Source organism: Odontesthes bonariensis, chromosome 16, assembly GCF_027942865.1.
Source record: "Odontesthes bonariensis isolate fOdoBon6 chromosome 16, fOdoBon6.hap1, whole genome shotgun sequence".
Taxonomy (NCBI): Eukaryota; Metazoa; Chordata; class Actinopteri; order Atheriniformes; family Atherinopsidae; genus Odontesthes; species Odontesthes bonariensis.
This window is the reverse complement of record NC_134521.1, coordinates 30,636,600-30,700,920: the sequence shown is the minus strand read 5'-3', so window position 1 is coordinate 30,700,920 and position 64,321 is coordinate 30,636,600. Positions and strand designations below refer to the sequence as shown.

Sequence of the window (64,321 nt, the reverse complement as noted above, 5' to 3'; positions counted from 1 at the left end):
GTTAGCATGGTAACATTCTAGTTGACTATCACTGAAAATATTAAGTATTATCCTGAAGACTGATTTTACTCAGCGTAAAAGTAAAAAGTTAGCAATGGTGCCGAAATGTTAGCATGGCATAACTGACAAATTATAAAAGAAAAAAGAAGCTTACATCTGTTAGTGTTTTGCCTATGGTAACATTGAAGTCATCTTCCAACCAACATGTTACGGTAAATATTAACTTGGAATTCAGAGGTTAAGATAAAGCAGTCAGGATAAGCTCAACAACAATTCAATATAAACTTAATGCTAAAACATAGACATTACATTAACATTCAAAATGTTAACAGGAAACTGACTATTGGTCAAAACTGCATGCACTCTCAACACTGCATTAACTCTCCAGCTGACCAACAACAACCATTTTTCAGTGATGGCTTGGAAACTGATATGTCTCAGCAGAATAAAGTGCTAGCATCTGCACAATGACTGAAAATATTAATGTGAAAATGTTAGCATGGAATGAATTCCGTTAAATGTAAGGAAGAAGTTGATTTGTGTTAGGACTGTTCCAATGTTTTCATCATTCATCTAACAGTAAATAGTGTTGTCATGGAGCAACTGAATCAGTGGTGTCCAGAAATGACATCACTATGATTACGATGTAGTTGTACAATATAGTATTATATAGAAAATATGGAAAGCCCGATTATCTACTATTACATCCAAATATTGGTAATTGGGTAACCCAAACAAAGAGGTTAAGACTGGAGGTCAGTTGAGTTTTCAAGTGAGATATGTGCATCTTTACTATGAAGAAAAAACATGTTTTATGTATCGAATATCAAAGGAAATCTTCTTTATATATGGTTACTGTGACTGACTGAAGTGCCCGACAGTCTTTGGTTTACCAACCCTTTGACGTCTGAGTAACACAAGCCATGCAAGCATAAATATGAAAACTCTGAGGAGAAATCTGCTGTTAAAAAAGAGGAAGAAACAGCTACTATTCTAGATGTGATCATCTTCATAATCGATCTGTTTCATCGTCTACCAATAAACATCTATGCAAATGTATACTAACCATTTCTTCAAACTCTGAGCAAAGAGGATGAACATAGATTTTCTTTATTAAGAATCCACTGAATGAGATTTAGATATGTACACTCTTCATGCGTTTGACATTTCATAATTCTTAGTGAGAGATGTGTTGGGTCAAATGCCGTTCGTGTGCGAGTTTCTGATTTGCACATGATGGCAGTGACCCACTTGCCTAGCAATGGAAGCAAAGGTGTTGTCATCACGTGGCATTGAAACTCACAGGAACAAAACACTGTAATCAGACCAGGTCTGACAACTATTCAACTATCGTCTTGTTTACTTTTTCTTTTCTTTTTAAAACGTGAAACTCAGGTACTTTCTTCAGCCAATGCAGAGGTCGTGTAAAGAAATGCACAAAAGAAATGCCAAATCTTACTATAGACATGCAAAAAAAAAAAAAAAGAATAAACAGCTTTTAGGGAGTTACAAAGGGAATATACACCTTTGATGACGACATTGGGATGAATGGAACTTAGGTTTGGAATGTAAGAATTGTTACATAATTTCGAAGCGAAGCTTAAAAACTCATCGTAAAGCTACTTAACTTTTGACTTTTCTCATCTCTTCACCTTTATTTTAATCAAGTTGTCAAAAAAAAAAAAATCAGTTATATAACGACATAACTTTTGAAGAATCAACTTTTGAGTGTTAAATCTCAATAAAATGTATCTCATGAAATGTTTTATATCCCAAATACAGCAACGATAAAGTCTGGGTTGAATTGCAGTTGAACAAACAATTTCAGGATGTAAAGATGATCATGTTTATACTGCTTAGAATATGAATGAAAACAAATCTATATGCCTGCATTTTTTCAGTGCATTTCATGGAAGGTGAGGTTACAGTGGTTGAAAACTTGGATATAGAAACTTCAACGCTTTAGACACACACGCACACAGCTGCACTGCCCATAAACCGTTGAGTGGACAGCAGATAATGCTGGCGGCAGATGGCAGCAGAGAGGACGGCTCGGGCTCACCTGGCTTTGCTGACACACCCAGCAGAATTTCTACATCTTCATAGCACATCAGCCAATAAAGGGATGAACTTTTAATCTTCGACAAAATATCAATGACCGACTACATTTGTAACTTCCACTGGCAATGAGTGGTGTGAAATGTGAAAATGATTCACAAGATATAAAAGAGAGTGGGAGAAATCAGCTCAAAGAAAAACAGGGACGCGACACAAAGAGCATGGTAGGTTTCCAGTAACAGCGGGCCTGACTGGCCATGGACAAAAGAAGCCTGCACTCTGCTGGGCTGCAGCCAAGCCGAACAAACAAGCCGTCACTCAGCTGCTCGGTTCTGCTTACACCCTCAGCCTCACGCTGCTGGTCAGTAAACAGGCCGGCTACCAGTGAGCTGACTCAGCGCCTTCTACAAGCAGTCAAGTCATGGTGCATCTGAGAACTTCTTACTTTAAATGAAAAATAATTTTTTCTGACATGAACTGTCACTCTGATCCCATCAGTGATCCAGGCAATGATGTCCTTATATGAATATGAAGCACAATTCATAAGCAATAAAAAAAGAAAAAGAAAAAAACAGCTAAATTAAATACAATCAGCGACTTTGCTGCTACAATATCACCAAGTCTGGTAGCTTATGAGGACTTATGGTAGCTATTTTTATAACGTTTTGATAAATATTGTGTCATATTTTCTCCTTTGTGCTGCATTTACACCGTGTCAGCATTCAGAATTACACCTGATTCACAGTTCAGCAGAAGTGACAATGGAAGTGAAAATTGAAGAAACAAGCAATCATGAGGCAAAACCAGCAAATACATGAAAGTAGGTCTGTTGCAGAAGTTTAAAATGTCTTGCAGTAATGTTACCATGACTGTACACTTCCAAAAGCTATGTCAATTGTACACTGCATATGAGAATTAGAAAGATAAATATTTGTTGCCATTAAAGTGCCTGCCTGATCACGTCGGCATCCTATTTGTCAACAGAGCTGTAAACGTGTCCATGTGCACAACAAAATACTTGTGTCATTATCATTTACAGCGTTACAAGATTATGAACTCATGAAATCACTCAAGGAGGAAATTTAATGCACTAAATTTAAATTCAACTGGAGATGGGCCTTTTTTCAAGCTAGGACTGATGCACCTTTGTTGCGCAAAGTACAGAAATGGAACACGAGGTTGAAGGAGATCCGCCGTCGATGCGCCGCTGATCCACCTCCAAGTGCAATGGAGGTAGTAACAGAGATGAAATGATACTGCCTCTTGTGTGTTCTTACACACACATCAAAACAGCATCGTGGAACTCTCCACTTAAACCTACAGTGCTGTCGTCGCTCAGTGGATTCCACATCAGCTGGATGTGTGTAAGGACACAGCGATGCAGGGCTGATCCGCCTCCGTTTAGCATGTGTGAATTAAGAGAGGGAACAGCGGCGGATTAACGAGGAGGCCTTTTTTTGGGCTGAAAATGCACAACCGATGTGTGAAAGAGCCTCATAATTTGTGTTTAGTTGAGTAAAAATATACAGAGGTTAACGAAGAGCCTCCCCAAAAGATTAAAGGAGAGAATAAATTATGAGGTGTGGACCAGTATGTTATGACTTTAAATTAGTGTTGCATACAATACATGCACCACAGCCTCTTTTGCATAGATTCAATTTACAGGACAAAAAAAAAAAAAAAAAAAAAAAAAAAGGCCATTTAGAAACGAAGCCTGAATGATTAAGAATATACCGAAATTACCTCTGGATGACGGATGGAACTAATAAAATATTTTCTATACATTTCTTTGAATTAAATAACCAAAGTGAAGCATGAAATGCTGATTCTCTTTCATAAATGCCCATCTGCAACACGGAATTTGCATGATAATGGTCCTCTGTGGTTAAGTAGGTTCAAGTTTTAAAACTATTTTTCTAATGAAACAAAAAAAATTATTTCAATCTCTAAAAACTTTATAGAAAGCTTTATGTGTTAAGTGCTCGATTCCACACCTGATACAGAAGTGCATACAAATCTTTGCATCTGCAGAAGAACTAAACAGTAAGTACTCATCAGGAATCTTCTCTTTTATCTTTTTTTCTTTAAGGTTTGGGGAATTTCAGTCCTCTGCTTGCATCTGCCTGCATGAGCCGCAGCACACCTTATTGCTCTGACCTGGCCCCGAGTTCAGGAACCACCTTTATTAGCTATTATCGTCCCCCACCCATATCTGACACTCAGAGACTGTCATACCCAAGCTGCACTGCAACAGCTCTGTCACCATGTCAGCTGCAATGCTCCAGTGTCAAAGAAAAATTCCACACAATCCCAGCAGAGATTTTAAAAGAGAACTTTGTAAATCCTTCACCTTAGCTGTAAGTTGTTCTAAATACAATATATTTTGGAACAGAGGGGAAGATCTTATCCAATTGTTTCTTGCTCAAGGCAATCCAAATTTAGCTCAGAAAAAGAAATCAGGTTCTACAAATCACATCTTTGAGAATACTTAAAAATGAAATTCTGAAAATGTTTAATCTTGTTAAAAAGGAGGAAAACTGACTTGATGTGGATTTGTGACCGATGCCACACTGTGCAGAAAACAAAAGTAGTAGAGGTGAAAGGTCACAGGCTATCACATTAATTGGGTGCAAATGATGTAGCTGTTTTTAGCTCTCGGGTGTAGATGAGGTGACATGTATTGCTCACTTTATTCCCTGCTAATACTGCCTGAATATGCATCCTATCTACCACAACTCCTAATCCTTCTTGCCAGTGTGTTAAGTGAATAGATAAGAGAGGAAAAGAAACTGTATGACATCACTGTTACAACAGAACCAAACGCTCAAATACAACCTGTTGAAACAGCCACTCAGTGTAACAGACCTTTCCAATCAGCAGCAGCTGTAAACACAGTGGGAGTAAAGAGAAAATATAAAGTCTCTGTGGAAGCTCCTCTTTAGTTTCTGGTGTGTTTGCGCCACACTTAACACAACCTTTCTTCAGTACTGTAAATGTTAAAACAGTGTAGCACTTCAACAAGATCCAGGCCAGAGTCAAATCCAAAAAGAAAAACACATATCACCTAAGTTCAGTAGTAGCATTAGATTGGTGGTGGAGAGGTCCACTTAGGCAGCAGATTTGTAATAGAGGAGTTAAAGTGTGCGGAAAATGCCCAGGAGTTGTGGAACAAGAGCAGGCAGCCCTGGTGTACTACAGTACCATGGTGGGGTTGAGTTAGTAGCTGAGTGTGCGGCTTGAGCAAGCAGTTGTGAAGTAGATATCAATCATCCTTAGAGCCGTCAGCGACGGCGGCCGCAGGAGGCGAGTGCGGCCTACGGCTTCGCTGGTACAGACGATAGCCCTTTCGGCACAGCAGCACGAACCAGTAGACCTGCGGCGCCATGATGCACAAGCTGCCCAGGTTGGTGGAGAGTGGCAGGTGGAAGGGCACGCTGTAGAGAGGGATGCCGTAGTGGTGACCGTACATTAAGTACATGTAGGGGAAGAGGGCGATGCGGCACATAAAGAAGGTGAACAACACCATCCCGCCATTGGCCTTGTGCAGCGAGCAGTCCTGGAGGCTGAGCTGAGGGAGGAGACAAATGGGACATGTATGAAGAGAATTAGTCTGTGTGACACTAATGAACACAGTGCATACACATTTTTCCAGTTTTTTTCCAGGCTACATTTATAGAACATTTTTCATTGGTCAGTAATATCGGTAATTAAGTTATTCACATATTCTTGCATGTAGTGGAAATTAACTGAAGGATCACCTTCGTCTCTTCCCAATAAACATTTAAATATCTTTTAAGAAAATGTGCATCTGGCACTGTATTTCAGCCTTACCACAAGTTAGCAGCTTATTGGTTTGGTGTCGGTTCTCTGGTACGTATGTCCACTTACTGAACGATGCTTTGCTTTTTTTCTTTTACATTTTGCACGTTTGTTTTTCTTTCGTTTTAATTTCAATTGGTTTTTTCTCAGCTGTATTGGTTTTTAACACAGAAAGGATAAGACAGTTTGAGGACGATATCATTGTGAACAAGACAATAAAAACACTTCCTATCACATAGTTCAAAACATTTAAAAATCTATAGGTCCTTTATGTCTGCAATTGTCTTTTTAATTTATAGAAGTCCTAAAGATACGTCGTATTTTGCATCCAAACACAAAGGTCATAACAACAAACAGTCCTGACCCAGATTGAGATTTTAGAGTTTTTCATGTATTACGTCTGTTTTTTCTTTTGATATAAATAGAAAATACAACTTTCTACCTATCGAGCTGAAATACATCTGATCTTATGTTTAACTACTAAAACACATAACAACTAACAAGCTACGGCTATTCTCTGTGAGGAAAATTAGCGCTGAAGCTGTGTTACTCAACCCGCCGGTGGGGCCTCGATCCTCCGAAGATGTCAGAGCAAATTTTCAAGCCGGTTCAATCGTGTTGAATCAACCCTCGTATTAGAAGATTTGAGATATATTTTCTCGCCTAGAAATTTCTTTAAACTATATTTTGTGACAGGTACAAGGCAGCTCACTGTTGCTGGTGAAAATAAAAGTCTGAACACATAAGCATGCAGTTCGTGAGGGTCGTTATTTGTCTGAAATGTGTTTTTGGATGGAAAAAAAAAACAAATAAATAAAGCTCTTAAATTTCTAATTCCCAATGATCCACATTCTCCTGGCCTGAAACAGGAGAGAGGAGGTGTGGGTGGAGGCTAAAGCTCTCCCACAGTCAAATCATCTGAGACCTGAGCTCCAACAGAGCGGACAGAACATTTTCATTTTGAACGCCAGGAAAATTGAACTATTTTTCTGTCAAAATGAGTATTATCATGATGATAGGGTCTGTTAAATGCAAACAGCATTTTCAGTCAGGGCCTTTTTGTGCACATGGAATCATTCCAATATACAGAGCTATATCAAAGTAAATGAAAAAAATATGGCAACAAGTAACAAGTTCGACTATTTAAAAGGTTATTTAATCAAAGTCACTACTTTCTCATGTATCCAGTCTGTTTTTTCTTTTTCTCCGATTTTGTAAGTTTATGCGTGAATGGGATCTCATTTCTGATGCACACAGGAGGCTCATTAACAAACATGCTGGTTATCTCGTGTGAATGGAAGCATGCGCAGGCAGCTGTAGTTTTGGCAGATCTACATTCTTGTCCAACAACAATGCCTGTATGTGATCTTTAACTTGTGAAAGATTTGAGGACAGGCTTCTGGCAGAGTCTCCGTTAGTGCTGATCTGATCCAAAAGAGGGCAGCAGTGCAGCTTTGCTTTTCTCTGCTCTTTTTCTCTGCTGACAGCAGATGTCAGCAAAGACTCGAAGGCTCACACTCCACCGATTTCACAGAGGTAGACAGTAAGGGTCTTCTATTCTTAGATTAATGCATTGCAAGCCTCAAAGGCTCAGAGTACATATCGACTGTGTTTTCCAATGTGTGGGGTGTGATGTGTCTGTATGGATGGTACTAATGAAGACATTAAATGCAGCAGACAGTTTCTAAGGCAGAGACCGTAAATAGTGTCATGGCTTCTTTGCTCAATGCTGCTGACAGATGTGGGTTTTTTTGTTTGTTTTTTTGGTGAGCCATGCACCTTAATTATTGATAAAACAGTGACAAACAACCCTCCAAATCAAATGGAGATACCTGATGATGCAAGACTGCATCACCTGAATAGGATTACAAAACAAAAAAAGTTAAATAAAATTAAATCTGAAGAGACATGTTTGTTGGTTTGAAAAACTACACTTAGAAACTGAGTTTTATTCTGTCTTAAGAACAGCATCATTTCAAACCCCAATGGGACTTTCAGAATTCAGAAGAGGCAGTTAAGAGTAAGTTTCTAAAACAAGCACTTGCGCACGTAACCTGAACAGAACGCCTAAACACAGTATTATCAGATCCCTGATTCTAATTACTGTTGCTACAGCTGTCCATCACTGCTCTGCACAACTGTCACAGCCGCTGGTCATTGTTAAACAACGGACTAAGAAAAAGCAACTAAATTACAACAGTTGAAAAAATATATATAGGTGGGACCAAGTCATTATTTTGCAAGTCACAAGTAAGTCTCAAGTCTCTCTACTCAAGTCTAGTGTCAAGTCCCAAGTCAAGACTGAGAAGTCTAAAGTTAAGTACAAGTCCTCAACACTGTTTCAAGTCACAGCCAAGTCATCACGAGCTCTTCATCAAATACAGTTTTTTTTTTATGGATATTGAAATATTAAGTTTACACAAATAATAGTTTTTTTCTGAAATTTGTACTTGGTTATTTGAACACTTTTGCAAATTCAAAGAGTGAATAAATGTAATATTGGGGTAAAATAGTGCTGCTTCCAATGCACAATCCATTAACAGAAATTACATAGATTCTGCTCAGCAATGTATTTCACTCATCCCATATTGAAACTGCATAGAACTTCTTATAGAAAGCTTCCTTTTTTTTTTTCTTAACAGCTTGGACATTTCTGATTAGTACATAGAATAAAATCATTTCTCCTGTCAACCTTTGCTAAGCCAGCTCCATGCTTATCTTGGATTCACCGACTGTGTCTGGTAATCAGTATTAAAACACCATGTAGATCTCATTGGCGGCAGTACGAGGGAAACTTTTTCAAGGAGCGGTATCAAATACTTCCAAGTCAATAGGTTGAAGTCAAACTAAAGTCGCGAGTCATTTCAGTGAAAGTCAAAGACGAGTTACAAGTCTTATAATTTTGTCAAGTCAAATCTGAAGTCATTAAATTCATGACTTGGGTCTAACTCGAGTCTAAGTCATTTGACTCAAGTCCACACCCCTGATATTAGTCCAATGTTAGAGGTGCATGTAAACAGTCCAACAGAAATCCATCTTCTTGTTAAAACAGTGTAAGTGCACATTAACACAGCCAAATTCCCAACAAAGATGTCAGTCACATATTTTTCTGTTTCTTCTGTCAGATGACTAAATGCATCAGAGATTCTGACAGACAATCAGCCCATTAAGACTAAACTCACGGTCACTTAAATCGTCATCAGACGAACTTAAAGAAAAATTCAAGTAACTTAAGTCTACATTGGAAAAACATTTCAGGTTAAAAGCTGATAAATACATTTGGCAAATGAAATAAAAACTAGGGTGATAACAGCCTGTGTGGTGTTCTTTAGAGACTGCACTGATGTAGTCGTAGTATTTATAATCAGCTTCCACACACAAGGGGAATAAAACATAATGGTTATGGCAACTGTGAACTGTTTTTTAATGTGACCTGTCTACACATAAACTGGAGTTTAGTTAATGACACGCTCTGTGGTGTTTGAAAGTGGAAACATGCCAAGGTTTTGCAGATCAGCACAATGCTAAATCCCTGCATCTGCAAAACTGCAGTTGTGGCTTTGGAATGAGTACAAAAGGTGACACTCTTCTTGTTAAATGTTGTCTATTGCTTTAACTAGAGGCAGGTCCAAAGCACAAATGGAAACACAAATCTCTACAGACCTGTTGTGTCTAGTTATAGTTGCTAAGCTATGATTGGACAACTGCTATTTGAGCTACGTATTTAAAAAATCATTTCCCTACTCAACTGTGCGGTGGTTGATCTGTCAAACAAAAATAACTGTGGCTTAATGATATTTTCCAGTAGAGATGCGTTACTTCGCAGTTTGTTTCAGGTGGATGCCCATGTGTACGTGCTGTCTCACCTGAATAAGTATCTTCCCCAGGGAGACAAATGGTGTGCTGAGCTCTGTTAGAAACAAGCAGCCAATGAAGAAATCCCCCTGGTCCTTTCTGAAGAACTGAGGAACAGACACACAGAGCACAGAGACTGAGCAAACAAACAGCATTGGAAAAAGAAAACACAGCTGACATTCAAGGTCACTTTTTGAAGCAGTTTCTTTGGAAATGTGCTCGGAAAGCATTTTTTCATTGATTCTGTTACAGCTGGACAGAACCGCTTCCACTGCAGATGGCATGATCTGGGTGTAATTTACACAGTATATTAACATGATCTGAAAAGAAATTAAGTTAACCAGTTATTCTGATATTGAAGATTTTGATACCCACATTTCCAGCCTTGGGGATGGTCTTTTATGATGAGTTAGGTCAACATCAGGTTCATTCAGTATCAAAGAATATTTTCAGTGTAATGGATGCAACAAGTTTTGGACTGTCTGAGGGGCTGTTGTTGCATTCATACTGGTCAGACATGAGGTTTCAAAGGTGTGTGTTAAAGACATCAGAACTTAGTTAATATGAAAACAAAACCCTGCAAAAGCATCGCACATGACTTCTTATGCATGGCCAGAGCCAAGTAAGCCCCACCGTGACTGAAAATGTGACTGTTCTGGATTAGAGTGTCAATTAATTATTCTTCATGTGTCTGTACACCGATGTATGTCCTACAGATGAAACTGATAGTAAGACACAGCTTTTACATCATGAGAGGGATCGATAACATGGACTGCACTGATAGTGGAAATACTGTGTTGTTGTCTCACCATGATGTGTCAGTGGGATGCTTCGGAAAATCAAGATCCACAACCAGCCTTCACACTTATCTTAAGAGGTTGGCTGGACTCCGTCTTGGAAACCAATAGGTATTCCAACTAATTTTTCAATTTTAAGTTTATTAGTCTCTCTAGCATGTACAGGACTCTACTGGCAGACATAGTCTGTTGGGGGGAGGGGAGGGACTGATGTCCTGTGCATGAGTAATGAACGAAGCGTTCAAATATTGACCAGCAGCACAGTGCTGAGTGATGCCACCGTACAACAGGTGAGTTAGTCTAGATGGATAGAGACTGAACAAAAGACAAGCACTATGTGGAAACCTAGCTTGCAGTGTGCTTTTTGATGAATAAAGCATGAACTGCTCCAGAAGGAGCTTTGCCATCTGCCTACTTAAAAATGACAGAGACTACAGAGGCAAAACTTGAAACCATTGCTTCATCACTACCAGGCTACATAATCTCAACCCTGTCTGCCATGAGCATAAGTGTGCTAAAGTTAATACTTCATTACATCGGCACAAAAAAAACATAACCCACTCTTATTTTTTGCCTCAAAGACCTAAGGTATAAATTAAGATTAAGATCCGATTTATTGGTCATGCATACACACAAAATTTGTCCTCTGCTTTTAACCCATCCAGGTTGGCACCTGTTGACACACATATGCACATGGTCACACACACACACACTCAGAGACAGATGCCAACCTGGAGCGGTGGGCAGCCATACGCCTGGGGAGCATGGGGGTACGGTGCCTTGCTCAAGGGCACCTCGGCCGTGACAAGGAGGTGCACCGACACCCCTCCAGCTATTCAATTCAATTCAATTCAAATTCAAAAATACTTTATTTATCCCAGAGGGAAATTAAATGTTGATGTAACTCAATTAAATCATGGAGTTATTATAGATGCTGATGGCTGTGGGCAGGAAAGATTTCCTGTAGCGGTCCGTTTTGCATCCAAACTGAAGAAGCCTTTGACTGAAGAGACTCTGTTTTCCGATAACAGTCTCATAGAGAGGATGTTCAGGGTTGTCCATAATTCTCTTGATTTTATGCAAAATCCTTCTTTGCATTATTGTCTCCAAAGGTTCCTGAGTCTTTTTAGGTCCCTGGTTCTGATGCTGCTGCCCCAACAGATGACGCAAGAGGAAATGACGCTCTCAACAACAGACTTGTAGAATATCTGCAACATCTTGCTAAAAACCTTGAAGGACCTTAGCTCCCTCAAGAAGTACAGTCTGCTCTGTCCTTTCTTGTATATGGCTTCACTTTTATGTCTCCAGTCCAGTCTGTTGTCCAGATGAACACCAAGGTATTTATATTCCTCAACCACCTCCACTTCTTCTCCCATGATGGAAACAGGGTTTGACCTGACCCTGTTTTTCCTGAAATCTACAATCATCTCCTTTGTTTTGTTAACATTCAAGATGAGAGTCTGACAAACTGTGGTCTGTTTGTCAGGTAGTCATTAATCCAGGTGATTGTTGAGGCCTCCACCTGAGTCTTCTGGAGTTTCAGACGAAGCAGATCAGGCTGAATTGTGTTAAATGCACTGGAGAAATCAAAGCACATGATTCTCACAGTGCTGCCTGCTTTGTCCAGATGACAGTGGGTTTGTTGAAGCAGGTGTATGATAGCGTCTTCAACTCCAACTCCATGGCGATAAGCAAATTGCAGGGGGTCCTGATATGTGCTGGTTTGCCTACACAGGTGGGTCAACAGGAGTCTCTCCAGGATCTTCATGATGTGGGATGTCAGGGCAACAGGTCTGTAGTCATTGATGACTGAAGGGTGAGTTTTCTTTGGTACCGGAACCAGACAGGATGTCTTCCACAACAGTGGTACCTTCTCTTGGGTCAAGCTAAGGTTGAATAGGTGTTGCAGAATCCCACAGAGCTGCTCTGCACAGGCCTTCAGGACTCGGGGGCTGACACCATCTGGACCTGCAGCCTTGTTCCGGTTCAGTCTCTCCAACTGCCTCTTCACCTGACTTCTAGAAACAGAAAAGTGGGAGGGGGAGGCAAAGGGGACAGCAGCATCTCCTGATTTGGTTGAAGACAAACTAGTGGAAGCAGAAGAATCCATGACTGAGGTGGAGGTGGAGATGTTACAGGAAAGCTGTGGGTCAGAGGAGAGTGGGATGTCTCTTTGGCTGGGAACAGGAGGGGAGGATGGTGAGCTTGTTCCTGAACTGAACCTGTTGAAGAATGTGTTCAGCTCATTTGCTCTGTCCAGACTTCCATCCATCCGATCCTCCCTCTGCTTGAGGCCTGTGATCTTCTTCATTCCTGACCACACATCTCTGATATTGTTCCTCTGCAGTTTACTCTCAAGCTTCTTTCTATACACCTCCTTGCTCTCTCTGATCTCGAATTTGAGCTGCTTCTGTGTACTCCTCAGTAACTCCCTGTCTCGCTCCCTAAAGGTTTTTTTTTTCTTGTTCAATAGTTCCTTTAGCTCACTGGTGATCCAGGGTTTGTTATTAGGGAAGCATCTCACTGTTCTGGTGGGGATGGTGTTGTCCACACAGAAGTTTATATAGTCAGTCACACACTCAGTCATGGCATTAATGTCCTCTCCATGTGGCTTACAAAGAGAAATCCAATCGGTTGCATCAAAACAACCCTGTAAGGCTTCTTCAGCTTCCTGTGACCACTTTCTAACAGTCTTTTTTGTGACAGGTAGTCTCTGGACAAGGGGTTTATATGCTGAACAGAGAAAAACAAGGTTGTGATCTGATTTACCCAGGGGAGGTCTTGATTTCGAAATGTATGAATCCTTGACATTTGTGTAAAACAAATCCAATGTCTTGTTTTCTCTGGTAGAGCAGCTGACAAACTGTTGAAAAGTTGGCAGTGAGTGAGGCATGATTAAAATCACCAGATATTGCCACAAAAGAATTGGGGTGTTGTGTCTGTATCTTAGCAACAACGGAACTGATGACATCACATGCAGTGTCGGCAACAGCTGAGGGTGGAATGTAAACAGCCACCAAAACACTGGTGAACTCTCTTGGCAAATAATATGGACGAAAACTTACTGCCAATAGTTCAATGTCAGGACTGCATAGACGACTCTTCACAGTAACATGTCCTGGGTGACACCATCTGTTGTTGACAAGCACTGCCAATCCACCCCCTTTCCTTTTCCTGCTACTCTTTAAATCTCGATCTGCTCGTACAGTCAGGAAGCCTGGCAGAGAGACGCTGGAGTCGGGGATATGATCCTGCAGCCATGTCTCAGTAAAACACATTATGCTACATTCCCGATATTCTTGCTGAGTCCTTGTCAAGGCTAGAAGTTCATCCAACTTGTTAGCTAACGATCTTACATTGCCCATGATGATGGATGGCAGAGATGGTTTGAACTTCTTCTTTCTCTCTCTCTCCTCTTTGCTCCTGCTCTGCATCCACGACGCCTCCTTTTCAATTCCAGTGGGATTTCTGGCATCAGTTGTCGAATTATTTCTGCTTTTCCAATGTTAATCAGCTGCTCCCTGTTGTAAACCACCCTGTTGCTATGGTTATGCATCATAACAAAAGAGCAAAATATACAAAAATATTGGGAAAAAAAAAAATCAATCCAGCTGCACAGCATCCAAGGCAGGAAGGAACAGTTGTCCAAAAAATGCAATTTCTTCCAAGAAAAAACAGGAATGAAATTTAGAAAAAAGAAAAAATCTCAATGTGAGGTACAGAGCTACTCCAACGTGCTGCCACCCTCAACGGCGCATTCTAGAACTATCAGTTCCACCAATCTTTTTTGAGTGGCGAGAGTGGGAATCGAACCGCCAACCTTCCAGTTATTGGACAACCGACTAACCACTGAGCCATGGCCGCAGTAATACAGTAAATATACAGTAAACAGTATACAGTAAACTTTTACCATACAATTTTACTAAAGGCAAGGCAATGGCAAGGCAATTTTATTTATAGAGCACAATTCATACACAAGGCAAATCAAAGTGCTTCACAGCTACATAAAATCACAAGAAGGCAATAAAATCATAAAAAAATATAAATAAATAAATAAATAAATATAATAATAATAATAAAAAAAATTGAAAAAAAATGTAAAAACCCATTAAAAATAATCATTAATTAATTAATTTAAAAGTGAAGAGTGCAGATCAAATACTTTCAGGTGTCATATGCACAGCTAAATAGAACTGTTTTCAGCCTGGATTTAAACATTGTCAGAGTTGAGGCCTGTCTCACATCTTCTGGAAGACTGTTCCAGATTTTAGGAGCATAAAAGTGAAACACAGCCTCACCTTGTTTAGTCCTGACTCTGGGCACCAGCAAGAGACCCCTCCCTGAGGTTCTCAGAGCCCGAGTTGGTTCATATGGCTTTAACATGTCAGAGATGTACTTTGGCGCTTGACCATGAAGAGACTTGTACACAAGCAGAGCTGTTTTAAAGTCTATTCTCTGAGTGACAGGAAGCCAGTGCAGAGACCTGAGCACTGGACTAATATGGTCGTATTTCCTGGTTCTAGTCAGGACTCGAGCAGCAGCGTTCTGGATGTACTGCAGAGAGAGCCCAGTGAGCAACCGTTACAGTAGTCTAACCTGCTGGAGACAAACGCATGGATCAGTCTTTCTACGTCTGGTTTAGACATTATTCCTTTGATTCTGGCAATGTTTTTTAGATGGTAAAAAGCTGGTGATGTTACTGATTTAATGTGGCTGTTAAAGTTCAGGTCTGAGTCCTATATTACCCTGAGATTTCTAACTTGATAATTGGGTTTTAGAGAGAGAGTCTCAAGGTGACTGATAACACTTTCTCTTTGTTTCTGTGGGCCACAGACAATGATTTCAGTTTTGTCTGAGTTTAGCTGGAGAAAATTGTTTTGCATCCACACACTGATCTGTTCGATGCAGTGACACAATGTATCTACAGGCCCGTGTTCTCCTGCTGTCAGTGACACGTAGATCTGAGTGTCATCTGCATAGTTGTGGTAGGACACATTATAGCTACGTTAGCTGGCCTAGTGGAAGCATGTACAGATTGAACAATATGGGTCCCAGGATTGACCCCTGGGGAACCCCACAGGTCATAGCCATTTGGTCTGAGACACTGTTACCAATTTCAACAAAATATTTCCTGTCCTCCAGATAGGACTTGAACCAGTTTAAAGCAACACCAGAGATTCCCACCCAGTCTTCTAACCTCTGTAATAAGATCGCATGGTCAACTGTGTCAAAGGCAGCACTCAGGTCCAGCAGAACTAAGACTGTGACTTTACTTGCATCTGTGTTCAGGCGGATGTCATTTGTCACCTTGATCAGAGCTGTCTCAGTGCTGTGGTGGGGCCTAAAGCCTGATTGGAAAGTATCAAAAGCATTGTTAGACAGGAGAAAGTCACTAAGCTGTCGTATACAACTTTTTCTAGAACTTTGACTAAGAATGGCAGGTTTGATATGGGCCGGTAGTTGTTCAGTACTGTGGCATCAAGATTGCTCTTCTTTAGAAGGGGCTTAATGACAGCGGTTTTTAAAGGCCTTTGGAAATGTTCCAGTCTAGAGTGAGATGTTGACTAGATGAGCGAGTTGTGGTAACAAACTGCTCAGCACAGACTATAGGAATCTAGTGGGCAACTCATCAAGGCAGCACGTTGATGAACTCAGACTGCAGATGGTCTCTTCAACTGTTTTGTCAGTAACAGGTGTGAAATGTGTCAGCTCTAAGTGTCTAGCTGGCTGCAGAGTAGTTATTTGTGTTGTGGAAATTATTGAACTTTGTCATTAAAGAATATTGCAAACTCATTACACTTGGATGCAGAAATGAGTTCTAAAGGCAGTAAAACTGGAGGGTTTGTTAATCTGTTTACTTCAGCAAACAGGACACGAGAGTTGTTACTGCAGTTTTTGATGATTTCAGAAAAATAACTCTCCCTTGTTCTACGCAAAGTCTGGTTGAACACACATAGCTTTTCTTTGTAAGTCTCATAATGAACCTGGAGCTTTGACTTGCGCCATTTCCGTTCGGCTCTCCGGCACTCCCTTTTCTGTGCCCTGACCGACTCTTCTTTCCTTCATGGCGCCCTTTGCCTACTTTTAACCATTCTAACCTTGACAGAAGGTCAAAAAAAAAAAAGGTCCACTTCAGTTTTTAACATTAATCCAATTTAATCTGACTAAATCCACAAAGGGATTCTTCCAATATGCTTGAAATAACATCGCTGACAAGTAGTTTAAAAAGCTTCCATTTATACAGTGATATACACAAGCTTTCAGTGTAAATGTGCTTCAACTGAAGTAGTAAACCACTACATACTTCTCTGCCTCAAAGCTCAGTCTGTACATTTGCCTGCGGCCACTGGTTACAGCATTCATAAGTCCTAGAACATGAGGCTATCATTCAAATGTGTTTTATACAAATGAGCCAGTTTACAAAGTAGATGCATTTGAAACACGAGAACAATCTCAAGCCATGAAATAAAATGTTGACACGTGACATGTCAGAGGTGATAGCCATTTCCTCTGTTGTTCTTTTTGGAAGAACTTACCCAGAATATGCATACAAAGCCGGCCTTCTGAATTTCTCTAGATATAAGCTCAGAATTCTTGTGAACAGCATATGTTCTAGCTATAGTAATAACTTGCTTCCATCACATATGCACTGGTAATCGGATAATAAGTGAACATATTCTATAAGATTTAGCGGCGCTAGTAACCTGTACTCACTTTCAATATGCAGCAGTCACATTAACTGACACATCATAATTTAACAGATATCAGATTTTTAAATGCTTCCATTCACTGCTGTTGTGTTTATCACAATACAGCATGGTTGTTAGGAAAGGCGTCTCGCACTTTAACTTGGGAACTTCCAGCCCGTACTCAGCAAAGATGTTCTTGTACACTATTCCCGCCACTTGATCACAGCGTTACATGTGTGCTATACCTTCCTGCATCTTACATCCTGCTTCTATGTACTGGACTGACTCAGAAGCCTCTTTGCACAGCTTGAACCCAGGGTCCCGTCTGGTGTGGTAAACCCCGGCTCCTATTGCCCTTTAATCAGGGCCTGTTCTGACGTTGCCGACTGATAGGACTCTCCATATCAGTCACTTCTTCAGTCCGTCTGTGGTGCATGCAGGAACTTTTCCTTTCATGATGATTCCACCTCTTTGTCCTCTTCTTCCTCTCACTTGGAGGATTTTAGCTGCATGTGGCGTACACTTCCTGATGTACTTCTAGATCTTTTTTGTTTTGTCTTGATAGTAGCTCTGACACTCATCAGTCCCCAGTCTAACCTGGTGAGTGTCTGAGCTAATGGGGTTTGGTGAGTGACCTGTGGTGAATCCCTCCATGTATTGTGAAGGGCTTTTTGTCTTTATATCAGCTTCTATCTCCTCCTTTGGTCAGGTTATTATACCAGCAGGATATCTGATAACTAGCAGGGTGATGGTTAGGACTTCTTTTTCCTATTGAGATGACTCCTCGGGAGCTGCATTATGTCCGATTTCCTTGCAGTCTTTGCATGGTTGCATGGTCACACCCTTCAGTTGTGATCATCTTTTTCTCTGTGATACCATTTGGCCACATTTACCCTAAAAATATTTCTTTTTTGTTTTTTCTGTTTTTAAACTAAGAAAATTCTAAAATATTTTTATCATATACTTTATGTTACTATATTCATTTTCTGCATTTCATCAAACAACTTGATAGTGTTGTTATTGATGCCATCTTTTGTATTGTTGTAATATTTATTGACAAAATGTTCTGTATCCCATGGCATTGAACATTTTCCTGGGAATCTATATCAAATTTTAAATAGTAGCAATGACTTATTTTTCAGCTTACTCATTCCTATCAACCCACCACTTTTAGCTGATAGAGAGCTTTTTAACAGCATGAATGCTGACTCATCATAACAGCAGGAGCACAGGTGTAAATAATACTGCTCATAATGGCCCTGCCAGGTCAAGGAGTATAAATGCACAACAACTGAACTCTCACCTGGTTATCTACAAATGTTACCAGCTACAGCTGTGCTTTTCCTACAAAAAAAAAAAAAAAAAAAAAAACATCAACAGATCTAAAAAATGTTTCTTCTTCTACATATTGCTGTCCTTTAACAGCATGCTGGATAACTAAACCAGCTTCTGTATTACGCAGGCAAGCCAAACAAAGAGCTGATGAGTGAAGACACAAGTGGAGAAACAAAAGAAGGGGAGGTGAGTTCAGAAAAAGAGAGGATGACTGCAGCTGAATAATGTAGGGTAATGTGATCTCATAAAGCCACTGACGGCCACTGCAACCAAAGGTCTGGGTTTTTACCGTACCTGGCTCACAAACCTGGGATACTGTTTGGAAATGAGAGTGGTTATGTAACATGTTCTGTTAACTTTACTGATAATGAAGTTTCATGGGCAGCCAGGAGAGAGCTCCTGAATAACCAGAAATGCTTGTTTAAATATGTAGTTTCAGGAACAAAAGAGAAATGTTCTGAGTACATATTTGTTTAGGAATACAATAAGGTGCAGAATTCAAGCATTTAGCATTCAAGTGAGCTATTAATCTGAAGCTGGAACTCATACATAAATGTCCTTTTGTTGGTCACTCCAGCACTCACTCCGCCACCTGAAGTTCCATTGCATAATAGATACGATCCGTTTACTCAAAATAGAGTGTGTGATGATGAATGTAACCCAAACATGAATGAAAACAAGAGAAATGGCCCCAAAACTCAGCCAAGGGCTAACCAGATCATCAGGAGAAGCCCAAATCCCACAACCAAGGTGAGGACTACAGAAGCGATCGACACCTCCACACAAAAAGGAATAGACACCATTCTAATTGGGGACTCCATAACACAGCATGTCAGAATGCCAAAGACGGAAAATATAACTTTTTCCGATACATCAGTCAGGGAAGTGATAGATATTTTGCCGACCATTCTGTCTACTCATCCAGATGGCACGAGGATCATTGTCCACACAGGGTCTTTTGATATTTTGAGAAGGAAGACTGGCTCTGAGATCCTGAAGAAAGACTTTTCTCTGCTGTTGGAGAGACTGTGTCACTATGGAGCACACCGTGTCTCCATTTCAGGCCCCATTCCGACTGTGGGTAATGGAATTGAACTTTTCAGCAGACTTCTTGGCCTAAACACATGGTTGTCAAATGCATGCATCGCCCATGGGATTAAGTTCATTGATAACTTTAATATCTTTTGGAACTGTAAGGAGCGTTTCAGACCTGATGGCGTGCATCCAAATCGAACTGGATGCAGATTACTTGGTGCACACTTACGTCATGCTGTTGGGACGGCAAACCCAAACATGACTGTACAGATTAGACTGAAGGACACAGCAGCGAGGCAAACAACCCCCAGCCCTCCCCCCTCACCAGACCCTTTACTCCACATCACCCAAGGTCTCAAAAGGATGTCTCTATCCCAGCCAGGACTCCAGCGACCACCATCAACCGAGAAACGCAGGGCACCCCCTCCTCCTCCTCTTACATCATCTGTCCTGGCAGAGCAGGGCACAAGGAGATGTGCAGGATGTTCAAGGAGCAGCACAACATCCAGTGCAAAACAAAGATAGCACAGTTCAAAACAAAGATACCATGCCTTGATGTGTTCAGGGTCCCTGCTATAGTAGTCCGACTACTGACAGCTGTTCTGAGAACAAGCTGGGACCCAATAGGATTCCTGTATTAGTTAGTAAAAGAAGGAATCGAAAACAGTCAACCTGCTGGGTGAATCTATCTAATCTGTTAAACGGTACCACGTACAACTCAGAATACAACAGAGACCAGTGTAAACTCCACAAAGCTAGCCTTACTTAATATTAGATCTGTCCAATAAGTCACTGTTAGTTAATGACTTCATAATTTCACACAATTTAGATTTTCTTTCTGAATTCACATCTTTTGAACATCTTAGTTTTATTTTAAAGGGTGTTCCTAAAATCCTGTTCTTAATCATTTACAGATTTCCAGGATTCTGTGCAAGTTTTATTGATGACTTCTCTGAATAATTGTCTGTCATTTCAACTGACTTTAACCATTTTATCTTGACCGGGGATTTTAACATTCACATAAGCCCCTTTCACACTGAGACCCGCTACCTTAGCGGGTCCAAATTGCACCTTCGACCTGCGTCGAGCAATGTGAACGCTTCGCGTGTTGGTGACCCGTGTCGCCTGAAGCCGAGTTCAGGGGGCGTTGCCTAGTGGCAGAGCGTCACACGAAACACATCAAATGCTGGGCGTGTACAATGACGTAGGCACAAGCAATGCGTCGGAGGTAGGGTTAAATACAGAGTGGCTTCCTCCCCAGATGGCGTGGCATATGTCAAAATATGGCCAGTCCAATCGCCCTCCTGCCGTTGTGGTCATTAACAGCATTGAACTTTTTCCTCATGGCCTTTAGTTTGTTGGTCACCTGCGTCTTGCTGCGTGGGAAACCGTGTTCTCCCATCTTTCTCGCCAGCCCTTCCAGCAGAGGTCCATCTTTCACCGTCCCGACATGTGGCGGTAAATAACGTCCTCTGCTCGGAGGCTGAGGAGCTCGGGACCTCCTTGTCTCCCCAGTTGGCCATCTTCAAAAATGTCTCGAACTTGATGTAGGGTAAAACAGAGTGAAACTTGTCGTCACCTGTCGCTGTTCTGAATCAGCTGTCCATTCTGTCTTTTAAACTCCTCACGTCACGCCACGCCCACGTCCGACCCGCGTCAATTGCTTTCACACCAAACTCGGCTCGGCAAAAAGACTAGGGTCCGACGCGGGTCGAAAGGCGAGTCGAGTTGACACGGCAGCCCGGGTCGTCAGTGTGAACGCAACAGCGGACACGCTAAATTCGCGGATTTAAACGCGGGTTATTCCTCAGTGTGAAAGGGGCTATAGATAACATGATGGATGGTAATGCCAAATAATTTTCTTCTGTGCTGGACATGTTTGGTTTGTGGCAACATGTAACAGAACCTACCCACCTTCGAGGTCACATTCTGGACCTGGTCATTTATAAAGGTGTTGATATTTCTTGATTTGGCCTTGTCTGACCATTTTTGTATTTTATTTGATTTATTTATCACTCAGAATGTTCAAACAACCAGCTTCTCAGTTAAGAAGAGGTACATTAATGAGAAAACAAGTGCTCAGTTTAGGGAGGCCATAGCTATGTTACCAACAATGAGCGGAGAGTCTGTTGAAGTACTGCTGGATCATTTCAACTTAAAAATTTTGAATGTAATGGAAGCTGTTGATGTAAGAATCAAGAGCACCTTGATCAAACAGAAAACCCCATGGAGAAACACCACTACGGTCAAAAACCTGAAAAGAGAATGCAGGAAAGCTGAACGTAAATGGAAGAAAACAAAGCTTCAGATTCACTATGAGCTGTACAAACAAAGCCTGCATAGTTATAACAATGAGCTGTGCAAGGCCAGACAGCTGCATTTATCTGAAATGATTAATAAGAATGTCAACAATTCTCGAACTCTGTTTGCTATGGTTGAAAAACTCCTCCAAAACAGTCAAACCCAGACCTCCACTCCACTGAGAAATGCAACAAATTTGCCAACTTTTTTAGCCAAAAAAATCGAAACGATTAGACAAAACATTCACAAAACACAGACAAACAAGAAAACTAATCTGTGTCTAAAATCTAGAAATAAGTCTGACGTTATGTCACAATTTAATATTGTCAATTTAAAAATCCTAGAGGAAACAGTTCGGCATCTGAAATCAACCACTTGCACTCTGGACATAATACCATCCGACTTTTTAAAAACTGTTTTTACCTCAGTAGAAAGTGATAAACAAATAACAAATAGTTAACAGCTCACTGGCATGAGGCATTTTTCCCAAGTCACTAAAGACAGCTGCCATTAAGCCACTCCTAAAGAAGAGAACTCTAGACACCTCTATGATGAACAACTACAGACCTGTCTCTAACCTCTCTTTCATATCCAAGATAATTGAGAAAGTTGTATTTAACCAGCTCAACGACTTTCTGAATGAAAGTGGATGTCTTGATAACTTTCAATCAGGCTTCAGACGTCATCACAGCACTGAAACAGCTCTGGTCAAGGTGTTAAACGACATCAGGTTGAACACTGATTCTGGTAATGTTTCAGTCCTGGTTCTGTTGGACCTCAGCGCTGCGTTTGATACTGTAGATCACAGAATCCTGTTGCACAGCCTGGAAAACTGGGTTGGACTTTCTGGAGCGGGCCATAACTGATTCAGGTCCTACTTAGAAGGCCAGAGTTATTTTGTTACAATTGGCAGCTTTGAATCTGAGCGAGTGGCCTTGACTTGTGGAGTCCCCCAGGGGTCAATTCTTGGACCTCTTCTGGTTAACTTGTATATGCTCCCTTTGGGTCAGATATTGCAGAACTTTAACATCAATTATCACAGTTATGCAGACGATACATAACTTTATGTGTCTCTGTCACCGGACGACTGCAGCCCAGCGGACGTACTGTGTCAGTGTCTGGAGGAAGTAAACACCTGGATGAGAGAAAATTTTCTACAATTAAATGAAGACAAAACTGAGATCATTCTGTTTGGTAGCAAAGAGAAGAGGGTCAGCTTTGGTAAATATCTTGAGACTCGGGACCTTACAATCACTGAACAAGTTCGTAACCTTTGAGTGTTGATAGACTCAGATCTGACTTTCAGCAGCCACATCAAAGCTGTCACCAAGGCAGCTTTTTACCATCTCAGAAACATCAACAGAATTAAAGGTTTCCTCTCCCAAAAAGACCAGGAGAAACTCATCCATGCATTCATCTCCAGTAGACTCGATTACTGTAACGCTCTTTTAACTGGACTTCCCAAAAAGAGCATTAAACATCTGTAGCTCATCCAGAACGCTGCTGCTAGAGTTTTATCCAGGACTAAGAGATCTGAACACATCACACCAGTTTTAAAATCTTTACACTGGCTTCCAGTCAGTCACAGAATAGATTTTAAAAGCCTGCTGATGGTTTACAAATCCCAGAACGGTTTAGGCCCAAAATACATCTGTGATATGTTCAGAGAATATAAACCCAGCAGAGTTCTTAGATCCAAGGACTCAGGTCAGCTGGTCCAGTCCAGAGTCCAGACTAAACATGGGGAAGCAGCATTTAGCTGTTATGCTGCAAACAAGTGGAACAAAATGCCAGTGGATTAAACTTTCACCAAATGTAGAATTTTTTAAATCCAGGTTAAAAACATTTCTTTTCTCATGTGTATATGCATGAAATCTGCACGGTATCTTTTAACTTATCTTGACTGTTGCTTGTTTTTGAATTCATTTAAATGATTTTATTTGTTTCTCTTTTTTATGTATTTTTTTTTATTTATTTATTTTTTAATGCTTCTTCCACTCCCTGCTGCAATGCTTTTATTTAATGTAAAGCACTTTGAATTGTTTGTACATGAAATGTGCTATACAAATAAATTTGACTTAATTTGATTTTGATTTAAAGGGATAGCTCGTGGCTGTCGGCAGGCGGCAGCACGCAGTGATACGAAGGGAGAGTAAATAGCGCCAAGTGATTGTGAGGTCTGACTTTTTCCTGAACAACGATTTTGTAATGCAAATGTATTACTCTTTTGAATCCATATTGTTTTGAGAATCAAAACGCTTTATTTTGTGCCCCCAGCCAACTAGCCAGACTACCTTCATCAACACCAAAACTAGTCTGGAACTCGGCTCACAGGACGCAGTAAGTCAATGTTCATGTACGATATTGCTAGTATGGGATGTCATACAGCTTCATGTCAAAAGAAGCGAACTATCCCCTTAAGTAAACTGGCTTTGCCGCTCAAACTGAAACGTTTTAGTACTGTTTTACAGTTAAACTTACAAAAATAGCCTCCGCTTTGATGTTTGCTTTGAGATTGACTGTATAGTCATCAATTGAAAGGTAGGGTAGGAGATCCTGGATTTTGAGTCCAGCGAAGCTGCATTTTGAAAATACACAGGTAAAAAGTCCCAACCCTTTTCTTCACTTTCCCCCCGAAGCCACACCTCTAGAGTACATGAACGAGCACGAAGGTGCACGAGCGCTGTTCTGACAGCAAGCATTGATCGTTGCAGTATTTAGTATTTAGTATATGCTAACTATACGTTTAATAATGCTAGGTGCTAGCCAAGCTGGCTCTAGTTTAGCTTCCTCCCAAGCTTCTGGACACGCAGAAATTCGTTCACGGAGCAGGGTACGCGCACAGGGGGAAGGAGGAACAGATTGCAATTTGATAGACGGCATCAGAATCCAATCATCGTTAACGGTCCGTTCAGTATGATTGGATAGTGTTTTTCCTAGATTGTATGTTCTAGAGGCCACTAAAACTTTTCATATTTGTGTCAAAACTTTTAATTAATTGGTTGCAATGGGGGTGTGAAGAGTATTTCAAGCAATATGTAAAAAAATGCTCCAGAAAAAGAACCCCTGCCCCACCTTTAAGTCTGTTTTCTGAGCTTGGATGCTTTCACGTCCATTGTGGTCTTTGCCAAATTTTCATTGTTCTTAACCAACATTTATATCAAATTTCAGCAGAAAACAGTCAGCACCTTTCATTCCTTCTTCCTGTCCATTCTTATGCATTTTCCTCTTTTTACAATTCAGGGATATGAAGGAAAAGGGCAAAGAATCATTTGCTTGTATTCATTCATGAGTGTCATCAATAATCAGGGCCTTAATGTTCTCTTTCATTTCCTGCCTCTTTTGGATGCACAATAACTTGTTATTCCTTTGGACCAAGAGACCAAGCTGGGCTTGGAAAGCGTTTAAGGGATTTCAGGAAAATAATTAACCGGCAGGGCATGACTACTAGTTTCGGTGAGCATACAAACGACCCACATGGAAATCACTGGGGGTCATCGCTGCATCAGCTGCTGTGCAGATGCTAGTGTTCTCATGTGACTGGACGGTAAAAGTGTAAAACCTGTATCAGTGAAAGAAGATGTAAAAGGGCATTCAGTTGTAGCGCCATCTATTAGCAAATTTCAGATCGCAACCAACTAATTACCCTCTTCCTAAAGCTCCCATTCATAGGAGGAAATACAGAAGCTTTAAACACTATCTATCTAAAAGTCAGTGCTGGGTTGTCCCTTATGGGCTTCTGAAGTACCATGGCAACACAACATGCCAATACAATCCTGTTTTACATCTCTGCACATTTGACAAGTCAGCTGATCACTCACATATACTTTCAAGCTATATCTTTATAAGGATAATTAGATAGGTTTGTAACTAATCTATCAAGTTATGATATGATAGACATATGATTATGTTTCTGTGGCTTTCTTGGTTTATGTTCTAAATATGAAGTAAAGGGTTACACTGTGAAAAGCTACTGATGAGGTCAGAGAATCCTGCGTTCTGTTTGAAAAAGATGTGTTAAACATGTTGTAAATCTATGTTTATGTAGCAGCTCTGAGATATTACATACTGTGATAACAGTGAAGTGAGAACAGATATTTCGAGGTGGATTAGCACGATGACCTGCTGCAAACCACGATAACATTGTTTTTATGCTCATGAATTGCTTTTCCCTTTATACTAAACAGCAACTAATTCATTCCATCAATGGCTTACAGAAACGAGACTTACATCCTGAAAATGACTTGATAGGTAATCTATGACAGCAAGCTCCGAGTCTATTTTTTGCTGCCACTTAAGCTATCATTAGGCGATAATGCAGCTTTATACAAGGATTGATTTGAAACCACCGCACAACATTAGAGCACACACTAATAATGCATTACTGGCAGGGGACTGTAATAAAGGAACTCATGACTTATTACTTGTCAGAAGTGAACATCAACTACAGAGCTTCACCACACACAAACTTTACTTTGTACATTTCTGCTATTTAAAATGGTAAAGTCTTCCATTTTGGTGCTGCATGCAGCGCATTGATTCAGCTCCTCTCTGTAGAAAGATCCAAACACTGAAGCAAAATCTGATCATCAGTTGGAGGAAAGAGTACCGTAAAAAAAAAATCTTTGTAAAAGAAGATGAGTAGATTTAGTGGTTGTTAGTGACCCAACAATAAATTCAGACTTTTTAGATAAACATTTACCAGTTTCCATGCTTTCCCTGCCAGCTGTTTATTTTTTTTTAATTTTTTTTTTTTTTTTTTAAATCATAAATTGTTACATTTTCCCTTACAGTCATCAACATTGTTTCAGAAAGGCTCTTTTGTTCAGTCTTGAGATCACTGAAGGTATAAAAAAATTCTCATCAGGCTTGTTGGAAGAAAATACAAAGATGTTGTATCCTGTAGGAAAGGAATACACAAATAATGGCGCTTTTCCACTAGCTCGGCGCGCTATTGCGTGTTTCCACTAGCACGCAATACCTGTACCAGGTAGATTTTCCGTATCACCTTCCAAGCGAGCCGAAGCGTTACTAAAACGTGACGTCAGCCGACTGCCTTCCACTGATTGGCCGATGAGTGTCGTTACTTTTCAATACTGTTTTGTCTGGCGGCCAGGAATCTTCTCTGGCTCTCTTCTCTTGCCTTCTGTGCGACAAAAAGCCACAGGGTGAGCAGCAACACGAGCGCCTCGATGTCCTCCATGCTATCCTCCTCGTATGTTTTGTTGTTGTTCTGGTCGCGCAGCCGTGTTACGACGACCCCGCCCACGTCGAGGAGGCACGAAGTGATACTCAGTTGTAATGGAAACACAACCAAACCGAGCCGTGGAGCCGTGCCGAGCTAGTGGAAATGTGCCAAAAGATGCACGCTTGACAGATAAAGAAAGTAAATTATCAAGTTTTAAGTTTGGGAAAAGGAGGGCAAAAAATAAAAAAACAAAAGATGGATGTTTTTTTTAAATTTAAATTAAGTTAATTGACTGTTAACTATTTTAATTGTGTAAAAATAAAAAAAATAAAAACTTTAAGAACGTGTGGATCAGCTGCATTTCTGATAAATAGTAGCTGTCCCACAGCGCAGATGCAGATTGTGATCCGCGATGCTAATCATTCTGATTCAGTCGCCTGCACTACATCCAGTTCTCTTGATTATTGGTCTGGACTACTGACAACATGACCTCATCGGTGCCATCTCAATGCCTTCCTCACTTTTGTCATAACCCCCCTCCCTCTTCCTCCTCACCAGTGTGACAGGCAGCAGGATGGTGAGCAGGGCGATGTGGTGCAGCACCAGCAGGAATTCTCTGCGGATGAAGGAGTTTACGGTTCTCAGGGAATGCTGCTTGTAGTCCTCGTGCCCTTTGACACGGTAGCGGTAATAGTGGCTAAGGTACATAGCAAAGATGTCATAGGTCATGTAGGGGACTCCGTACCAGATGACAAAATAGGTGGCCAACCAGTACCTGAGGAAGAAAAATCAAATACATGTTAAAACTCTTAAATCTTAAGTCTAATTTTAATATCATTCTGCACGTTTGCTTTTACAAGAAGGTAGCAGAAATCACATCAAAGCATTAACAATTTTTCCCTTCACAAATGACAAACTGAGTGAGAATGTTGTAGCAGGTTATTAACAAATTTTTTTTAAGTAAAGAAAAAAAACATGTCAGAGCTGAAGAAACCCAAAAATGGTGATGAAATCTGCCGTCAGTGTGAAAGAATGATTCACTTCAGAATTATAAAACCAGTTTTGTAAGGGGTGAGGTTGCATAGAAGAACACACAAAGCCTTCTTGTGCTATTGAGGGATTGTTACTGCAACTTGCAGAAAGGCGTGACGCAGCTTCCTCTTCCAACGCTGCTGCAGCACAACATCATTAGCTGCTGTTCAGACCAGGGCCAATGGCGCTTTCGGTGTCACTTCGGGGAAAGGGTATGGCGATTTTGACATGTCCATCTGTGATATGAGGAGGTGTCACAGTGAAAGGTGGGGCTTACTTGTTCAAAGTTCAATTCACAGATTTAAACTGAGTCACATCACTGCTTGAGATTTTGAAGTTCACAGCCTTAAAAAAGGAACCATTTCATGTTCATTTCTCCCTTTTTTTAAAGCTCCTCTGATATGGTACATTGTGCGATGAAGAACTGGAACATGGTCACCGCAGACATCTGAGGAGATTCTTCAATTATCTATTTTATTATTCACACGAAATCAACCTGCGATTAAAAAACACAGCCTACTTTTATTGGTAAAATTTAAGTGCATATGAGCCCTGACAATCATTTTTCTGAGCTTAAAACATTTTCCTCAGAGGTCACTCTCATTATACCATTCCTATCACAGAAATGCTGCTTCTTTTGAGTTAGATAAAACATTAATGGCTCGTAATCGTAATAAAATGTGTAGCTCAATCAGTTTATATTGACTATACATCATTTAGAATTTTATCTTTTTAAAAACCGACTCTTGTGCCAGTGGAGTAATAAATCTGATGGTAAAAGCGGGCCCTGTCCCTCACAATGGGCCTCATGCAAGAACCGTTTGTACCCACAGATTTGTTCTTAAATCGTGTGTACGAGTGATTAAAAAGAATTTGCGCAGTCACCAATCTTTTCGTATTTTACGTTTTCTTTCAGGTACGAACGGAATTTACGAGTGATCCAGACCTGTCGTAGGAGTTTCGTAAAATAATCCGCTGTTATTCCAATCAAGTTTGCTTGACTAATGGATTGTATAACTAATTACTTTGAAGCAAACATAAATAAATATATACATTATACCCCATAATGATGCTGACATTATTCTGTTTGACTTAAATTATGCACGAATTGAAAGTTAATTTGAATCTGTATATAACAAGGTCAATGGGAAGCATAACCAGCGGCTGACTTGCCACTTTTGGATGCCTCAGGCTCTTGGAAGAGACCGTGTAGATGTCCTGCGGAGACAGACTAATGGCTGACATCACGATTAAGATAGCCAAGGATTGTGCCGCTGCAAATATGCAGCTTGCTAGAGCCACAACTCCAGAGAGAAACACGCCGATCAAACCCAATTCCACCACACGTCCAGGGCTCCGTTTCACAAAGCAGATTCAACCAACTTTGAGTCTATTCCTGATCTCCGAGTTGATCTACTCTGAGATAGAAAACTCTGAGTTTTCGGTTCCAGAAACACTGATTTGAGTGAGTTTAATCAACTCTGAGTAGGTTCACCTTGAATTTTGCGTGTGCGCCACAACTTTAAAAAGCCAGCATCAATGGAGCCCCGATTCGACGAGTCACCATGGCAACGGGGAAGAGGAGGGGCTACGTTTTTCACCAACCTCGAATTGGAAATCTTAATGTGCTCATACGGCGAGTTTCAATACGTTTTTAGAAATAAGTGCAACACCGTTGCAGCAGCAAAAGTTTAAATGTAGTCCTTTGCAATCACAATAATATTACAGGGAAAACTGCTTGAATGGTAGCCCATTCATTTATTTCATTTAGGTGCAATCCCGCGGGGGAGAAGCGCACTTGGCAGCAGTTTAAGATGAAATATAAAAACATTGTTCAAACAGGTGAGACCTCGGCATGGACTCATTTTGATCATGTTTTACACTGTAAAATAAATATTAAGTGGCTATTTGACTGTGCAGTTATTTTATCCCCAACATAATGCTGTTTTCATACACATAAACTATGTCTTCTCATCTATATCATGTTCTGTTAAATAATTATGCCTATTTAAACTAACACAGACTTCTACTGAGCTACTGAGAAAGAAGGCAGATGCCTGTAAAACGGGTGGTGCCCAGCACCGCCACCTCTAACGGAAGGCCAGTGGCTGAGGGAGTGCACCCCCAAGACACGAGTGCCTTTATAAAATATAATAATAATAATAATAATATATAAGTTTTATATAGCGCTTTTCCAAATGCTCAAAGACGCTCAGGCCTATATATGTCTTTTTTAAGCCTATTCATACAAATATTTATTTGTCTTTTATGTCTTTTTTTTTTTCTTTTGTCCCAACAAAATTCTGATGGTGCCGCTCAAAAAGATAACTGTCTGTAAATGCAAAAATCTATGCGCGGTCTGATAACCATCTCCGACGAATATTTATTTCTCTGCGCAATAATGCTGCGCCTTCATCCACGGGATCGTTGTCAAAAGGACATGTTGCCATGTTCGTCAAAAAAGTCGTCTCCTACTGTGCCTAATGGACTTCTAGAAGTAGAAGAACTCGCTCTGCTGACTGAATGAACGAGGAAATCAAATGGCGTGTGTGGCTGAAAGAGGGACGGAGACAGAGAGAAACTCGAGGTTTCTTGAGTAAAACCTGGTCCCAGGTTAGGTTCATAGAGTCTGTTACTACTAACTGACCGAGAGCTTAAGTTACCTCTCTTTGTGAAACAGGCTAGAGTTACCCCTCTTTCTCGGGGTTGGGTTACCTCCCTTTGTGAAACGGAAAACTCAGAGTTTCCCTCATTTCAGGGTTAATCAACTCAGAGTTTTCACTAAACCTGCTGTGGAAACGGACCTCTGGTCCTCACCACCCTTGGATTTTTGGCCACTTGAACCTTGTATGCAAATTTACTATCCTCGTGCACGTGCACTTAAATACGCACAGGTGGGATTCATCATTTACGCAGGTCGTTTGCACACTTTTTCCGAAGTTAAGAGTGTTTGTTGAATCTGACGTGGCGTGTTCGTAAGAGACCTTCGTACGAAAAAAGTAAGAGAAATTTAGAATAAAAATACGAAAATGTTCTTGCCCAATGAATCCAAAGTATGCAACCTTACTATTTAGTCTGCAGCTTGCCTTCCTCTTATCTCTTGACCCACTAACTGCAAACTGACATTTTCACACACTAAAATAAAGCGGGCCACTAACAAGGGACACTAACAAACACTTTAGTCACACAATTCACATCACACTAACATAGGATAAGGTAACCTCAGCAGCAAGTGGAAAATGGCAACTTCTAAACAAACAGCAACACGCCTAAAAGAAACTAAGAAAAAGCTAATTTTGACACTTTCATGCACAACATTGTGGGTGTGGAAGTTAAGATGCTCAAAAACGTATAATTTCCACCAGATTCAGATTTAGTCGGTGAATTTTTTCCAATAATCTATTTTGCCATCAATTTATTCAGCTTGCTTAACAGTGAAATGCAAAAAATATCTAAGCAGCACATCTTCCTTCTGACTGTGTGTCAGGTTTACTTATGGCACAACCTCACACCTATCTACCAACAGACATCTGCTTTTAAACACCTCTAACTTCCATCACTGCTGCTTTACACGGCACCAAACATCCATCTGCCGTTTCAACATGACCAAGTGTCCCTTCATGTGGTCAGCACTTTGCTAAACCGTTTCTTTGCTGGGTTTGGCATTTACATATCGGACAGGGCACTTTCTTTTTCTGTCCCGATTGGTACTAAATGTGCACACCTTTTGCAACCGCATTGTTGCCGTGCGTTGTGTATAAACTGAACACAGTTCTGAGGAGGCTGGGTAACATTCATGACGACGCTGTATATTGTGTGTGGGGTTTAGGGCAACCCTCCAGGACCAGCAGCTGCTCAACTGAAATGCAAAGAGGTTTTTGTCTTGGATTTTCATACTCCAGACTACAAGCTTGCTAATAACAAGCTCAGAGATAGCAAATGTTGTCTGCACAGCTTAACTGTAGCCCCTTCTCAATGCGCTGCCTAACCAGGGAGGGTGATGACTCTACAGAAGCTACCACTCAATTGTAGTAATCTCTCTCAGGAGATTGATGCATGTAGAGGACAGACGGTCACAGGGCTGAAGTGGGCACCTCCCAGCTTTAAAAGTGGGGGAAAATAAATAAATATACCGTAAATCCTCTAATATAGGCCGGGGCCTTTATTCACTCACATGCATCTTGGTCCCGGCCATTATTGGAAGGAGGCCAGAATTAGAGACAGGCCTCTATTTCTATTTGAGCAAAACAGACTACCAGTGGGATGAATAAAAACGAGATTTTGTGTCTATTTGAACCTATAAAATAGACAAATACCGGCAATTCAGGCTAAATTCCAGTGTAGTACCGGTAATATGGTAACAGAAACGTAACAAACATACCGGTACCAGTAGACTGCGGTCAAGTGAGCCGCCACTCGTTCATCCGCGGCTCACTTGACCGCAGTTACCAGTAGTGCATTGTCACTTAACCATGGTGATAATTAGGCTACCGGTATTTCATCTCCTCTTCATCTCTCCCCGTAATCTCCTCATCACTCGCGCCAGTCTCTACAACAAGTTCATTATTGTACAGTTCTTCTTCATCCTCCTCATGTTCTGCTGCCTGTCTGTTCTCTTCCTCGCGCAGACGGGCAGCAGCGCAGGGCTGTAAAAAACGATATCGGTAGTTTGGCCGTTATTGCAAGTCACAGTGGACAGGCTCACTCACGATCGTGATCGCATTCGAATGCGATAGTGATAGAAGTGAATGCTAATTTCAACATACCATATAGCATACTTATTTATTTTTTATTTTACTTAATTTTGCTTTAATTTTGTTGTTACCGGTAATCTGACTGTAAAGCGCATTGAGCTGCAAGTCTTGTATGTTACGATCACAAGTACCGGTATAATGTTGAGGCTGCCCAGAGAAATCGTTGGTTCTAATTATAGACCCGGCCTGTATAAGAGTCCGGCCAGTATTTACCTCCTCCGACAGCGAGACCGGCCAATATTAGAATCCCGGCCAGTAATGGAATACAGGCCAATATTAGAGGATTTACGGTACAATGGATTAAATGTTATGAAAGCAATCTCCGTCTTATTAAACTCTTCTGTAGCAGAGGCATCTGGTTTTGGCTGAGTCATATATTAGCATAATTTTGCATATTTTTTGTTACAACAGTAAAAACCTGTAGAGAGGGTATTTAGAGTATTTCTTGTTCTAGATTGTTCTTAATGTTTTTTGTTGTTGTTGTTGGTTGTGTAATGTATTTAATGTTGAAAAAAATAGCCAAAGTTTGCCGTTTTCCAGTAATGATGCAACTATTCTCTCTGCATGAGAACAATAAGGAACACAATTTCTGAGGTGGCGTCTTAAAAAAATCGTTCAAAAAAGTCAATAAAGCACTTTTATTTCAACTCGAATCTTATAACCGTAGTCGGTCATCTATCTTAGATAAGGCAAGTAGGCCATTCGGGCAAGTTTATTTAATTTTCAGTGCAGAGTAGGCACCCTCACAGCAGTGTGGTACAAGATGCTTCAGCAGATAGTAAAATAAATGACCTTTTGTTCGAGGAGAAAGAAATGCATATGTGTATGTATGTGTTGCCTCTCTCACATGCAAATCATGCAAAGGCTTTCAGGCAAGCTTATGTAAGTACAGTATAGTAAACAGCTTGGATGGCTGCAGAGCTCTAATGAGCACCGATTACAGTGATGGTTAATTATGTGGACAGAATGGAGTAAAGCTGCCGGGCAGAGCTGAGCTAATGACCTCTGACCTCTCACTGGGCTCTTTAGCTCTCCAAATCAGAGAATGGAGATAAAGCCAGAGCAAAGAGCTCAGTTTGGAATGCAAGCTGCATAAATCTATTCTGTAGTGTGCATACTTGCTGCGTTTGAGCAATCAAAAAAGCATGTGGATTTTTTTTTTCTTTTAAATCAACATAAAGAAATTATCATCATCATCATCTTGGGGTTCAGTCATGTTCTAAGGACGTATTCGGCATGACATGAGCTACATAATACCATTGAATACCTGTTCATTTGACTCGATAGCTTAGTGTACTACACCTAATCATACTCTACTGTGTACTGCTTTTATAGTGTAGTGCTATTGGGTTTTGCTATACTTGTTTTGTAATAGTTTGAACTATTTCAAAGGCAGCAGTAATTTGTGACAAACTTATATTTGTAGTGTTTGAGACTGTTTCCATTTGATATACAATGTCACATGGTGACTGATAAGACAGGAAAGCACCAGTACATTGTGTGTTCAAAGCAGAAAAAAAAATACCATGTCAGATTGTGGGAGGATTTGCCTTTGCAGAACCTTTGAAAAATGTTTCTCCAAATGAGGCAAAGAAGGCCAAATGAAGTGACAGATTGTGATGCAGCGCTAGAGTATTCATGGGTCTGACTGTGGAGCATGTGTTTGATAAGCTCCAGGCCGTAAGCACGTCACAGGACAGCAGAGCTGAGCAGCGTTGAGGAGGAATTAAACTATGGATGAAAGGGAGGGGTGACTGAGATTAGCAACCCGAAACTGGGACTGCCCGGGTCCAGCTGCTGACTCAGTAGGATTAAAAGGCTAGCATTAGCCTAATGTTACACTTTCTTAAACTGCACAAGGAGGCCAATGCTATGCTAACACACACTCACTGCCAGGTGGCTGATCTGCAGGCAAGAGCCAGATTAAAGTGGCTAGTTGAATAATGGTATTTGGTGAACTGCAGCCTAAGAAAAAGTTATGTACACTGCAGTAATAACATAGAGCAGGTCTTATCTGAAACCATGAATCTCGCAGGCATTGTTTATGAAAATGCAATAGAAAGCGGTATTTAATAGCAGTGCAATGTAAACATTTTTTTATTTCCAGGATATTTAGAGCAGGCTAAAGCTTTTTGCCCTTGTTCATGCTTTAAAATAGTCAAACGAAGTGTAGAAAAAATGTGTATGTTTCAAAATTAAATCTCAACGAAATTATTTGGTTGATGTACCAAATCAACCATTCAAGTTGTAAACGCATAATGCCAACTGAGTCAATTAAACAAGAGATCTGGCAACAATCCCACTGTGGGATTAAACTGAGGGCTTAGGTGATACATAGCAAGTTGTGCCATCATGTCTAAAAGCAGTGGATTCAGAGGTGTGCGTTACCACTGGTAACTGCGATTTCATTCATTATTAATAGCATCAAAAACATGAAATCTGACCTGTCATTAATGACGTTGCCCCGGCATGCTGACACAACAATGACACCTGCTGTGGTTGCCATGATCGCATGGATGGAGGACACCAATCTGGAAAAGAGGCAAATGGAGAGATTAGGAGAAATAAAACATTGTCTTTTCGCTTGCATCATAAATTACACACCATAATTAGGGTATTTATGTTGTATTTATACTATATTTTTTGCCACGCTAGAGGAGAGACTCTGAGTTGGTCCACCTTTTCAGACTGGTTTAAACTGATCAGCGATCAGAACATTAACACCACACATGCCACACTATAAAACCTATTCAGCAACATCTCAAGAGAGATGCCGACTCTCCCCAAATCTGACACAATGGAGCATCTGAATAGTTCTTCAGTACAAGCCCGATCCATTCAGGTACCACCCAGCAACCCCCGATGTTCCAAGCTCCAAAAGGTCAAAGCTTTATTATATCACGAGGTGAAGGAGGTACCTAATGGATGCCTTTGGTCCACAGGAACTTTTTCATAGCTCAAACAATTATTGCAGGAAGTACCACCATTTTAATGTGGTCATAACTGGCCAGGAACTGTGGACGATAGTTAATTATTGCAACTCTGTTCAGCAGTTCTTTTAATAACTCACAGTTTAATGAGCCAGTATACGACGAGGAGTTATAATGCAGTCTTGACTTGTCCCTTTAGCGTTCCTTTCTGCAGAGTGAATCCAACCAGAGAAAAAAAAAACCTCGAAGGTGTGAGGTCCTTCAGGGCCCTAGTCCTGTCTGTAGACAGGTATTTTGTACAACAAACCAATATCGAGAACAAGTAGAGACGGCAGACCTCACTACGGTGCGTTCACATGTCAGCAGCATTGGAAAACAAAGCAAAAGGTGTGGTACACCCTGGACCGGTCGTCAGTCCATCACAGAGAGAATCGTAGAGAAAACGATGTTTGTAGAAAGTCTGGTTATCATTAATTCACTTATTAGGTTCTATCTCTGTTATAGGCTGCTTTAATATATTAAGATCAAGAAAAAATAACAGTCTAATTTTAAGTAACAAATCATATGGACCGTTTTGCGCATGATGATGACTGGGCTGCTGTAATTTCCATGATTTTATGAATAAGTATAGTTTTAGAAAATAGGTTAGCTACTAATATATCATATCTTTTAAAGGAATGTATTTGTTAAACCTGCTATTGGCCAAAACCTTGAAAATTGTGTATGATCCGTTAGCCCATCCATATGATTTACAGCTGTTTGAGCTCGACAAACGTAATTTAGGCCTAAATAAGTGTTCTTTCAGGTGAGCTACTTAAGCAGTCAGACTTTCAAGTTCAGTGTACCATCACAGGATTAGCAGTGCTGGGCCTCAACTTCCCTCATCTAAAAACAGACACTGTGACATAGGAGAAGTTGGTACATCTCTATCTGAAGTGTCACTGTCTGGAAGCACAACAAATACTTACTGTAACATTCATAGACCTCGCACCTATCGAGTCAACTCGCAACACGTGAACCTACGAGAAGATTTTCAGTGATGAAAGAGCATTATAATGTTATGCAATTACACCAAAAAAAAAAAAAAAACTTGATCAATATTTGGTTTGCAATCACAGGGTTATTTTTTTGTTCAATTTAAGCAGGATGCTGGGTTACATCACCAATTTGTTCAAACTATGAATGACTGCTTTGGCTTAGACGAGCTTTCTTTCTGGCTGCACTCCAACTTGGCAGCACCGACGGTAAGCTGCTTTGAAATCAGAAAACATGTAATTTATTCCCCCTGCACTCCCTGTAGCCATAATATACAATCGTTCCTTAAACACAACAATTTGTTAAGGAGTGACTTTCCCCTATGGGTCTGGTTTACTTCACCACCTACTCATTACCACCTACAAGACAATGAAGGAGGAAAATACAAGTCACCCTCAGAAACTCCAACTGGGACAGTTATTATCCCTCACTTATAATAGATGAGAGACTTGCGTGGGCTACAAAGAAATCACATCTTACATTTCGGGATTTTGAGGACACGTATATGATTAAAACTGTATCAATCCCTTTAACTGACAGAAATAAAGGATATTTACTAAAAAAATACCTTCTACCTTTTATAGCCCTGTACTCCAATACGATTTTTACTGACAAGAAGAAGAGTACAGGAGAATTTGGGGGTACAACAGTCTAGATTCAGTCAAAAAGTAATCATAATGTACAAATATTTAAATGAGCATGTGTGTTATTTGTTACAACACAAGTAGGAGCGTCATGTGCTATTGTAAAGTGCTGAAAAGTAAACTCAGCAATTTTCACCACATAATCTCTGCATCATGTGTTGCCTGTCCAAATGTAGATCCAGGAAGTCAAACATGTAGACACAAAGCCACCAACACAACTGGGAGTCCCAGTTCTAAGTTGAGTGAGAATTGAGTTTGAATGCAGGTCCCGGATGCCGACCTGTGCTCTTTAATGATGAACTGTAAAAAAGGCAGGACTGAAAAAATGTTCAAGTGCTTTCCTGTTTGGATTTGATGTCACCTCACACCAATCTCTATGTGGTGTGTGGCACTGACACTCAGTGGGTCTACATGATGAGATTAATTTGATTATAACTAAAGTTGGATTATGCTCCTTATTTGAGCAAGGGCAATTATCCAAGTATACATGGCGGTGAATAAATAAGAATCATTGGCACAAAGCATGTCATACCCCAGTAGCCACGTCCCTCTACATTTCGTTTGTGATGAGCATGCTTATTGCACAAACGCGATGCACAACGGCACATTCTCCATTGCGTTGTTTGTTTCTTTCCGACAGCGGCGACAACAGTAATATCGTCTCCTTTGACTTCCGGTTCACGACCCCGGGAAAAAAATCTCGAGCATGTGCAGAACACAAAGTCCAATTCACCACGTGCTTCACCGTCTACGAGTAATCTGAGGTCTTAATCCGACTGCAAGTAACCAGATCCGATCCAATTTTTAGTCAAACTAAGGTGTATACATGAACTTAATAACTCAGTCTTATCGTAATTTAGTCATTAATTCGATTCTTTACAGTGCCATGTAACCCAGTGGGGAATGTGCCTTTGTGCATCGCGTTTGTGCAATAAGCAGCTCATCTCAAACAAAATTTAGAGGGACTTAGCTTCATCTTGCTCTTCGTTCGTCATCTTTCTTGAATGCCTGAGTTTGTTGTTGTTATTGTTGTTGTTGGTGAAGAGGTCAACCGGAAGTGGGTCTATTAGCAATAGTTGAAATGGGTACAGCGCCACCTATCGTACATGCTTTGTGCCAATGATTCAATTTATTCTTGCTCAAATAAGGAGCATAATCCAACTATAGCTATAATCGAATTAATCTCATCATGTAGACCCACTAACTGGCTGGCATCGGCGAGGTAACGAAGGCAATGAGACCGGCAATAACAAAATCTCAAGCCTGAGCTGGGAAACGCTGTGTGAAGCTATTTTTCCTGCACAAACTCCAAACACACACACACACACTCTAACTCCATGCCTTGCCGCGTTCTCAGGCAGTGTGGTTGCACACTCTGTCACAAGACCCAGATTTTACACAGCCTACTCATTGTGTCCGCCAATAACCCCCACTCTCCCAGCTGATGAAATGCTGAGCTTGATGGGTTTAGGAGAGCGAGAAGTGGAAAAAAGGGAAGAATGTCTGGCTGTCTTGTTTCAGCACCACTGTATTCTCTTTCCTGCTGCGTCAGGCCAGTGAATAACCCTGCTTTTCCTTACACTACAACCAAGTCTTCCTACTGACTTATTTTTTTTCACAGACTACTTGCTCCATCACACAGTGTCTGACAGTCAGGAGTGGTGCTTTTTTTGTTGCTCCTCAAGTAAATGGGCTGCGTAATCTGCGGGGCCATGGGCACTGCAGCAGAGCGAAAGAAAGTGACAGCAGAGGCAAAAAAAGCAAACGGGGTAAAGTGCATTTCATGGCAAGAAGGAAGTCTTTCTCTTCCCATAACAGCCACCCAAGTGCATAAATGGATGCAGGAAAATCCCAGGATGATTTGTTATTTAAACAGATTGGTTGCGATACAGCAGTGGTAACAGTTTATCACTTAAACAATGAACTCAAAGTTATTGATATTATTGTGATCTTTTATTCAAATACCACCTGGTTCCAGCTTTTTGAGTGAAATACATTAATACGTTTAAAATTAACTGAATAGAACATAAAGCACAACCTACTGATGGCTTTGTGGGTCATGCTAGCTTTGAATTCTCAATCTCAGTTGTAGAGCTGAACTAAAACAAAGACAAAACAAAGGGTGAGCAGTGCATATAAGGATGACAACGCTCACAAACTCTATGCAGCCCTTCAAAACAAATCCTTTCAAACACTTGTTTTAGATTCTGATGGTGAACACAGAAATTAGCCACCTGGACAAACCATTTTCCGACTGCTCGGGGGATCCAGATAAGCACACCATCTGACCAAAGCACTAGTATATCCATCAGGACAAACTAGTTTGCTTGCAAATTAGGGATTTAATGATTTTGAAGCCGAGGCTGAAACCGCGACATGCAAAAGGTCTGGTATCATGATCTCCTTTTCCTGTGTCAACGTGATATCATTTCAAGAATCACGAAGAGAGTGAACTCGCAATAGATCAGAATTAGGGCTGGGCAACGATTAAAATTTTTAATCTAATTAATCACATGATTTCCCTGATTAATCAGGATTAATCGCATTTGTACGCAAAATCCAAAAATTAATTCAAAAGTAGTGTATAGCTTTTAGCATTTAGTTTTATATGAAAGTGCACAACATTTGTTGTGCAAACACACTTTTAACATCAGCATTTTTATGTAGTTAGCAGTTAAATAAAATATTTAATGTAAATCTCAACTTAAACAATGTTATCAAAGCAAATACAAAATTAAAGCTCATTGCCACTGCGAGGACATTAATGTTATCCTGTTCATTATGAAAAATAAAAAACTGCCCACAAAATCCCAAGTCACAATCACAACATTAAATAAAATAAAAGCCTGTGAACAACACACTTTTACAATAGTAAAATAAATAATAAAACCTGTGCAAATGCGCAATAAAATATTTGTCGGCGTTAAATAATTAATGAGTTAACGCGATAATAACAAGTTAACTCGACCAGGCCTAATCAGAATATTTTGTTATTACACCAGCAGTAAGCAAGTTACAAACTGAACTATGGCTCAATAATCCAGGACAGAATTGACAAAAGTATTTGGAGAATTGCTACACCCCCCATAGAAGGTTTCATATCTGCACATATCACACCACTGTTCACTTATACCATAAAGTTGTTGACATAGGTTAATATCAGCTGAATAAAACTACTGACCAATTTCTGCATTTGACTCTTGTTAACAACCAGGTGTATGATTACCATGGTACTAAATTTTCAAACTCATAACTGACACCAAGAAAAAAATGCTCTGTGATATAATTTAAAATACCACAAATTAAGGGGCTTAAAATGTTTTTAATAAACCGCTCCGGACTAATATTCTTATACAATCAGAAAACAGGAGCACCAGCACAAAAAGAAGCACTGCTTGAATAAACTTTACCAAAACGCTTTCATATTGTTTTCATCTTAAAGGGATAGTTCACCTCTTTTGACATGAAGCTGTATAACATCCCATAGTAGCAATGTTGAGCATCAACATTGACTTACCCCCTACTGCGTCATGGGAGTTCCAGCCTCGTTTTGGTGTTGACGAAGGTAGTCCATTGTCCAGGAAAAAAGTCAGACAACACAATCGCTTGGCGCCATTTTCTCTCCCTTCGTATCAATGCCTGTTTCACGGTGTTTACTGCTCGGAAAGTTACCCTTTCTGTCGGCAGGCAGCAAACTGTCGGCAGGTGGCAGCGCGCAATGATACGAAGGGAGAGAAAATAGCACCAAGCAATTGTGAGGTCTGACTTTTTCCTGGACAACGGTTTTATGATGCAAATGTATTACTCTTTTGAACGCATATTGTTTTGAGAAGCAAAACGCTTTATGACCCCAGCCAACTAGCCGGACTACCTGGGATGTCATACAGTTTCATGTCAAAAGAGGAGAACTATCCCTTAAAGTAAACTGACTTTAACCCTTGAACTCTTTAACTGCGTTACTGCTACATACATGACTTGACTGTAAACAGACTATTATAGGAAATGCCAAACTTCTATTCAATTTAAAGGTGTGGTATGAGATCTTGGAAAAACGGTTCCTGCAAGCTATATTTTTGAAAATACATAATCTTGCCTCTCCCTTCAGCCCACCCCTCGAAACCACGAGTTTTGAACGAGTCACGAGTCTGTGAACGCGAAGGGGGGAGGGGGGCTGACGGTTGATTGGCATGTCAGAATCCAATAGAAGTAACTCTCATCATTACTTCTATTGGTCAGACATTTCCTCTTGCTACACCCTCTACAATGGACTAAAATATAAAAAATTTTTGCAAACATTCTATTTTAGTGGGTGCAATGGGGTTGTGAGGAGGTTTTCAGACAATATGATAAAAAATGCTCCAGAAAACATCTCATATCTCACCTTTAAAAGGAAAAATGTCACAGAGCAAAGTAGTAGTCAGAGAAAAACTGAAAAAAAGTTTTAAAAATTTGTGTTTCTTTTTTTTTAAACACGGAGGCCAAATGAAGGCACCGCTTTCTATTGATCTCTTCTCTTAACTTAAAGCAATACAATGTAACTTCTCAAAAAGCCCATTATGGAGCTCCCCCTACAGGCTTGGAGGTAATGTACGGTTACACTGTCGTAAATACAACACCCTTTCGCTTTCACGTTTGTTGACGAACCGGCGAGGAGTCAGAAGGTGCAAGCTATGTCGACCAAGAAGGTAAGAGTAATCAAATGTACCTGGGAGCGTGAGAGGGGTCTATTTTTGCGGTAGGTGTGCCAGAAAGCAAGTCGAAGTACTTCCGCTCAGCTCCCGGGCCGCTTCCGGGCCGGTCCAGCAAAGTTGCATAGCGCAGTTATTCCAACTCCCGAAGGGCATAGGACACAGGCCAATCGTAATATTAAAACTCATTCTAGCCGCACAAATTTTTTCAAGCTGTTATTTTAAGGTAGACATGTTACATAGAATTGCTTTAAAGAAGCAGTTTGGTATTTTGGTAGACTAAACTGTATGTTTGTTACCAAAACATACATCAGAAATGACGTTAACATGAAATAAATAAAAATGTGTTATATAATATATCAGTGTTTTATACAGAAACGTATTGTTTCTCAGAGTCAGATTGTCACTTGAACCCTTCTTTTACATGGTTGCAAGTACTAGATTTCTTTTGTTATCCCAGTTTCTTCTGAAGTCTGATCAGTTCATTCCTTCCAGTAGCAGGTCTCATTGCGTCTGATTTGGCACAGTTTATGCATCACGTTTCACTTCAATCACAAGTGTCTCAAGTGTGTAGTTTGTGGTCAACTCCGATAACTAGTAATCTCCACAAATAATGGGTTGCAGGGATAGTGGTATATAAAATACAGTGCTCCCTTTTTTTTTTATTCTATTAAAAATCATTGCTTTGCACATATTTATGAGGCAGCGAAAGACTAATGTGTTAGCTGGAGAGGCACCAACGAAGAGCGTTCTGAGAACCATGTTCAGCCCTTAACTCCTCCTAACCTGTGTGGTTTGAGGAGGCTGCAGAGTATGACACACTTTGCTTTAAGCTCTCCAAACGAAGAGTCAACTGAGCGTTACACCAACTAAAATAAATAATTTATGTTGTATCTCATGTGTTAGAGTTGCAGCTCAGAACTTCAACACCTTCTTTAACAGCATCAGTTGCTCTTTATTCATTCATTTATAGAATCTTAATGTTTTTGGGGTTTTTTTGGAATTTTGATTAGGTGGAATTATCTTTTCATGTCTGGATTCTTTTCAGGTATTACTCGTGCCCTGTGATAATAACAGACAGTGGAGTTACATGGCAATGAAAGGATCGGATTATGGGCTAAATTACAATAAGTAATAAGAGTTATTAAGTGCATGTAGACACCTGAATCTGACAAGAAATTGGATCGGGTCGGATTACTCGCGATCGGATTAAAGCTCTATTCGGACGGGACTAGTTCAATGGGGGGACGTATGGTAATGTTAGTTAACCAGACGACGCCAGGGAGAAGAAATGACCAATTCGGACGGGACAAAAAAATCCCTGTAATATTCATCTAACATGGGAGGAGTTGTTGGTTACGCACAACCGTCACATCCTGGATGTCATGCACGTCTTCATTTCACTTCCGTAAACCCCATCTGTAAACAGACATGGCGCCGACCATGCGTGCTTGCAAGCAGCGCTTCATCCAGAACCTCCATGTTTGTAAACAGACACACCTAATTGTTTCTCTCTTTAAAAGGATGTGACGACATATTCCGTACTTATTACCGAAGGTCGCATTCGCACGGGATTAGTATTACCTATGGTAGATACTCCGGACCGTTTCACAGGAGGTAGAATTCTCGGCAAAGTTTACCGACATACACTGCTATCTTTACTGACATGGCGCGTTCGGACGGGACTAGATTTCCCGGTTATTATTACTTTACCCCAGGTCCCCCCATTGAACTAGTCCCGTCCGAATAGGGCTTAAGAGATAACTTGGCTGAAAGTCAAATTAAACGCGTTACCTGACGAGTGAAGCATGTGGTGAATTGGACTTTGCGTTGTGCACATGCTCGAGATTTTTTCCCGTGGTCGTGAACCAGAAGAGACGATATTACAATTGTTGTCGCAGTCAGAAAGAAACAAACAACGCGATGGAGAATGTGCCATTGTGCATCGCGTTTGTGCAACAAGCAGCTCATCACAAACGAAATGTAGAGGGACGTACCTTCATCTTGCTCTTCATTCGCCATATTCTCGAATGCTTGAGTTGATTCATTTGATTCATTCACCGCCATATATCCAAGGATAATAACCCCTGCTCAACTCATTCTTATTGTAATTTAGCCAATTATCCGATACTTTCAGTGCCATGTAACCCCACTGAGTGACTTCCAAATTTGTTTTTACAAATGATCCCTTGTTCATGTAGCTCAAATCAGTTTATTTAAGCTTCTAGCATGGTTGCCCCAATGGCTCGCGTGAGCACGGTTTCGTGCCGGCCATTTATAGTGGCGCAACTCGATGCGCCAGTAGTTGCAATTTTCTCCGTCACAGAGTTGTCGCTGCTATGTAAAGGTTACCGCTAACTACTCTACAAGGACGAATGTGGAGAAGAAAACAATGCCACTGTAGCACTGTCATCAATGATACTGCTGCAGTATCTGGAAGATGAAATGCTGCTTAGAACCTTGGCGGCGAAAAGGCGACGAAAGAGAAAGATTACTTGAAATTTAAATTGGCATGATGATGATACCCATCTCACCTCGAAATTCCTGAGCATTCTCACCCATTACTTAGCTGATGAGCCTGCAGAAGTTGAAATCTCAATAGGTGTGTGTGGGAATTATCGTTACCTTTCAGGATGCAATAATACTAATAATAATAATAAATCGGTTTTATATAGCGCACAATACTCAAAGCCGCTTCCAGTGAATGAAACGACAGAAAATTCCTAACGACATAATTTATTTACAAATAATTGCACAAAGTATTTTACATGACAACTGTAAGCTGTGAGACTGTTTTTGAGTTGGTCCATCCGGTTTGTCGTTCTCAGCGCGCTCCGAGTTACAAATTTCGACTAGTGCACGACAACCTCCTGCGCCGCCTTTTCAAGCGGCACGCCAGGCAGAAATAAGTAATTTTGATGTCACGCGCCATGAGCGACCTATAAATTCAGCTTTAGGCCATATGGTTGTAGAGCTCTTACATGTACGTGTGTACTTTTTATTTTCAATGATGCAGGTGCTTCCAATAACACAAGGTGGTCCATGTAAGAGGGGTTGGCATACAAATATCCTAGAACTATGCACTACAATTTTTGCGAAGTGATACTCTCTGAGAATAATAGTTTATCCCATTACAAGAGCCAGCCCTACCCAAAATGAATGACAACTAGGCACTGAGGAGACTGGTAAAATGGATCTGTCACTACTTTCTTCATCTGTGTGCCAGTGGTTCCTGTTAGTTTTAGAGCCTCTCTGTCAGACATCTCAGCCTGTAAACATGTGCTTTTAAAAACTTCCATTAGGATGGTGCTCACTACAAACACAGCGCACTCCAGCCGTTAGGGGCACTGGAGTCAAAGTGTTTTAGAGAAGTTCTGGAGCGGCGGCATGCGAGAGCACAGATGTCCACGACATTCTCTCCAGACTTTTTGCACAGATTTTCCACTCAGCCCCAGAGTAAGGTTCTCTGGAACATCACCGGGTAAGACAATGTATAAACATGTCAGCAAATATTTTTGAAACATTTGTGACCATTGAGTGCGTCTCAGTACTGTTAAGGTTGTCCTTTTTGCTTGCTCCGTGCTATTATGAATAAGCACAGACAGAGACATACTCATATTAACACAATAAGGAGCCCCATCTGCTATTCTTAACATATTATAAAGAAAACATAGATTTTTATAGCGCAGATTTGGGCTGGAGCTTATAAAAAAAAAAAAAAAAAATCTGTGACTACTGTCAAATTTGACACCAAAGACAACAGTTTCAGTGCAATCTGTTGGTTTCCTTAGCTAGGAAATTGTTTTTGAATTGGCTCCATATGAACGAATTGGATTGGATTTATGAATAATTATGATTACAATTAATTGAATTCCAATTGGCTTGAATTGGACTTTATTATCCAAGTGCCTTGAGATGACATTTGTTGTATTTGGCGCTATATAAATAAAAATGAATTTTATTGAATTGAACAGCCAAAGTTGGCCGGTGCTGGCATGTTTTTGTTTTGCAGGAAAGCGGCTCTACTCATATATTAGGCCATAGAACTGCATCTGCATTAAAATTTTGATGGTATGATTTGAAAAGTATTGAATGGTATTAATGGTTTCTTTACAGAAATCAGCTAGACACAGAAAAGATTAGCCTGATTCTCAACTAATACTATTTTCACTATAAATTGATTATAGTGAAACTATTATATTGCTGCAATATTTGGTAACATTTCTACTGAAGCTGATTTTGAGAAAATTTCAATGAAATGATGAACGAAAGGTACTTTATTGAACCCTAAAGAAGAATTATGTAGTGGTTGTATCATAGCAACACTAGAGAAGTTTTTGAACCTCAAACTGTGCTTCTGACTAGCTTTGAAACATAGTGACTTTTGTTAAGCTTATTAGGAGCCCCAAAACTGTCATAGAGCGCCCCAGGGGCTGAGATACCGCAGTTCACGTATTTTGGTTTCCAGCCCCGCACTACATGTTTTTGCTTTACATTCGCTTGACATTTTTGTTGTTGTCAAGGGCTACTGTTCTCGACAGGTATTAAGAAAATTCTCACAATGAGGCTCAGAGTCGCTGGAGTGTTAATAGTAATGTCACAACTTGAATAGTAGTAGTGATTGTACATGTATGCAAATAGAAATACCCACTTTGATGGTGGTAGTAGTACCAGGTTTAGAGGTCATATTAGCTAATTACCTAACAGTAATGTGTTTCAGGCTGTGGTACAGCTTGAAATGGGATATTATTTTCTCTATAACACCAACACAATGCAAACACTTGGTGTTTACTCATCAAACAAAAGTAACTGTAGCTGACAGAAAAAAAGTTTTTCATGAGACATAACAGGAACTTACCTGACTATGTTTAATAGAAAGACTGAAAAAGACAACCTTCCCCCACAAATATGAGTTTCTTATTTTCCCTGCAACGTTGAAAATGACAAAAAAAATCTCTCTTATGTATGAGAGTGTACTGACTGAAAGTGACTGACAACTCAGGTAAGGAGTAGTGAATACTGTTGTATGCTCTTCAGGGGCAGGAATTCAGAAACAGGTCACAATACACAGGTAATTACTCTTCCATTACAATCACTGCATTGCATTCATTTAGCAGCCGTTTTATCCAAAGCATTTGCAAGGAGAGAAACACTTTAGGGGGCATTGTGGGGTTCAGTGCCTCTCCAAAGTGTACATAGCGAACTGTTGGAGTTGCTGGTAATTGAACTCGTAGCATCATACCGTCATAGCATTCATCCTACAACTGAGCTAAATCTCAGAGAGGGCTAAGAAAACTATCACATTTGATGTTGGGAACTAAAGGATGTGCTCTTTTAAGGATTTGTACCAATATCCTGGTCTCTGCTACAATCTGAAATACCATAATCATCTCTCAACAATATTGTTGGAATACATGTGCAAATTGCAATATCTCACCGATATCCTTAAAGGTGGGGTAGGGGATCTTTTTCTGGAACATTTTTTTACATATTGCTTGAAATACTCTTCACACCCCCATTGCAACCAATTAATTAAAAGTTTTGACACAAATATGAAAAGTTTTAGTGGCCTCTAGAACGTACAATCTAGGAAAAACAGTATCCAATTATTGTGAACGGACCGTTCACAATGATTGGATACTGATGCCGTCTATCAAACTGCAATCTGCTCCTCCCTCCCCCTCCTTCCCCCTGTGCGCGTACCCTGCTCCGTGAACGAATTACGCGTCCAGAAGCTTGGCAGGAAGCTAAACTAGAGCCAGCTTGGCTAGCACCTAGCATTATTAAACGTATAGTTATCATATACTAAATACTAAATACGTCAACGATCGATGCTTGCTGTCAGAACAGCGCTCGTGCACCTTCGTGTACTCTAGAGGCGTGCCTTCGGGGGGAAAGTGAAGAAAAGGGTTGGGACTTTTTACCTGTGTATTTTCAAAATGCAGCTTCGCTGGACTCAAAATCCAGGATCTCCTACCCTACCTTTAATTTCAGAAAGTTGTGGTCCACCACAGTGTTCAATTACCTTAATCTTACCTTCCCTTCATTTTGTTATAATAACAGACTTGCCCCATGAGAGGAAATAGTGGATGTTGGAACAGTTCTGAATACACCACAGGGTCAGAGCACTGCTTCTTGAGATCGAAAAGGATTTCATTTAATCAGCTTATTTTGGAGGGTGCACCAAAAATAAAAATGAAAATGAGTTTCAACACTCTACTTTCAGTATAAAAACAGAGATGGTATAAAGCAGTTAAAAGAACACCACAGTGACCTACTTTATTACTTTAAACCTGGTATTTATTTAAGTGAATAATTACCCTCTTATTTTCCAAGTTAGCTTGAACTGATCATCAACATCTACTAAATACAATAAAGAAATATCCATAATTACACAGGGACTATAAAAAAATATCGTTGTGATTGTGGTTATTTTTGTGAACAAAGATACTAGCATGATCCAATCTGAGGGCCTGAGATGTTAGAGGCCGAGTTGGTGTTTGAGAAGAACGAACAGCGTGACATCCCCTTAAAGGAGAATTCCGGCTATTTTACAAACATATCCCATCTGTTGGAGACCCAGGAAAGTTGGCCAAAGGGAAAAACGCAAGTTTTCCAATTGCGCTGATTTCCATGAAAGCGGGCTCTATCGGGCAAGCTTTTAACCTTTCCTGAGGCTCTTAACGTGTATCAAAATACTTTTTACCGAATTGGCCGTGGTGTCAGTAGCAATACAATTCAACCCAGGGGCTAACCATACCATTAGCTAGCACAGACATTATACATTTTGAGATTTCAAAAACAGCGCACTTACCTTTCTCAGCTTCCGTGTTCCACAGGCGTGCGCACAAATTAATCGATCGCCGAAGTCATACACTATAGTATTTCAAAATTGTCTTTTTGTCCACCAAAAACGACCCTCGGGAATCGAACTACACATTGCCATGTTTGTTATTGTTTCCTATCGAACAGCTGACTCGTTTCAATACCCATTTTCGCCGTGATGTCATGACGTGTCACATGACTGCTTGAAAGAGCGCACCTTCGCCCATTATTCAGCTGCGGGAGATAAGAACCCTCGGGATTTTATTGGAAGCAATTTCGAGATGGATAGTTCGTCAGATTCTGATGTTGGAATGGAAGAGTTTGACGAGTTTGATGGTCGGGGTTATCTTTTTGAACCAGAATACACTGATGAAGAGTTGTTGGCACAAGATGCAGCGAGGATGGCTCAAACCGATGATCCAGAAACGGGAGCTGCTGCTAGGTCACGCATTGGGGAGACATGGTGGTGCAGATGTGGACATTGTATTGCACTGACCACAGAGGAAGACAGTACTTTGGAATACTATAGTGTATGACTTCGGCGATCGATTAATTTGTGCGCACGCCTGTGGAACACGGAAGCTGAGAAAGGTAAGTGCGCTGTTTTTGAAATCTCAAAATGTATAATGTCTGTGCTAGCTAATGGTATGGTTAGCCCCTGGGTTGAATTGTATTGCTACTGACACCAAGGCCAATTCGGTAAAAAGTATTTTGATACACGTTAAGAGCCTCAGGAAAGGTTAAAAGCTTGCCCGATAGAGCCCGCTTTCATGGAAATTAGCGCAATTGGAAAACTTTGCGCAGCAGGCATGAAAATTTCTCGCGTTTTTCCCTTTGGCCAACTTTCCTGGGTCTCCAACAGATGGGATATGTTTGTAAAATAGCCGGAATTCTCCTTTAAGGCATGGACACTTCTGAGAACAACACTGTGTTAGCTGAACATTTGCAAACCAACAGAAGCGTTGTTCTGAAGTAGGGTTCAGTGTATTCCAGTGCATAGCTAACTCAGCAGTGGGCTCTGACTGGAGCTCAGAAGAGGATTAGCCAGAGTGACAGGGTACAAATGAGCACTGAACGGAGCAGTGCACATGTGAGCAAGTCACACAGATACCAGCACACACGGTTCCTTCTTCGGGACTCAATAGAGGCAAGCTGTAGAAGGTGACAACGTATTGGGGTTGATGATTGATTCTGTTCGTTCACAAACCAACACAACCACACGTATTATGCTAGGGTTTGTTCAACACCAACAGGAAATGTCACTTCCTATGTGAACCATTTTAGAGTCCCAGACTACTTAAGAAAACTGAATTGTTTACAGCTCCATTGTGTTTTAGAAGCCAAACCAATTTCACATGCAGGCAAACACAAAATGCACTTGGTCCATCATATCTATCAACCCTCACTGTGCTCTTACAGTATGCTTTGGTTTTTCCCTACAGGGACCCATAGTTTTGATGTGCGGTGATATTTGCGTAATGTCCATCTTTAACAAAATACCAGTAAAACATCAACGGCATGTAAAATAGTACAATGTCGGTTACATAAATTAAACATACTCGTAACTGGACATGACATAGTTACCATAACATAAACTACAACACATTAACAAGCTAACTACATCAGTCAAAATGTTACTAGCTAAAAAGCACCGAGCAAGCTAACATTAGCTAACGTTTGTCAGTTATGTCTCTGAAAGGACTCAATTTAACTATTTTACCTCTCGCTGACCAGCACCACGTCGGCATCGCTCCAGTGTTTAAACACACAAGGTAGAATTCTCCTAAAGGCGAGGAAAAGACCGGGGAAAACTACGGCGCCACAAGCTAAAACTTGCAACATCCTGGTGGCTTTTTTCCTCTAAACCTGCCTGGAGAACGAGTTCTCTCCCCTCCGAGAATTTCGGTCAGTTACACGCAGCGCTTAGGCATTTTCATGAGGCAGGACTTTGGTGTTTTTCACCGGGAACGGTCCACCATCAACGCACGCGCACACACACACACACACACACACACACACACTCTCTGCTGAGGCTCAGCAGCAGCAGCACCACCGTCGACTTTCTAAGTTACGAAACACACAGAGCTTCCCGTTAAGGCTAATACAATAAGAGTCCGTGACCTGGGCGTTTGTTGTAAAACAGGAAACGACGTAACCATAGTTACTCCTTTTGCCTTTTATTTTGAAGGTAAACGTTTTTTGCTGCTCTTTTACACGTAAATGAACAACTTGACATTTAATGGTTTTTCTAAGCATATACTTTGGACAGTAACAACATGCACGTAATCAGCAAATAGTAACAATTTTACAAAATGCAGCTGCTTTAAAGAAGCCACAATACATTTGAAAAATGTGTAATTAGATAACAGTTACAATTTCAGGCATTACTATATGTTTGATTATTTCCCTCAAAATATGTTGAAGAAATCTCAATTAAACAATAAAGTCAATTCCTACATGCTACTTATGCCAGCATCCTTTTGCGAAGGCAAGTTGATTTGATCAATGAGATGTGATTGATGTGTTTCATTTTCTAAAATGTGGCATTATTAAAAATGTTGACCATTAGCCTAGTCTAAATTGGTTATCAAAATATGTTAAATGTTGTGATGGTACAAATGACTAAAATCCCTATGTATTCTAGTTTCAGTGAATGACTACATTCAAAGTAATGTGTCTACAATGTTTTAATCTGGCAAATAGAGACACCTCATAGTAGAGACACTTGAATAAAAGTTGCGTCATCACTGAGTGCAAAATATCTGCCAAAATGATCTTTCCTTTTTGGCCACTTGGGGGCAGTGTAACTGTTATGTCACCACAAACCTCCACTCTGTGCTTTGTGCTTCTCACAGGGCCTTGAGTACTTCTGTGAAGGGGACGTGGATGAACAAACAAGTTGCTCTGACCTTTATTTCACTCCGATTCAACTTGGATCCCTTTTTTATTAGAAGCTCGCTCTAACCTTTGTTAATGACTGACAAAGAGCTGTGGGGTTGGAGCAAGAACTTTTTAACTTCTACTAAAAGGCCATAATTCAATTCAATTCATTTTTATTTATATAGCACCAAATACAACAAATGTCATCTCAAGGCACTTAGATAGTAAGTCCAATTCAAGCCAATTGGAATTCAATTAATTAATAATAATCATAATTCATAAAATAATCCAATTCGTTCATATAGAGCCAATTCAAAAACAATTTCCTAGCTAAGAAAACCAACAGATTGCACTGAAAACTTTTTGTTTTTCGGTCCAATCTCCCGGCCTGAGCGTGCCTGAGGCGACTGTGGAGAGAAACGACTCCCTTTTAACAGGAAGAAACCTCTGGCAGAACCAGACTCAGGAAGGGTGGCCATCCGCCTCGACCAGCTGGGGTTTGAGAAGACAGAAAGGGGGGGGGGGGGGGACGGGGGGGGGAGGGCCGCAGTGGCGGCGGCACTGTAACACCATTCAAAGGATATCTGTTGGAACAGGGAAACACGAGTTAATGACCACAATAATATCACATATACATAAAGAGAGTAAAGTGAGGAAAGGTGTGACAGATGAGGCCCCCCAGCAGTCTAGGCCTATAGCAGCTTAACTATGGGATGTTTCAGGATTACCTGAGCCATCCCTATTCAAGGTAAACACAAGAAACTTGTGCTAACGAAAAAATAAATAATAAAATAAAGGACCAGACTCAGTGAGTAATTCCCTATACTCCCTATATAGATCTGCTCCTCACACCACAACAATCATCTTTTTACAGCCACAAGCTACCTCAGCCTCTCGCCAACTGCACACCAGTCACAGCGGGGTGGGGATGCAAACCCTGGTTCGGGTAGGGGGAGAAATAAAAGAGGTAAGATAAGCGGGAATGGGATTCAAACCCTGGTTCGGGTAGGGGGTAATGAAAGTATAGAGGGTGCCAGAGGTGGAGCCAGAACAAGACACACTAGCAGATTCAACAGACCTAACTATAAGCTTTATAAAAAAGGAAAGTTTTAAGCCTGGTCTTAAAAGTGGAAAGGGTGTCTGCTTCCCGGACATTTACTGGCAGCTTATTCCACAATAGAGGGGCCTGATAACTGAAGGCTCTGCCTCCCATTCTACTTTTAGAAACTCTGGGAACCTCAAGTAAACCTGCAGTTTGGGAACGAAGTGCTCTGTTAGGAAAATATCTTACAATGAGATCTTTAAGATATGATGGAGCTCGGTCATTAAGAGCTTTATATGTAAGGAGAAGAATCTTAAATTCTATTCTGAATTTAACAGGGTTAAATTGGCTTGTGTTTCAATAAGAAGCTGTACTGATACAGCAACATGATCATTTAGAATCATTTGCAATATTCAATCTACATTTGGACAAATTTCTGCCTCTTTAAAGCGATACAATGTAACTTCTCAAAAAGTCTACTATGGAGCTCCCCCTACAGGCTTGGAGGTAATGTACGGTTACACTGTCGTAAATACAACACCCTTTCCCTTTCACGTTTCACGTTTGTTGACGAACCGGCGAGGAGTCAGAAGGTGCAAGCTATGTCGACCGAGAAGGTAAGAGTAATAAAATGTAACTGGGAGCGTGAGATGGGTCTATTTGTTTTTGCGGTAGGTGTGCCAGAAAGCAAGTCGAAGTACTTCCGCTCAGCTCCCGGGCCGGTCCAGCAAAGTTACATAGCGCAGTTTTTCCAACTCAGACCCCTGAAGGGCATAGGAGACAGGCCAATCGTAATATTAAAACTCATTCTAGCCGCACAATTTTTTTCAAGCTGTTATTTTAAGGTAGAAATGTTACATAGTATTGCTTTAAGCTGCTTAACAAGCTTTTTCTGATTAGTAACTGATGATAACTTCAGACTTCATAAATAGATGATTATGTGTTTCTTTCCGCTAATGGGGAGTGAACCAAAACAGCCAATGTGCAATATCAAAAAGAAAAGAAAAACTCAAAATTAAAAGAGAAAACAAACAAACGTCCACAGCTGTACGAACACCTCAGACACAGTCACTGTATCTGTCACTGGCCATGCGGAAATAAGGCTATCGGTCTCAGATGCAGCTATCACCTGTCAGGTAAACACTCCCTTTGAAGTCAGTAGTTGACCTAACTTTGCTGGCACTGCAGGGTAGTGTCTGATAGCTGATAGCTGCTTGTACACACCTGACATTTTATTTCTTAATAGTTTTAAATCATGGAATAGGTTGAAGATTTAGTTTCCTTTGTGAACACTTTGTAACTGTGTTTGAAAGGTGCCTTAAACTTATATCTGCCTAAATCTTAAACTTATAACTGTGTCTTTTAATCAGATTGCCAATCAGATAACAATTTGACTACCTACCATAGACAGTATTCCTTTATAATTAATAATCCAAGGTGTGAGCCGAAGGTTTAGGAATTGGATTAAGTGGGTTAGAAAATGGATGGACAACTCTATATCCTGTTTTTATGGCTGTATACAAATAAATGGGAGTGGATCAAGAACTCTGCACAGTGCAGCATTTTAAAGGCTGCATTATAGGTGTACAGGAACAATTTATTTAATTCAAGTCACCCCAAAATTCTTTTAGGACTCTGAATGCTAGCATTACAAGCCACTAGTTATAGTGTACATTGTACATTTACATAGGTTCCATTTTACTGGAACCATAAACCCACATTTTTCCATTAGAGAACATATGCTCTGACATATTTTATGACTCCCAGATAAGAGCAACTACACGGTGCAGTAAATTAATTGTTTCAGATAAACTTTTAGTGTCTTGACAAGATATCCACAGGTATTTGGAATTTGCTACTTGCTATTTCCTTATGCTACCTTATTGCCTTTGTGACCATAGCAATAAGTTTTGTTTCCTCAAAAACGAGAGCTGTGGCCATTATGTATCATGATTACTCATTTACTGTCATCATTGATAAATTGTTTGCATCAGAATCAGAATCAGAAAAAACTTTATTTATCCCCGAAGGGCAATTAGAAGGGCGAAGAGCGGTCCATTAAAGAAGAACAAGAAAATGGAATCATAATGACAATAAAACACAGAAGGGGGTGACAAAAAATAAATAATGAAAAATAAAAATAAAATAAAATAGAGTAAAATATTTAGCAAATAAATGAAATAAGATAAGGCGTCGATTATATTAAAATGACAATGTAATTAAAGTGACAATAAAAAATGAAAAATGAAAGTGACATTGTGGTTAAAGTGTCCAGGTGATATTGTACTTTGCACATCAGATATTGCACTACAGAATTGTACAGAAGATCTAAGTTATAGTTAAGAGTCACTGTCTCAGACTTCTTAGAGTTCAAGAGGAGAGTGACACTGGGAACAAAGGTTGCTCTCCTCCTTTGGGTCTTACAGGCCGGACAGCGGAACCTGCGACCAGATGGCAGCTTCTCAAATGCCGGAAACAGAGCATGAGTCGGGTCCATGAGAATTCGACGAGCCAGGCTGCTAGCCTGCTGCTCGTACACAGTGTTCAGATGGCGAACAGAAAGTCCAATAATCTTGGAACACACCTTGACGATGTTATGCAGGCGGTTCCTATCCTGTACAGTGATGGAGTGATACCAGATGCATATGGAGAAAGCCAAAACACTCTCAATGAATGAGTAATAGAAAGTCAACAAGATGTTCTGACTGACAGAAAAAGAGTTCAGTTTCCTTAGTAGGTACATCCTCTGGTGACACTTCCTCAGGATCCCTTCTGTGTTGGAAGAGAACCTCAGTTGGCAACCCAGGATGGTTCCCAGATATTTATATTCCTCAACTGTCTCGACCGGAGAACCATGGATGATAGTGGTGACAGCCGCCGCCAGTTCCCTTTGGCTGCTAGAGAAGGTCACCACCATGTCCTTAGTTTTGGTGACATTCAGCTCCAGGCAGGAAGAGTCACACCACTCTATGAACTGCTGAAGAGCTGGTCCATGATGGAGGGAGGGGCCGGACAGGAGGGACAGGAGAACTGTATCATCAGCAAACTTAACCAAGTGACAGTTGGAGTGTGTTGATCTGCACTCATCGGTGTACAGAATGAAGAGCAGCGGAGATAACACACAGCCTTGTGGGGACCCAGTGGAGGTGGTGAGGAGTTCAGACAGGTTATTATTAATCCGGACACGCTGGGTTCGGTTGGTCAAAAAGTCCAAGATCCAGAGGATGAGCTGACTGCTCATGTTGAAGTTCCGGTGGAGTCTCTCTGCTAGAATATGTGGTTGCATGGTGTTAAAGGCTGAGGAAAAGTCTGCAAACAGGAGTCTGGCAGAGGTATTGGGAAGCTCCAGATGTCTGTGAACAGTGTCAATGATGAAGGCTTTGGCATCATTTGTTTGTTGAGTGTTTCCAACATTTAGGGACAGTTCCTGTGTTGATGGAGAATTGGAACAGTTTCTGGAAGACACTCCCTAACTGGTCCGCACAATGTCTGAGGACCCAGCCACTGACGTTATCAGCTCCAGGTGCGCTGTTAGCCTTGGACCTCTTAAGGGCCCTTACAACGTCTGTGGTGAGAAAAGAAATGCAAAGGTCATCAGGTATGAGGTTGGATCTGATATCCTCTAACTGGGAGGAGTTGTTGATCTCAAATCTGGAGAAGAAGGTGTTAAGGTCGTTAGGGAGAGATGCTGGTGTGCTGCCAGGGATGTTAACAGGGTTGTTGCTGATAGAAAGGTTAACAGCCGCCATTCTCTTCAGACCCTGCCAAGCTGAGCGGAGGTTTCCATGAGAAAACTTTTCTTCCACTTTGCTCTTGTAGTTCAGCTTGGCAATCTTAATAGCCCTCTTGACCTCTTTATTAACCTCCTTTTTCTCCATCTCTGACCCAGAGAAAAAGATCCGTTTCTTTTTATTGATAATGTTTTTTAACTCCTTGGTGACCCAGGGTTTATTGTTAGGAAAGATGGTGATAGTCTTGGAGGGTATGATGTTTTCCTCACAGAAGTTGATGTATGATGAGACAACATCCACCTGTTCATTTATATCCTCAGAAGAAGAAAGGAGATTGGTCCAGTTAGTAGACTCGAAGCAACCCTGTAGGATAGCTATACTGTTATTAGTCCACTGCTTGATGGTCTTGGTAACCTTCTTAATTTTCCTGATGATTGGGGTGTAAGCAGGAACAATAAGCAAAACAAATAGCAAGCATCAATGAATCCATTGAAATTCACAACCACTTCTCTATAGATTGTTTCAGCATACCAGCTCAATGTTTCTCTAACAATTTTAGAAGCTCTGATTCAAAGTGTGATGGCAGAAAACAAGTTCATCAAAGATGTAAGTGTTTTTGTGGCTTTGTGGTGAGCACATCAGCCGCCACATCACTGCAAAAAGAGGCAACACAGTCCCTCAAATCGATCCTTTGGGCATTAATAAAGTCATTTTTCCCATTTCATGTCATTTAATTTCTTGTAATGTGCAGTGCAGCTGTAACAGTCATCTGTGCGCTGCTTCTCCAACAGCCAAGACAGCCAAGTAAAATCCAGAAGGTCAAGTTAAAACAGAAAACATTTAAGAGGAGTCAAGGAACATGGAGTCACACAGGGCTATGCCACAGTTTCTACTGTGAGAGTTCAGAGTTCACTTTCGTTTCACGTCGCGATAGATTTATTAATTTATTGACTCCATTCTGTCCTCGGTAGTTTTATAGGTCCTATATGGAAACTCTCTGGGCAGTATTATCAGTTGGAGTGTAAGGTGTGTGTAAGGAGTGTGAGGCAGAAAAAATGGCAGCCACTGTGTATGACTCCTCCACATCACGTAAACGACACGCTGGTGTGCTATGGTGACCGTGTGTTTTCAGCCACAGTCTGCTGGACAGCTCACCAAGCTGAGTAAACAGAAGATAGTGTAGTAACCATGTTTCATCAGCCTGCGTTGCCTTAGCCTGCAGTGTTCCCAGCCGATAGGCTTAACTGTTGCTGCCGCCTCAAGCTAAAGACACAAGTCTAAGAAGCTCAAGAACAACCTTGTGTGGGGCTTATTTCATAAAGATTATTCTGGTAAGTACGACTCTGGTCAAATCTACTAAATCACATTGGTGTTACTTCCACTGCTCAACTTGGCTTTGGTAAAGCAGCAGTAAGCAGCAGTCCATCCATCAGCCCCAAAGTTACGTGTGAGGGATTTGCATGTGGTCATGTGGCCATAACTGCTACCTGTAAAGTATTCACAGGCATCTTTCTACTGAGGACAGACTTTGTTTGTTTATACTTCTTTTGACTTAATTACATCATTGATTCGATGACATGCTGCTACAGAGAGCTTTGACACATTTTCATTAGATACCGAATATGTTTTAAGTAATGTAGTTGAGGTTAACAAAGTGGATTATCCTATTTCTTCACATGGTGGCTCCCTTTTGTACCTTTAGCTGTGATTCCCTAAAGGAGGAGGATATGCCCTTCCCTATGTTCAATAAACATGCAGTAAAGACTGAGCTAAATTGAGGAAACATTATCAATGAACATCTCTTTAAATCAATATGGGCATTGTCCTCATCTGTGGTAAAATATTACAACCCTGATGGGAGGGCTAAAAATGACAGGTTGATAACGTGGTAATAAAAGCACAAGATACTCTGGTCTTACGGTAAAGGAAGAAGCACCCTCTCAGGTGAGTGACTCCGCTCTCCTCTCAAACTTTTCAAATAAATCTGGCCCGTTTCGGGTTCTGTGCTGGTAACTGTTATCATGACTGTTCTGATCATCTCTTTTCAGTGTTTACTTTTGGTATTAAAAAATTAGTAATGACAAAGATTGTAACTACACATCTTTTTGATGTGATGCAACTTACGCCTGGCCGGTGGCAAGAACTCTAGTCACGGAATAAAGTTTTGCTAGAATCCAAATCTGCTTTCTATATAATTTGCACGTGAAACATTAATTTCCCAGTTTTTCACCAAGGAAATTTAACAAACCCATTACCTTTGTTAAATGTCTGCTTGTTCATTAATAAACAGATTGTAGATAATTTGTTCTTTTGTGTTGTCAGCAGCAGAGAAGAGACTCTTTTCAGACCCTGATTTTGTGGCACTGTTACTCTGGGAAAATGCAGATGAATCTCCTTGTTGCGTCACTTTGCCTTCTTGGCACAGGTAAAAATACTGCTACCAAAATTAGACTTATTGTTGATTTGTAAAGTGTTAATAAAGTAAACCTCAACAACATTTCAGTCAAACAAGCTTTATAACTCATCAGAAAGTTGTTGTAAATTTTTGTGTAGGAGAGCTTCTAACTTTTGAGAAAATGTTCAAATGTGCAAAATATTTTTTTCTTGCAGAAGTTTTGAATTAAGTTGCCCTTGAATTTATCTAAAGTGAAAGTGTGTCCTGTGCCATTAACTGAAAAAAATACATCCGATGAAAGAGCTGAGAAACAGTTGACATGTACTCCTTAACAATATCACAACAACTTAATTGTAATTTGTGGGTTATGTTAAACAACTTTTGAGTCCAGTTATGACATTTTTAAAGGTTTCAGAAACTTTTCACACCATCAAAGAAAGGGAAAAAAAAGAGCTGTGCTTCACTTCCGTAATCTTTGACTTTAACAGGAGGCTAACCCATAGAATTTACAGACTGTAAAAATGTATTGATCTTATATTTTAAGAAAAGTGAAGAAAGAAAGAAGAGTGACAGTTTGGAGCATTTGATGGCTTGTGAGGTTAATAGAGGTCATAGATTAAGATGTTGAAGCTGTTTGATAAAACGGTGCTCATAGTTACATTTATATGAAAATACATATATATAGTGAGAGAATTAAACAGTTATCTTTACTTTTGAACCTTAAATTGCCACATAAGTACAACAAACAAAAAACAAAATAATTGCTTAGCAGTGCCTTGTGAAATATAAAAGTGTTTTCATACAGTGAGGATTTTCACAGCTCTGCATGCTTTAACCCTTTTCTGTGATTTTGTCTTTGCTCATACAGTAATTCTTTGTGGAGCACAGACCTCCGAGGAGCCCTCTACAGCCTTCACGGCAAATCCAACACCCAATCCTGTAACATCAAGTGAACCCGTTACAGCCCAAACAGATGAATCAACAATACCCTCAACTGGTTCCAGTGCAACCCAAACCAGTGTAGCAACAGCCCAAACCAGTGTAGCAACAGCCCAAACTCCCGAAGCAACCCCAGAAGCTTCATCCAATGGGCTTTCACCAGGAGCGATAGCAGGCATTTCCATCGGCACTATTGCCGGGGTGGCTGCGATCGGTGAGTACAATAGACAAACATTGCGTAAGAACTCAGTTTTCCATCTCCTCAGTATGTCCGGTTATACATTAACAAGGATGCAGTGAATCTTAAATGATGCTGTCCCATTATATGTCCTCAGCCTCTGAATGAATGCATTTATGAGTTCAAAGAAAAAAAGTCAGCTTTGTGAAGATTATGTAAAGATTCTGAATGAAAAGAATTGACTTTTGAAGTGAAAATCACAAATGTGAGACAGTATTTTGAGGCAGCAGATGAAGTTTACTGCTGCTATTGCATGACATTGACTCGTGACTTTGACTCGTCTACTGGTGCTTCTGCTTGTGGTGAAGAACTCACATGGAAGCTAAAGACATCAGCCACAACACGAATGACAACAAACATGCTAGGAAATGTTCTATGTTTATGCACCGTATGACTAAAATGCATACAAGATTGGTCTCCTTACTTCTGCCATCTTCTCCATGGTAGTAGTGGCTCAGACCGCAACCATTTTCATTTTTGTGTCAACATCACACTCTTAAACTAACTTACACATTTGTGATGTTATTGTGTTTACACTTCGAAGAGACTAAGATGTGGTATTGATAATAACATTTATCTAAAAAAGAGGAACACGGAGCATAGAAATATAAGTTCTTTCATCAAGCATTGAAATGAATGCACACTTTAGTTGCTTCATACTTGTTAATATAAAAAATATATATTTGTGTTTATTTCAGGTGGTGGTGTCTTTGGCCTGCTGAAGTACACCAACAAGATCTGAGAGCAGCACCTAATGAGGACCTTAATGGTAAAATATTGTAAGCTGAAAAATGTATGATCACCATGTCCAACTTTATTCTGGTTCAGTTACTGTACCTGGACAGAGAAAAAGTAATTTTGTCTGAAAGGCCCAGATATGAGCAAATACCTGTATGCAAAATTATCATGATGGGCCAAGAGGAAGACATAAAAATCCCCTTTTCTGTGCTAATTGTCTGACTGAAAGTCAGAAGATGATTGTAAGTTGATCAAAACATTTTCTAATGTAACATATATTATGTTTTATATTTTCATGTTTCTTGTGTTTATAGATTTATAAAATTCTTGGAATGTCCATTTTTAATTTAGTTGGTCGGGTAGGTCCAATTTAACAACAATTAGGCAGATTTTGCACAAAGTAGTTTTTTGAATGAATGCTGTTTCTGCTTTATCTCATCTTTCATTAAAAAAAATAGCTTTGTAAGTAAACTAAGATGCAAATAATTACTTTCCTTTGTTAAATCAGCCTCTGAACCTAAACCTTGTACTTTTCAGAAATCATCTCATGTATTTAATAAACATATTTAATAAATAACTATTTTCCACCTTTCTATAAATCATTTTCTAGTGACTTGTTTTATTATCTTTTATCTTTGTCGGAATAAAGTCCAGATGGTACATCCCCGTATTTCTAGGTTGGTGATTCATTTTATGAGTTTAATGAGCATACTGTAAAATAAGGTTGTGTGGTCATGAAAAAGAGACCAAAGGAGATATTTAATTTGTGTTTCCTTCACATATCAGATACACTTTCCATCTACGTTTGAATGCAATTGATCTTGACCCAGAGCTTTAATTTAGTGTTCGCTAAGACTGAGAACGAAGGACAGGTCTTCATTCTTCCGAAAGGGTTTTATTAGGTTATTGTGGCTCGTTCTTTATTGCGTGTTTGTTGAACATCAGTCAGGAAGAACAAATCATCTTCCTGTAAGGCATAAATCATAAGGTGTGGAAAGAGCTACGGTGAAGAGCTACTGGTACCAAAAAAAATCTTATGACTGGAAATATTTGAGAAAATGCTCTTGAGATATTACTTTGTGAGCTTTCAACCACATCTCACCAGTGACTGCTTCGAAGTCATGGTCTTGTTAGTCCAACTCAGTTCACAGCAAAACACGGTAAGGTCACGTTCATTTAAACCTTTGATTTGTGAAAATAACATCGCGTCACAACGTTTCGTGAAATAGTCACATGGCGACTGTGAAATCAAATTGGTGAAAAAGTCATTGGGATGAGTCAGGGCAGTGGGGGGGTGGTACCACACGCCTGATCTGTCAAGAAGGAAAATCAAGATTGAATCCTATCCTAACCCTATAATGCCTGACTCAATAAATAATGGACAGAAAATCTTAAAGAATAAATAGATAAACAAAAATAATTTGCATATATATATAAAAAAATAAAGCTCCAAATCTGAAGCTTGTGTTTCAAAACTTAATCACATTTTAACCACTGATTTTATCTATTGTTCTTATTTCTTTCTTTTTTGTTTAAAATTTAAATCATGCTTTTTATTTCTACTGTTTTAATGTATCTCTAATCCACTTTGAACCACCTTGTTGTTGAATTGTGCTATACAAATAAACTTGCCTATATGTTTTTTTTTTGTTTGGGTCAAATTTCATACAAACATTTTCTGCAGATTTGAACTATTTCTGAGTAATTATGAGTTGCTTCAACAGCGTAAGCACTCATTGAAATATCAGTAAATATGGAAAAGAAAATCTCAACATAAAGTCTTCAAAATAGCAATATGCTTCTCCTTGGCACAACCAGCTGTGGGCTAATGTGATTCAGCCATTTTGGATTGTACCGTGTGATATATCAGAATTTTTGTATTTCAAAAGGGGGCAGAAGACAAGCATCAGATTGTACATGTACATATTTTACCATAAGGGGACGCAACAGGTCTCAGAAATGAATGTATCAGATATGGTCCCCACGGCATGTCTAAGGCTTTCAATTCATTTTACTTAGGAATATTAGTTTTGCCTTCAGTTGCTATTTCCATTTACATTTTGCTAATTATAAACTACTTGGTTAAGGTTAGGTAATTGAAATGAATGCATTTTGTCAGACACTGTACTAGTGTACATCATCAAAATATGCTATATGTGCTATTGGCAAAAAAAAAGAAGAAAAAACCTGAATTTGTATTGCGATTATTTCACCTTTTGTGGTCAGACCTGACTGATTAACTTCAGATGCTCTGTCAGCAGGGGTGTCATACTTGTTGGATCGCTTTCTCGTTACTTTTGCAAAGATTTAGAAGGTCTTTGTGCTTTTCCAGGCTTTTATTAATCTTTGCTGTCTCGTTTTGATAATTTTTTGGGATTAAATTTTGAGTCACAGCTAATCAGCAGCAGGATGCGCTGACAAGCCACCATTATAGTGACAAAGTAAACAACTGTCTAATTCAAATGAGACATATTATTATATTTGAGCTGTTTTAGATAAGTTCATCCCAATGCAGACCTAAGTTTTATCTCTCTGAGATATCACATGTGGTCACAGGTTTTATCCTTAGAGTTGAGAAGCAATTGAAGGTGAATACACAAATTCCAGTGCTGATAGCCACAGCTAATTTTCAACATGGAAAGACTCATTTATGGGATCTGTAAATTATTGTTTGTAATGATTCATCAGCTAGCAACAGAGGCGCTACAAAGTAACTTTGTAATAGCTGACACAAACCCAAAGGAGAGGATTTGTAAAATACGATTCAAATGAAGAAAATAAAAGGGTTTAAAATTTTGGGTGGAGATTGAAAAAATAAAGAAAAGGGAATTGAAAATCTAATTTATTTACAGGTGAATAAACATATAATCAGATCTAATACTGTAACTTTAAAAAAAATGTTTTACTCAAAAATCAGACAAAAACACCACTCTCCAACACTGTTACTTATATGCTTAAGACATGATTTTGGTGACCAAACTCTTTTGCTATCACTTTAAAGTGGACTTCAACCCACAAGGCCACCATGGTTTTATGGTATGATCATTAGTTATGGAAGTGTCAACACCAGGAGTGCTTGGTTACAATACCGAAAAGAGCCCGGTCACACATGCAGGCAAAACACTGCTGATACTCTGAGCTGTGTGATCAGCCCATATGGTGTCCATGGGAGCTGAAGGGACTGTGTGCCCTGGTGTGTGTATGATGGGGGAGGGGAATGTGCTGTATGTAGGATTTTACAGCAAACATTGAGCTCTCGGTGGCAATAGAGGATAAGTTAAAGGATGAGCAGAGGAAGAAGGCCTCTGAGGACAATGAATACATTTATATCAAGTATCTAATTAATGACTCCAGGGATATTTCAACCAGAGCT

The 64,321-nt window shown here is 40.2% G+C and overlaps 1 protein-coding gene across 1 annotated transcript; it reads right to left on the bottom strand.

Moving 5' to 3' along the window:
- Window positions 1–3,732: 3,732 nt before the first annotated feature.
- Window positions 3,733–51,045, bottom strand: tlcd3a (TLC domain containing 3A). The gene is made up of 5 exons (XM_075486902.1): window positions 50,706–51,045; window positions 35,308–35,394; window positions 27,633–27,852; window positions 9,744–9,839; window positions 3,733–5,626 (listed from the first exon to the last, which is right to left on the bottom strand). The coding sequence occupies exons 1-5, from the start codon at window positions 50,825–50,827 to the stop codon at window positions 5,321–5,323; spliced, it is 831 nt and encodes a 276-aa protein (XP_075343017.1). The 5' UTR covers window positions 50,828–51,045; the 3' UTR covers window positions 3,733–5,320.
- Window positions 51,046–64,321: the final 13,276 nt, after the last annotated feature.

Bases quoted from the DNA above. Each gene is read 5' to 3' on its own strand.
- tlcd3a (XM_075486902.1), bottom strand. From the start codon at position 50,827: ATGTTGCAAGTTTTAGCTTGTGGCGCCGTAGTTTTCCCCGGTCTTTTC. The intron at 27,853-35,307 runs GTCAGATTTCAT...TTTCTTCCTCAG, and splicing joins GGCAACGTCATTAATGACAG to GTACTGGTTGGCCACCTATT. The intron at 5,627-9,743 runs GTGAGACAGCAC...CTCCTCCCTCAG, and splicing joins TGGGGAAGATACTTATTCAG to CTCAGCCTCCAGGACTGCTC.